The 72,089-nt window shown below is 45.0% G+C and overlaps 2 protein-coding genes across 14 annotated transcripts in view; both read right to left on the reverse strand.

Annotated features, from left to right (window-relative positions):
* The window catches only part of AMHR2 (anti-Mullerian hormone receptor type 2), a 33,879-nt gene extending 27,357 nt beyond the window's left edge, over nucleotides 1-6,522 (reverse strand). For 6 of the 13 annotated variants that reach the window (XM_084836777.1, XM_084836764.1, XM_084836772.1 and 3 more), the window contains exons 1-2: nucleotides 6,208-6,522; nucleotides 2,462-2,599 (exon numbers count right to left, since the gene is read on the reverse strand). In XM_084836777.1, coding sequence (XP_084692903.1) covers nucleotides 2,462-2,599; nucleotides 6,208-6,463 — 394 coding nt within the window. In that variant the 5' untranslated portion in view covers nucleotides 6,464-6,522. The remainder of the gene's footprint in view (nucleotides 1-2,461; nucleotides 2,600-6,207) is intronic. The other 7 variants (XM_084836774.1, XM_084836770.1, XM_084836768.1 and 4 more) reach the window with 2 other exon arrangements.
* A 13,131-nt stretch (nucleotides 6,523-19,653) lies between these two features.
* SP1 (Sp1 transcription factor) lies at nucleotides 19,654-48,305 on the reverse strand. The gene is made up of 6 exons (XM_084836762.1): nucleotides 48,212-48,305; nucleotides 45,628-45,716; nucleotides 43,512-44,946; nucleotides 26,306-26,474; nucleotides 23,076-23,275; nucleotides 19,654-20,559 (listed from the first exon to the last, which is right to left on the reverse strand). Exons 1-6 carry the CDS (start codon nucleotides 48,216-48,218, stop codon nucleotides 20,240-20,242), a joined length of 2,220 nt encoding a protein of 739 aa, XP_084692888.1. The 5' UTR covers nucleotides 48,219-48,305; the 3' UTR covers nucleotides 19,654-20,239.
* Nucleotides 48,306-72,089: the final 23,784 nt, after the last annotated feature.

The raw sequence follows: 72,089 nt of genomic DNA on the forward strand, positions 1-72,089 counted from the left end.
CCCCCTCTTCACCATTGCAGCCCGCTTGCTCACCTGCCTCTTGCTCTGTCCCAGACAACGGTGGTGGTGAGGAGGAGCAAGCGGTAGCAGTGATGAGAAAAAGGAGCAAGAGCAGCTGGTGACAATGGTGGCAAGAAGGGAGACTCACTGAGGAAGGGGGCTGTTGAGGGTGTCTTGCTCAAGGGCCCCCTAAAACCTGGAGCCAGCACTGATATCTAGACCTGAAGATGACCATGTTCTCCCTGTGCCCTCTCAAACAGCAAGTCAAGCTGCTGTTAAAAAGACACAAGAATACCGTTTTTTCTGTTCAGTTAAGGCTTTAAATTACACCATGTGCTTAAGAAGCCCCATCCCCACTTCTCCCCCGCCCCCAGCCCAAACTTGAATTGCTGTCCCTGAGCTTAGCAGAAGGGAGTGTACTGAGGCGAACCGTCTGTTGTTACATTTAGATAGACTTGATGTTTTATGAACATTTCATGTACAAAAGAACTCTGAGTAAGGAATCCTGTCAGGGTTAAAACCAAGGGCCACTTCACAAGACTGCCCTTAACATGAGGTGGTGAGAGATGACTGCCTCTGAAAGCAGATTCTTCTGGGTGCTATGATAAGTGCAGCAAATCATACTTTGCTGATGAGAGGAGAGATTTGCTTTTTCTGCCTCAAGTGCCAAAATGTCTTAGGCGGGCTTCGCACTTCATATATGCAGTGAAAATGCATGTCTTCAGATATGTATACATGTGGGAGCCATGGTCATTTCCAGCATCCTGGCCTGTGAACTCATGTACACGTTAAACACACACATATTGCACATACCGTGCCTTAGTATGTGTAAATGCTATAAATGTGATTTGTGAAGTGTCCCTAACATACAAATGGCACATTTAGCCATTCTGAAGTGTCAGTGACAGGGGTCTCACAATCAGTGTAGGTAAAAGGAGCAGTTGGGATAGCCCACAAATTTTAACTCATGGAACCTTTTAAATATGGCTATATCGTGCCTGCCCTTTCCCCGTCCCCTACCAATATTACACTAGGCATATCAATCTGGTTGTGAGGCTGCTCGTGACATAGGGTGGTCACAGACTAGCATTATGCCACACTTCTGCACCTAGCATGTTTGGTAAAATTATCTTTATTTCTTGGCAAGATGATACAGACAGCCAAGCTACCTCAGAGAAAGAGAGACAGACCAAGAGAGACAGACAGACAGACAGACAGACTACTCTGGGATAGTTTGGTCATAGCCTCTAAGGCTTAGAATCTGAACAAACAGAAGAAGCCAGCAGTTATGGTTCAAGTCTTGCTCTAAGCCCTTACCGCACTGTTCATCCAGCATGGGAACTAGAGCTGAAGATTCCAGCATCCCAATCGCTTTCTCTCCAGTCCTGGCAATCCCTATACCCTTCCCTCAATAGGCAGCTATGGCCAACCACAGCTCCCTGATGAGTGTACCTGTATGATACACATGTGTGTAAATAGCCTTTTGTCCCTTTCAGACCTTACATTTTTAGCTGTACACTTAAGGCATTCTAGGTATACATCTGAAAATTGAAGTGGCCATGCAATTTAAGCCCATAGAACTCAGAATTAGAATGTTTGTTCCTATTACGCCTGCCAGTTGACACCACTGTACTACCAGTACTACCTATACTACCAGCTGGGAAACCAGAGAAATTGAACCAGTACTACCTTTCCTTCCATGTGAAACTCCATATGAGCCCCAAATGGGCTTAAGACGTTTCTTAGAGGAGATATTTTGGGAGTTGGGGGGGGGGGGCAGCTGTAGCCTGACAGTTTCTGTGAGAGCAGGCAGCTACGCCTTCTGCAAAGTGCAGTTATCAAGCTGACTCAGAGATTTGGTGTGTTCCCTCCCTGTACCCTCAAGGTCTCTTGCTGAGTAGTGGACAACCTCCACATACAGAAAAGGCACTGCCCTCCCCTCCACCCCACTGATAAGCAGGAGTGCACCTGTTGGTGGGTGTGGGAAGGAAGACTCTCCCATGAGTTGTGGAAGGCCTGGATAAAAACAACTAGAAGAGAAGAGGATTGTGAGGGACAAAGAGGTGTGCACTTGCAGGAAATCTTAGGAGGGCCATAGAGTTTCTTTATTTCCTTAGCTTTTCTTCCTACAATTCCCACAAGCCAAGCCAGCACAGCTAATGGCTGGGGATTATGGGAGTTGTACTCCAAAACATCTGGAAGGCATCACGTTGCCTACCCCTGGTTCTACAACCTGTGGCCCTCCCAATGTTGTTTGATGGCAACTCCCATCAACCCCAGTCATCATGACCACTGCTCTGGGATGGCAGGAATTGTAGTCCAACAACATCTAGAGAGCAACAGGTTCCCCACTCCTGTTCTACAATATCTCTCAGTTGTAATCCATAAACTTTGCCTCTTTCCTCTCCTGCCATTCCACCCAGTAGCTCCTCGTTGATCCCTGACCCCAGCAACCTCTTACCCTGCCTCTCTCCAGGCCCGGCATAGCTGATATTAGCGTTACACAGATCAGAGCGACACCTACAGGACAATGTGAGGGTAGCGGATCGAGACTCACAGGTTGGAGAATCGCAGGGTTCCTTTTCGCTAATCCAGCAACCTGGATGAGGGTGGGGAGAGGGGGAAATGGAGAGTAAGGAGGCCAAAAAACAATAATCTCTTCTCCATAACCTTAAGGGGTAGAAAGTTGCTCTCATAAGAAGAAAGCAGGGGTTCTAAAAAAAAAACCCCACCTTGTGCATCAGTGTTATCACTTCTAATGTCAATAATTTATTCAGCCCTTTTAACTGTTGTAACATATCAGTGCTACAGCAATTAAAAGCATATAATGACAATTCCCTTATGCCTCCTAGTTCCACTAATATAAGTCATTAACAGCTGGACTTGCCTTTGTCCCTCACGCTCCTTTCCTTTACTTCCTAATTGTAACTGCAACAAATCTGTTTTTAACATTATCACTGCAATTACCCTAAGTTTAAATACACGTGATGCTTTTGTGATGCTTTTGCCATTTGCACCTTTCCCCTTCCTTTGTCTCCCCCCTCCCCTGCAGCCCTTTGACCTTGTTCAGGTCAGGATCGGGTCAATTTGTCATCTTTGATGCTTCTGGCACCGTTGCTCAGTTTGAGTCTTTGAGACAGAGTGAGCTACATTAAAACATAATTAATAATATACCTCTTTTTAGATATGGCAAAGAATGTTACAATCGTTGGGTGCTTCCAGATGAGGTTTTTACTGTGCAATCACCCTGCCACATTCATGGAATTTTACAGGGAGTCCAGACAATGTAATCTTCCATTTTTATCCCTCCCATGATTTCCCACCACTTCTTTCATCTTTTTTCTTACAACAGATAATCAACTGAGGAGGAAAAGATGGAATAGCTGCACAATGACTTTAGACTGGTAGCGCTAGGAGCCGTCCACCTGGAAGCACCCCTTATCTCATTTAAGAAGCCATGCTGAGCATGGAGGGAGCTGCACCAACATCACACTCCAATTGAGAAAAAAATGGCATGGATACAGAGCGCAGTGAGAAGTGTGTGTGTGTGTGTGTTTTGAGGAGACTCTAATTAAAACTCATCTGCCAGGTCCCTCAGAGTCTTATAAAAGGGGCTGCCCCTGTGAAATCAACAGGACATCCCAGTAAACATGGATACTAGGATTGGGTGGTCATCCTCACAACCACCTTCTGCGTGAAGCTACTACAATTTTTGTGCAACAGAAGGGGATTTGAGGCTGAGATAAAGTAACTTGCTCAATGCCACCTCACTATTGCTCCTCTTCCTCTTCCTCATTGCTGCCACGTGCTTCCTTGGCGGGCAGACAGCCAGTGAGCGAGGAGGCCGTGGCGTCTCCTGCTCCTCCTCACCACCCCCGTTGTTGTCTGGGCCAGAGCAAGAGGCAAGTGAGCAAGCAGCTTGCAGTGGTGAAGAGGGGGAGCAACTCCAGGGGGCTCTTGCCAGTGGGCCCCCGGCTGGGGGGTGGGCCCTTGACATGTGCTTAATCATGCCTACCTTTGATGCTGGCCCTGCATGGCAGCTTTCTACAGAGACCAATGAAACAAGGGGTTTTTGCAAGGCCAGCCCTACCAGTAGGCAGAGTGAAATGGTTGCCTCAGGCAACTCAGATTTGGGGAGTTCTAAAAGGGCAGCAAATTGATAGTTATTTATTATTGGTGCATTTTTACTGCCAGGAAAGGGGAGTGGGTTTGTGGGATTTTCTGCCTCAGGTGCCGGAATAACTTGACCGGCCCTGGGTACTGTGCATTGTGACTTGGAGTGGGGGTGCCATTTTGTGCCTCAGAGAGCAAAATGTCTTGGTCTGGCCTTGGGATTTTGCGGTGTTGAGCAGGGGGATCTTTGGGGTACCATGGCCTAACTGGCGTAGGAGTGAAGGAGAATCCTGTCATGAGGAAGGGTCTGCAGCTCTGAGGATGGGGAGCTCAGGAATTGGTGGGCTTACCCTGAGCTACTGGTGGCTGTGCTTGTGGGAAGGCTCCTCCTGGCCAAACTGAGCAACAAAAGGGGGAAGTTGCTGCTTTTGGTACACACTTCGACAATGTGGGCTCTGGCCTTATCTTCCTTATCTCTCTCCATGGTAACTACAGCTCCCTGGCCCTCTTCAGAAGGGAGGGCAGAAGGGACAGTGTGTATCTGTGTAAGCCAGTTGGGAGTCTTTTCTAAGGCAACACTCTCTTTTCTCACTGTGTGAGCCTAAGGAAGCAAACACCACCATCCCATCTCATCCCTGCTTTTCACTAGTCTCTCTCTCTCTCTCAGAAGAGGCAAAGGAAAGCATAATAAAAGAGCCAATGTGATATAGTAGACTGAGTGCTGGACTGAAACTGAGGAGACCTAGGTTCAAATCCACACTCAGCCAGTCACTATCTCCCAGCCTAACCTACCTCACAGGGTTGTTGTGAGGCCACCCTGAGCACCTTGGAGGAAGAAAATGGTAGAAATGTAATACTTTTTTGGTTTGATTATTAACTGCCTAATAAATCAGAATTCTCTAGGTTTTGCAATAAGTGAACACTCCAAATTATCCTACCTTGCCTGAGCATGATTCACCTGCTGTTTGCTGAGAGGCTTCAATGCCACAATCACAATACAATTTAAGACGGGCCACCTAGTGAATATATAGTTTGTTTATGACCTGCCATATCTCATAGCTTGGGAAGGATGGGTTCAGACAAGCAAATGCATTGACTGATCCACTAACAAGCCTTGTGTTTGAGGTGATGTGAAGCTTCTGTGAGTGGTGTTTGATCTGTGATCTACAGCTCATTTGCACATGTAATCCATGACTCGATGGTTTGAATCATCAAGTGATTAATATAGATGTGTATGAAGCACCCCAAAGCTTTCATGTCTCCTCACCATGTCAAGCACAACACTTCGGGAGGTGGTGGGGGGAGGAATTCACACATTCAGCTGCAAATCATCAAGTGATGAGGCACTGAGAAATGAGAATGGGCAAATTAGTCTTTAGAATCCCCCCCTACACACACACACATACACGTGTGCACGCAGATACACACACACAATGTGATCAGCCACTTCTCCAACAGATCAACCTAGGCAACCCAGATCACATTATCCCATCAGGCTTGTGGCACAAGCAGAAGCCAGCATGCTCTACAGCCACTGTGAAAACCTTCATTTCCCTTGTGCTGCTCTGTATGGCAAGGAGTCACTTCTGAGGTGTTTCTCTGTGCCCTTTAATTAGCAGATATCAAAGGATGAGTGAAAGGAATGGCGGCTGAGCCTTCAGTTTGTTTTTCCCTCTCACACGGTGGTGATTTTCTAGTGTTCATGTCCACCCTGGGGCCACTATATGTGGCCTAGCACCCTAGGTCTAGCCAGCACAGTGCTAACATTTTGGAGCAGGGTGGGATGGAGGGAATGCTGTTTTGGGCACACCAGGGTGTACCTGATGACCTTCTGGTCTTCCTTACAGCCTTATAGATGTAGGAATAACATACAAGATGCTGGTGCCCAGAGCCCCAAACATCTGTCCCCTGTAAGTGGCCCCCTCTCACACTAGCCAACGGAATCCTTGTCTCTTCCTTAACAAAAATCCACCACCCTTTGATGGCCAGGGTCAGAAATTAAGTGAAGCTTTGGCCCTTCCTCCTTCCTCCCCATATCCAGTCCTACTCCCAGAGAAGGATCCTAGCTCCTCTGTCAAGCGAGTTGATCCTCACCTTGCAGCTTGGCTTGAAGTTGTCCTTGGGTCAGGTTCCAGATGCCAAAACAGCACTGGTTGTGAGGGCACTGGATGGTGGCATTACGGCCATCTTCTAAGATCAAGCCCCGGAGATGCTCCAAACCATCAGTCAGAGCATCAGATCTATAGGAAATGCAGCTACGGTTTTTACTCCAGGCGCCTTCGCTCATACTTTGCCACCCCAGCACTAGTAGCAAGACAGCCAGTCTCCAAAGCAAGCAGCGAGACCCCATCTACTTTCCAGCAGCACCTGAACTGGGTATGCAAACCCAGCTCACCCGCCTTGGTGTCTATCCTCCAGGCCCAGGTGGGAAGGACTTGGCCGACTCCAGTGTGTGGGATGGGCCTGGTTGCTGTCAGCTAGTGACCGCAAGCAGGAAAGCAGGGGAGGGAGGCAGTACATCTAGCCAAGGAGGGACAAGATGAACCTCCCTTGGCCCTGTCTTTATTCCTAGCATCTTGGGCTAACCGTTTCTAAGCCACCAAATGAAAAATACCTCCCACGAGGCAGCTGTACTCATCCCAGAAAAACAACTCCCCTGCATACTCAAGGAAGGGGATCTCAGATGCCCTAGCATGCCGAGATGTCAACTAGGTAGGGCCAAGGACACCATTTCAGGCTTAATTGTATGTGTGAGAAGAGATGGCGGGAGGCAAAGAGATGTCTGGAGGTGGAACAAGGTTATCAGCAAGGTTTAAAGGCCCACTCAGATGGGTATGTTTGAGATTCTGCGTGGTGAGAAGCATGACTTTCTCTGGATATAAATCAGAGAATTCTATCACTTCCATGTGATATGCATAATTGTGCACTTGTGCCCTGCAGAATGCACAAAGAATGGTGTTATTACTATTAAAACTGTCCAGTGGCAAACATGTAAAATCAAATAAAAATAGAACTGTAGGAACAGCCAGCCATGTTTGTTAAATTTATAAACCATTTCCCCATCAAAATGCCCAAGGCATTTAGAAATTTGTCTACCTGAGACCCTTCCTAGAGAATATTCTTTGTGGCTGGAGGAGAAATTCACATAGGGCCTAGAAGCTGCAAGTGGAAAGGGAAGATTTTTACCCATGCCCTCTCCTTTCCTGCGTTTCTGTGTCATCATCTTCAGAGTGGTGTTTTTGTTCAGAAGATTATCTTAATGCATGCTTGTCTTGGCAAACTTGAATACTGAGCAGGTGAAATGGCAACATTTCTGCTTTGACAGGATAGATTAAAGCCATTTTACCAACTTTCTCAACCAGCTTTAAATAATTAGAATAAAAGTTTCTGCAAGGCTCCCCACATTTCCTCTTGCACATGCCTAAACAGCACTGCTGTAAATGAGCAGCACTGGTGTTATTTGGCTGCATAAGTACTTCTGCAGATGGCATTAGTGAGATTACCAGCACCACTTCCGTTACTGTGGCTGACAACACTGAGAGTGTTGCAACATCCAAGAAGATAAAGCACTCTCACTGTAGACACAGCATTGTCCTCAGTTCTCAACTTTCAATTCTCAACACTGGTGCTTTCCATGATTATCCCCATATCTGCATATGCTCAGGAATGATATTAGAGACTTCAGTGTATATCAAGTGCAGGCTTAAAAACAGCAACCAGAGAATCTCCATGGTCCCCTGATGTGCTATATATGTACAAAGCAGGAGTGAATCCTCAAGGTCTCTTAACAACGAGTAGTTATGCTTTAGTTGTTAACTGATCCTAACTCTGCACTCTTGCTCAAGAGCATTAGCACCTTGCTCATGCATCAAACCAAAGGTCTACCTAGTCTAGGATTCTTTGCAAGGATCCCAGCAACCAGCAGCCATGAGGGTGCTCACAAGAGGTTGCCCAGTAGTCCAATGTTTATTTCACCAACCCCTGCATATAGACAGTGTACTATATACACGTGCATGTAATACACAGTGGAATATGTCTCTTCCAGTAGCTGTCCTTTGCCACATTCCATACACAAATGCTTCAAGCAGCTAAGGGCTTCATCAGACTGGCCCCAGATTGCATTTACAGTCTACTCTGGGTTGAAACAGACACATGCATGATGGGCAACACACACACACACACTATATCTAATCTATATCATCTATATCTATAGCAAAATATATGATATATATAAATGTTTAAAAACATATAATTCTGTATGATGGAGTCATCATTGTCTATAGTGCATATTCTTTCCTGTCCTAGTACCTTCTGGTTTTTATTTTAAAGTTTGATAATCTCAAAGCAGTAATTCAATTAGGAAATAGGCTTTCATTACAACTGAAGGTTTCTTCCATTTCAGCCCAGAGCAGAGGGGAAAGGCTATCTGGTGCTAGTCTGGAAAGGCCCTTAATTGCTCAAAGTCTGTCCACTGTCTAGCATTTCAAGGCTGCCCTCTACAGTAGAGAGCTGCAAGTTCTACAGCAAAGGCACACCCAATTTCACATAATGAAACTCCAATAATGGTATGCAAAATGCATCTAGCAAGTTAGATTTAGCAGGGTACCCAACGCTGAGCCCACGGGGACTTCCAACAGTAGCAGTGAGGCTCTCCACTCCCTGTCCCTTCAAAATATTATTCTTAATAAAAAGCCTGAAAAATGTTAGGGCGCCTGGTTCTCCTTCCTGTGCCTGAACCTGCCACTGATCATCTGTTCAGTGGGCAGGATGCATTGCTTCCTGGCCCTATTCAATCTTCTTCCATCCCGCAGACCTTTCCCTGTTACACTTTCCCTCTCCACTCCCAGCTTCTAGCTGTGCTGTTTTCCTCCCTTTCCCACCCCTAGTCTTCTTTTCCTAGCCCTGTTCTTTCTCCTCCACTCACCCCTTTCTCTTGCTGTTTCCCTCCATTCCCAGCTTAGCTATTTCTCCCCTGCACTTGTTTACCTTGCTGTTTCTCCCCTCCCTAGTCTCTAACCTTGCTCTTTCTCTCTCCTCTACCCCTTTGCCTTGCTATTTCCCCCTTCCTCCCAGGCTCTAGGCTTGCTCATCCCCTTTCAACTAGCCAGGCCCAGATGACAGCTATTATGTGAGCAGCCACATCTTCCATGTGAACCATTTTGTGGTGGCGCCCACAGCAGTTTCTCAAATTCCCAAGTGTGCCCACAGGTCTAAAAAGGTTGGGGGGCCCTGGATTACAGGAACCTGCCAACACTGAAAGTAGTCAGGTGTCCCCCTCTGTTAGGCTCATGAACTGGGGTGCATCTTGATTAGAACTTACAAAGCCCATGGATCAATAGCAACCCACAGAATTCCACTGTGGATGACCCCTTACCCACCTATTTATAGAAATCTTTAGATCTTTTTAGTGGATTTTCATAATTATATAAACATGTACATATGTGATTGCAGAAACACAGAACACCTGCCTATCAAAAGTGGGGTCAGTGATGGGAGAATTGTTGTATTGCTCCTGCTTGACCTGGAAGCAGAGGGGGAGGTACATGGTCAAATGTAGCATGTTTTTCAAGCCAGCCCCACTGCAAAAATCCACCTGTGTCAACAACTCCCCTGCTCTGAATTGCAAAGGAAAATAAAGCTCATGTGCTGTTGCAGCTAGTAAAGAAGAGAGGGAATGAGGCAGAAATAGGAAAAAATGAAGTTAAGAGACACTGAGGCAAGAAGAAGAAAAAAGGAGATGGAGGTACAGACAACCCATGGGGTAAAAAGGGTGGGGGGAGCTCACAGAGCTAGGGCTGCAGAGAGAAAAATGAGGTAACAAAGCTGGGCTACAGAGATACTTGTAGATGGTGGAATGACAAAAGAGCAAAACAGGAGGGGTTATATCTTTTGGTGGTGTAGTGAGAAGACAGCACATACAGACTGAACAAAAAAAGGCTGACAGAATGGGTTAAAGAGAACAGAATTAAAATTGCCACAGAAATGCTTTTCTGCAATCAGCTTTTCCGCAATCAGCTTTATCTGATGAAAAGGCCACCATCTGCACATGCTGTCTCCCTAACCCACTCCACCCCCAGATTGTCACTACATCAAGGAAGGAGGCATAGCTGCTTTGCAGAGAGCACCTGCTTTGCATGCAAAATGTCCTACGTTCCAACCCTAGCATCTCCACCTAAAAGAGTTAGGTAGCAGGTGATAGGAAAGACTCTGGCCTGAGACCTTGGAGAGTTGCCAGTAGACAGTATGGAACTGATGCTATAGAAAGCCGTCTCATATAGATCGTTAATACCTTCTAGGTTAGCCTTCTCCAAGCTGGTACCCTCCAGGGAATTTTGACTACAACTCCCATCATCCCTAACCACTGACCATGCTGGCTGAGGGTTGATGGGAGTTGTGTCCAAAACATCTGGAGGGCACCAGGTTGGGAAAGGCTGCTCTAGGTGGTGCTTCCCTTGAAGACTTAAGAGATTGCTTTCTGGGGGAGCAACTAGCACATACTATTTACACAGTTTTGCCATGTAAGGAGCAGATCTATGCAAAATCAGCAATTATGCAGGCCTAATTTGCATATAAGTTGCAGAACTCAACATTGCTGGTGCAGAATTTGGATGCTGTTAAGCACAGGATATGCATGAGTCTTGTATAAATGTTCTGAAAACCAAGTAACTGGTTATATACAAATGTGTTCGAAAAAAGCATTATGTTGTCAGAAAAAAATAAATGAATATTGATATTTTCTAGCAAAATGCACAATGTCAAAACAATTCTGGTAATTACTAGCAATACTGAAAGCAAATTGATGCCTTCAAGTCCAAATGTCATGCTAATTTACTGGTAAAATGACATTTTCCTCACAGCTATACATCTCAAACACAAGTGACATGATACAAATATTTTAGACTTCTTCTGCCAGGACCCCTACCATTTCTTCAAAAATTGCCAGTAAATGTCAACATTCACCAAATTTGAGACCAGCTCCCAAGAACAGGCTAAAGACCATAGTTTTTCAGACTGGGTTCGCATGATGACAATCAACCATGGGCAGCCAGCCATAGCTGGCTGTCGTGTCAGATGATCCTGGAGTACTTTCCACGTGGCATATTCTCCAGCAATAAAGCATGGAAAGAGCCCATGGCTTGTTGTAGGGTTTATTTCATCCACAATGGGTTGTCGTGTTGTCTGAACCCCGGAGAGCAATTTTATTGTGAGTTGTGGCAATTGTCTAGAGCTGCACAGCAAGAGCAGTGAAAAAGCCTGCATCACCTGCTTTTTGCAATCTCGCCGGTCACTGTCCTTCCAAAGTGCTGAAATGGCACTTGGGAAGAACTATCACTTGGTGCCCAGCTTTTATTATTTTTTGGCACCTCAAAAATGCACAATTGGGGTCACAATTGTTTAATTATAATTTCAGTCTTTTCCAAGTGTGCTCTTAATGGCTGTCCAAGGTGTGGAGTCTTGCCTGGTCAATTTCTTTGCCTGTTTCAGCTGTCAAAAGGCAGAGGGAAGGGGAGGCGGTAACTTACAAGGAAATTGACACGGTGAGGTTGCCTATCTGCCAATTTGCACACAGTTGTGAAAGACCAGGGGAGAAATAATACTAAGGGGAAGGACGGACCCGGTGCCACAACTCAGAAGCACTTAAAATGAGGTGAAGGAAGCCAAAAGAGTAAGGGCACCAAAAGGTAGTTGGGGGTGAGAGAGAGAGAGAGAATGAATATCTCCCCCTTGGCAATGTGATCTTCTGGTTTTTAAAAGTTGGACTGACATTCTCAGTGTCCCCCACCTTTTCAACACTTCTCCAAGCCTCCAGCTACTCCAGAAAGCTCCCCCACTACCACATCTCCCCTCCTGCCTTTTTGCAGCTCCGTTTTGAAGCATAAGCCCTGAGAAGTCAGCGGCATAAGACTGAGTGAATGGGGCCCTAGGGGGGAGGAGCAGTGTAAGCACTGCTGGTGCTGGCGCCCCATCTCTTCTTTCCCATTCCGCCACCCTCTCAGGGCTTTAAAGAAAAAGGTCAGGGAAGTCAGTGCCTTTTGCATGTCTGGGGATGGAAGGGAAAGGTGCACACATTTAACGGCTTGGAAGTTCATGGAGGTGAAATGTGTACAAACTTAAGGGCTGGTTAGCAAATGGAAGAGGGGTTTGTGTACCTGCAATAACTGCTCCGTGACTGCAGGTGCACAAATTTCCCCTCCACTTACTTGCCAGCCCTTTTAAAAAAATAGTCAAGGAACCATAGTAGCCACAGCAATATGTGCTCTGAAAAGGACCTGTGAAAAGGCTGCGGGGAATTAAGATCTCCCCTTTCTGGAGTTGCTGAAGAGTCAGGAAAGTGCTGAAAAGGCAGAGGACACCGAGAAGTGTCAGTCCAACACTTTGTGCTACCGGGTGTCTCCTTCCCCTTAGTATTATTTCTCCCCTGGTCCCTTGCAGTTGTGCGAAAGTTAGACGGGAGGCAATCTCATCTTCTCAATTCCCTTGTATGTTAGCGCTTGCTCCCCCACAGCTGAAACAGACAAGAAAATTGACCAGGCAGGACTCCACATATCGGAAAGCCATAAGTGAGCACTCACTCGTGCACCTGCAAAAGACCAACAATTTTTTTAGGGAAACGAAAAGGGGTAGCAATCAGAGCAGGGAAATGAGACAAGAGAGTTTTTAAAGCAAAGTCCCCTGGGATACGTGACAGAGCCAGCTGGAAAACTGAGAAGGAAGGAGAACAAGCCATGGCAAGCTCGATGGTCTGTGGGGGCGTACTACAGGTTGCTCAGCGAACAATCCACACCACGTACCTCATTCACAGGGGTGGCTTAGCGTTATGTGCGGACCCGCCCATAGCAAGGGTAGCTTTAGGCTCAAAACATCACAAAGTACTTGTGCGGGGAAAAGACATATACACAGCCCATGTGGTAATCTAGATTAAATACAAATTCTGTAGATACTTGCTTTATTCCTTTCATTTAAAAAATTGTAATCAGTATACAAAGGAGCCAAACTATTTTAATCTTTATACAAAAATAGCACTTTTAAAAAGTGTTTCAGACATCATTACATCGGTAATTGTTTTTTTTTTAAAAAAAAGCACATACATTATTACAAGATAAAACAAATAGTCTTTTACACAGATAGACAAGAATTATTTTATTGCCAGTGTTACAGGTTGGCTTAAGTGTCTGCAGAGTTGTGCTGTAAGCACCCAAAAAAAGAAGAAGACTTACATCACTACCCACCTTCCCCTTCCTGGGAGAGGATACAGAGGCAGCCATGTTACTACGGAACAGGATTACAAGCCATTGGAGATAATGAAAAATGCTGATTAAACATTAGCAGAGTCTGTGAATGACTGAACAGCAACTGGGCAGAAACTTCTCTCCCCCACCCTTCTTTCCACTGCAAAGCATGCAAAAAGCAAGCGCTCATCCTTTTGCCAGGGGATTGGGGTGGGGGGGCGGGGGGGGAATAAGTGAATTACTGAACTCCTGTTGCCCATTTAAATTCGACTGTGACAAGATTAAAGCTAGAAAAGGCTGTTTCAAGGCACAGAATGCTAGAGAAGAGTCTCTTAAGGCTGATGGCACTGGCTTGGCTATAGATACAATCCTTGTATATAAAAGGAAAGGCACATTTGATTTAAAAAAAGAGCATTGCAAATAAGGTATTAAAGATTACACCGTGTGTGTTTTTGTTTGCACATTTCAGAGTTAAAGGCCAGTTTATACACTGAACAGTCTCAAGTGGTAAAACATTTCCTAGACCTAGCTTACAGTTGCACACCTGAAAGATCCCCCATGAACAATGCTCCTGAACTCCCCCCCCACTCCCCCCCCCCAAACATGTCAACAAAGAGACTATCCTGGATCCCTCTCCTGGACATGCTAGTTTCCTAAGAGCCTGGCCAAATGTGGGGAGCACTCAATAAGGTAACCATCCCCATGCTGAAGCAGCAGCCCAGGAATAAAAAGGGTCTTTTTTTTTAAACCACTCGAGCCTGCCAACTGTGCTGACAACACAAATAGCTGAGCCCTGTATACATAGCAAAGGATGCTTCTATCTCAGTTTTCATATGTAAAATGGGGCAGTGTGTATGTATATAAGCAGAGTCCATCTCAACCAGCAGATAACCAAGGGTCACAGTGTTATCCTGGCACAGGGCACAAGGCTGCATCACCGCAGAACTTGTTGTGAAGCAAAACTGAAAAAGCAGACAAGCAGAGGACGGAGAGAGTGCCAAGTGGGAACATAGCTGCTTAGCAGTGTGGACAACTCCCTTTCTGAAACCCCCAGGGCAATGTTAAGATCCTTCAGATCTTTCCACACCAGAGGCTTTTGGCAGTGCTTTCCTACTTCCCCACCCATAAAAGGAGACGGGATTTCTGCTACGTTAAGAGACATCACTGCAGAGGGGGGGCAGGGCTCCCCAGTAGCTGACACACTTTGCTTTAGACCACTGTGCCATGTAAGCAGACAGGGCAAGGAATCCTTGGCTAGGAATTTAAGACTTTGAGGATCAGAGTCCTTGCTTGTGTACTGGGTCAAAACAAAGAGGACAAAGTAGTGCCAAATCCATCTTTGCACGACTGATGCTGTAGACATAGATAGCAGTCCGCATGCCAGCTACACACACCCAGTTTCAAGTGGGAGCTTAAATTGTATGCAGGATTGTAACCACAGCACAGTGGTTTTAAATGGTCCCACAAGCTAGTCTGCCAAACAGTGGCAGCAGAGGCTGTCTCAACTTGAGGGTAATTTCCACAGGAAAATTAGTATCTTAAACTGGAGATTTGTTTTAGAACTCCCCCAAAAGGCACTCACTGGGGTTTTTTTTTCCAGCAGCAAAGTTTCCATTGCTGCTGTTTGGCTCAATGATGGTACAAGAAAACCCATTTCAGAGATCTTATTTATAACCGGGGGGCGGGGGGGATACTGCCTGCATTGAACATGTAGGCTTTCATCTCTATAGATCAGAACCAAACTGGAAAGGAGCATTCTTGGTTTCGGGGGGTGGGGGTGGGATTACTTGGGAAGGACAATGCAAATATAGTAAGACACAGTCTTTGCAAAAGGCAAGCTCTCTCATGCTCTACTAAACATTTAGAATACTGCAGATAAAAATGACTTTGGATAATGCAGAGAACACCTTGGCCTCGTTTGGACTTCAATTCTTGCAGAAAGGTACCTACAAAGAACCAGCAGCATTCAGCAAGCAGGCACAACAGCAACTGCCACTGGGGTATCTCAGTGAGGCAACATTTACACATAAAAAAACAACCTTGGGGGGAAATAAATACTGCATTCTACCAAAGGACCTAGAATCACCAATATTCCCCCCGAAAACCGACCCTTCCAATACAGCCATAGCTACTTAAGTTTTATGGATTGTTATAAAAATACAAATGCTTTCACTCTCTCTATATAAAAATATATCCCCACTGCCACCAAAAAAGGTGGAAAGAAATAAAGGAGAGAGATTTACAGCTTCTTCCCTTCCTTAGTGTTCATGCTTCACAGTTTTGTTGGATTTCTACCACTGGCTGGAAACACCCATTTTTGTTTTACGGCCCCCTGTGGCAGCTCTAAGCTGAACAATATCGCTCTCTAGAAAATGAACACCAAGATTCAGTGAGAGAGACTAACAGATACTTTGGGATGGACAATCTGCTGCACAACAGCCCTGATATTGCTAACAATGTGACAGAGTTTGAGCCACAGGCTGTAGATGGATTCTTTCCCCATGCCACACTGATCTTGTGAGTGAACAAACCATAGTCTGAATGAAGGTGTCCTATGGATTAAAAGAATATCAGCAAAAACAACAGAGTCTTGAGGCACTTTAAAGATGAACAAATTTATTCTGCCCTAGGTTTTCATGGACACTGTCCACTTCATCAGATCAGAAGCTTATGCCAGAATACATTTACTAGTTTTTAAGGTACCACAAGACCCTTTGTTGCTTTTGCTGCAATAGATAACACGGCTATCCCCTGGAAAAAATATCAGGTTTCCTTTGCTACCAAAAATGTGTACAAGAAATATGAAGATGTTTTTATGCAGATGAACATAAAAACACCAGACAAACACTTATGATCTACAGCCCACAAAAAGAATGACTGGGATAGACTGCAGCAATACCCTTTTCCCAAACATTTCTGATGTCCATTCATTACTTATAAAGTTAACATTGAGAACATTTAATTACAAATCAAGAGTTTCCAGAATTCTAGGAGACAAAAAAGAAGGAGTATTTTGAGAGACTACCTCTGTCAAGATAACTGTGAAGCACTAGGATAAAAATAGCAGAACAGGAGTAAGAAACTACCAAACTGAATTTTGGAGTAGTTTTGCATTGCTGCTTGCCACATGGTACAAGTTTACCTAAAACATCTACTCCCTCTACCATCCCAAAGAATGTGTGCATTCAGTTCATTTCAATAACGGCATTGTTACCTTGTTTTTGATGGAACTCTGAGATCTGCCATTGTAAAAGCAGACATAAATGCTCAAAATAAACGGAGTCACTTATGCTTCTAAAATACTTGCTTCTTTGGAATGTCCAGCTCTGGTCAGAATGACCCTACAGCCCTGTTGCACAGAAAACCCTCCTGACTTTGAAGCAACTCTGGTTCAGAGAAGACATATTTTTGGCCAAATCATCCCTTGTTGTGCCAACAAGTTGATCTTGCATTAAAAGGGCACACTGTTTTCCCAGATCTGGGCTAGCAGAGATATTGTAACATTTTCAAGGAAGTCTTCATTTCTCCCCCTAAACAGTCTAAAGAAAGATGAAGCCTTCTAAGTTTGCCACTACTGATTTCCCTAGTCTTCCTACAGGTGACTTGAAATGCATACAGTGTGCATAAAATGTTAACCTTTACTTTTTCTTGGAGGGGGTCAGCTTTTGCAAGTGAAATTCTGGATTTTATAAAATAGATAGCAGGGCAGTCTGCTGCCCAGGCTTGTTAATTCATTTTGATACCAGTGTATCTTTGGGGATTTAGTGTACACATGTAAATGAACACCTACTCAAAGCTCTTCATCAGTAACAGGGAAAACACATCTGGATACTAGTGTCTCCCTTTCTTTGCTGGTACAGGAAGTTCAATTTTAATAAGGCGCATGAAACACACACACACACACCTACCTTTACACCTGCTAGTCCAGCTATTTGTTATGAACAGTTGTACTGATGTAGCCCTACTCTTTCCAACCCAACATCTGCATGACAAGTTATACCAACTGAACCAAGAGCATAGTGAGAAAGAGGAGTGGGGGATTAAGCTTCACAGGACCACAAGCTTCACTCCCCCTTCATGCCCTTTTCCAAGCAGTAGGGGCTCATCTTAATATTTCTGCCTCAACGAAAAGAAAATCAAATAAGCCAGATCATTAGTCTGCACTGCAGAACTCACCACATGCCAACTCATACCACAGTTTGTCTTTTACATGACCGTTTCCTGTCGCTGAAGATTTTATTTAGTGAACAGAAGAAAACTTGAACACAACTATGCTCACTGATACCTTTGTGTTAAAAAAAGGTTTCCATTTTCCTGCATTTCAACAAATATTGTAGACCAAGCAGAACAGTTCCTTAGGTAATGTGAAATCACAGATCATAAAAGCACAACTCCAAACAAGCCAAGTAAGCACCAGGAGTCCACAAACACAGCCACCAGGTCAGCAGTGGTGATAGTTATGTTTAATTCCAGCATTCTCCTAAGGAAGTGAGATGAAGAGCCACTTCCTTCACCTCTGGTTTAGCAGGGCTGCTCTAGTCCAGCCCTGCCAAACCACCGCAGTAGGCATCAAGTTGCCATGACAGGATTAGGGACGTGTTTCCTAGTTCTGCTATTGTCAGGGGGTGCTGGTCCAACGGAGGAAAGGTTGCAAATGGAGGTAGCAAGACTTGGGAAGAGGGGCACAGCTGGAGTGCTAGAGACTGGAGCTGTAGGGGCAGAGAGAAAAGATGTGACCTGGCCCTTGTGCTGTTGAGGAGTGCAGTTATGGCAGGACTTCAGGGCAAAACAGTGGCAACAAAACAAAACGGCTGGCTACTGAGCCCAGCCATTGGCACTCCAAGGCAAGAAAGGGTGGCCTGCACACAGAGGTGAACATCTGTATTTGCTAATGAAGGATGTTAAAGACCTTATGAAGTCTGTTTAGCAAAGGCTGCCACTTTCCAGAAATTCAGTATTTACTATTTTTCCACAATACTTAGCGAAGGCAATTTGTCCCAATAACTCATTTGGGAAAGAGTTGCCTTGCTTTAATTAACAGCTGGAAAAGAGGTAGAGAAAAGAGATGGTGCCAGCAGTATGGCCAACTATGGCACTGGACAGAGCGTCCAACTCACTTACTCTGAACACTAGGACCCTGGGGAAAATACCTAAACCAGCCTTCCCCAACCTGGTGCCCTCGAGATATGCTGGACTGCCACTCCCATAATTCCCAGCCAGCATGATTTTTGGTCATGCTGGCTGGGAATTATGGGGGTTGCAATCCAACCCATCGGTTGGGGAAAGCGGACCTACATGGTCGAAAGGATTAACACCCAGGTCACACGGCTCTTTTCCTCAACAGGGGGCCTGCAAGGCCTCTCCAAGCAGCCCTCCTAGCGTCTTCCTTTCCCATCAACATTTGCCCTCTCACATTTCTCCACTGCTTATGTTGACAACCAGCCACCCCCCACCCCGCTGCACTTCCTTGTGATGTTGTTCCCACGTGGGCATGAACAGTATTACAGAGGGAACAAGATTGCTGGGAAGGACTAAGGTGCTGAAAAGCAATTACAAATGGCAATTCATTCTCAAGGAAGGGCAGCAAGGCCAAGGGTTGGGTTATTTGGCCCCACAACTTAACTGAACACTGCTGAAGGCAGTTTGAATAGAACTGGAGAAATGCTAGAGTGTTTCATTGCAAAGCAACAGCTTGAGCTAAAGAACACCCCAAGTCCTTTACTACACGGCTGTAATATTTGCCTATTAGGCAGACAAAAAACAGAACAAGATCCGACTTGCCCCATAGTATGGATTTCCTTACTTGAACCAACAACACACATGTAAAGACCACACTTTTAAAAAACACACCGCCCCCCCCCCCACAAGATATTTGGCGCATCATCATCTGCATGTATACCAGGTTATCTGGACTTCAGTTCCATTGCAAGTTTTAACCTAAGGGATTCTGACTGCTTTATATTAGGAACTGAAAAGGGCTTCCTTACTGTCGGTGCCGAATTCATAGCATTTGGAGGCCTAGAAGTGACTGCAGACTTAAGATCTTCCTCAAACATAATCGCAATTACTCATCTTCTTCTGTGCCCCCTCCCCACTGCAAAATCAGAACATATTATGGGTCACGGACCCTACCACTCTGGGGGAAAAAAAAGTTGATGGGAACTTAGACATGCCTCTCTCCTAATGGAGAATATGAAAATTAACAAGTTAAGAAAGTAAGAGATGGAACTGGGTTTTTTGCCCAAATGGAACAGGTGGGGGTAGGGAAGACAGACAAACCTAAAAGCCAAGCATACAAAAAGCTAAATGTATGTTTTTTATAGATACAATGTAAAATGTTATATAGCATCTGAAAATAAGCCTGAGCACTTCCTAACAGCTCAAGGAATTCCAAGTTAAGGCATTCGAACAATGACCAAAACTTTGGTCATAGCAATTTTAACTTCTCTCATCAAAATGAACATATTTTATAGTTTTATATAATTACAATAATAATTATAATAATAATAATATAGATTTTTTTCTGCTAAAAAGTATTTCAGTGATCATATACATTTAGAACCAAGGCATGATGGGATTCGGGGTACCTAATAAGGGGGCAGAGAGATTTTTATAAGGCGGGGGGAAGCAAAACAAAGTAAGTCAAACAGCTCTGGGCCATCCCCATTTCCCCAGGCTTTCACATCAGGCTTTAAGAGGGCTGACCTGAACAGCAAGCAGGCCTTATTCTGCACACAGTATTCCTGGGAGACTGAAATGGAGTTTGAAGGCTGGGTGGTGCAGCTGAGTCCCGATCTTTCACCACTTGTATAATGAAAGACCTCATCGCTTGGACCCATTACTACCTTGAGAATCCCATGTTTGCACAACACTGCTACCACGCAGTCCGCAGCACCTCAGAATCCATTGCCACTTATATTGATTGACTGGAGATCTGCCACCTGCATGACATTGATGCCACTGCTGGCAAGGCGTGCAATGCCTTCAGGGCAGATTGCTTCCATGGCCACCATGTTGGTCGCAATGAGGGTCGACGGCGTTGCCCCACCAGCGCCCTCTGAAGCAGCACCCGTGTCCATGGAAACGGCAGACACATCTATGGCCACACTGTTGGGTGCACCGCCCTTCTTGTTTTGGTGGGTCTTGATGTGCTTGGAGAGGTGATCACTCCTCATAAAGCGCTTGGGGCACTCTGGGCAGGCAAACTTCTTTTCTCCTAAGAAGGAAATGTACATGAGACTCCATAGACTCATTCCACCCTCAATGGCCAGAGATCTGACATCTCCCACCAGGAAGTGCTTGCTTACAGAAAGTCAGCAAGAGGTGCTCCAAGCCAAATGGAGCCCAGCCACCATCATCCATTATCTAAGAACCTCTAATATGAATCATTGGAATTGGGTGTACACGGGGCTGCCTTTGCAGATGGTTCAAAAGCTTCAGCTACTGCAAAACATGAGTGCTTGTTTGCTAACAATATCAAGCTGTAAAGGGCTTATTACAGCTATTCTAGCTCAGATACAGTAGCTATGTATTTGCTTCTGGGCCCAACTCAAGCACTGGTTATTACCTTCAAAGTCATAAATGCTTGAAGCCCAGTGTATTTCAAGAAAAGCCTTCACCCATGCAAGCCTCCTCACTTCTTAAGGTCTGCAGAGAAGGCGTTGCTCCAGGGGTTATCCACATACAAAATGAGTTAGGCCATGCCCTATGGCGGGGGTAGGCAACATGGTGTCCTCCCTAATTCCTGATCATTGGCCATGCTGGCTGGGGCTGATGCAAGCTGGGAGTCCAAAACATCAGAAGGGCACCAGATTGCCTACCACCCCTGCCCTATGTGGTATCCTTCTTTGTTGTGGCGCCTATTTTGCAGAGCAGTCTTCGATAGGGTTGTCTAAAGTATTTCAATCACTTTTCCACCGTTGCTCAAGTTTGCTTTTACCGTTCTATGACATAGGTTTTTATTGTCATCTATTTTAGCTTTATTTCAACTTTTACTGTCATTTATTTTACCTTGAGAGCAAATATTGGAAAGGCAACTAAATTTATTTTATAAATGTTATAGAGCAGTTTCTAAAACAGAGGCTTCTGAACGAAAGTGTAGAGTGCAGCATTTCAAATGCCATGTGCCTGCATACAGCTACCCCATTTCAATTAACTCTTAATCTATTTTAACTTCATTTCTGTTAACACTAAACACAGCTGAAATGTGGAGAGTGCAGGAGTATACATGCTATGAAAAGGACATCTCCTCATTTCTTAATCCTGTGTTGTGAAAACATTACCTGGAGTAAGGCCTTCAGCTTTGCCTATCTCCACTGTCAAGGGGGCGGCTGCTTGCCTTCTAGAAGGACTATGTAGCAGTTGCTTTCAGCGTATAGCTACAGAGCGGAGAGTGAAGAACTTGCAAGAAACGCATCATTAAGGAATTCTGGGATACTCTCTCCACTCCTCCCACTTGCCTGGACAAGACAAGCTTGCATACAAAAACTATTTAACTTTGGATAACCCTCCTACAGAGCACTCAAGGAAATTTTTACCTTGGGTAAACCAGTCTCAGCCTGACCAAAGCACAGCTCTAACACAAGACCTTGCTTGATAGGCTGACAGATGGTAAGGTTTTAAGCTGCAGAATATCACCATATGGTAGCATTGTTGGCCCACCCACTCCCATACATGTGGTTATTACACTGTCTCACTTTTCCACTCAAAGCTCATTTATATGCCTTTTAAACCAAGTGTAACAGCATGACATGGCTACAGAGCAAACTTAAAATTATGCGACCCAGAGCTCATTCCTGGTATCACAGGGAGCTTTTGTAGGCCTTGAGTGCTTCAATGCAATCAAATATATTTCCTCCTGGTTCCATCGTACAGACAAGCCTGCCAACTGGGTTATTTTTCTTCTGCTGTCATTTACTGATTTTGTTTTTCTATACTTTCTTCCTTATATCAGTTTGCCTTTATTGTATTTTTACAAATCTTATTGTGAGCTGCCTTGAGTATGGTTCTGTCTTTAGAAAGGCAGATCAATAAATTCCACAGACACATTCTTTCCAGAGTGCTTTCTATCTCTACATCCCATTGCATTTTACAGCAATGTATTCCACCACTGGAACTCCTCTGAGCCAGGGAAGCATTAGTTCCACTTTCCAAAACTGGCACCAGAGTGGCTATATATGTGATTTTTCCAACAGCAGCACTGCTTGTACCAGTAGTTGCTTGTTCTGTGAAGGCAAGCCTTGGCTTTGCACCCATGATTTTGAAAAGCTTGCAGAAATGTTAGCTTTCTGGAAAAGCAACGTAACTTAGCTAGCTAGCAGTGGAGTCAGGAGCCCAAGCGCAAATTCACATGTACAAAAGGCCACATGATACAGCCATTCCTTGACTGTGGCATTTCAGACAGCAGACAGGGGGAAGTTGCCAATTTGATACTTTCCCATGTTTAAAAAACCTTTCTGTATTCAGAAAGTTAGCGTTGTAGGAAGAAGGCTGAACTAAAACCCTTCTCCCTGACATGTTAGTTTCCCATAAGCAGAGAGTTAATTCACATGGGAGAGCATTCAGACATGCAATTCACACATGCACACATCCCGGTGGCAGTTTAAAATTATACTAAACCAGGAAGAGCTCTACCATGTATACCTTCTGCACCTTGGAATCAGCTCTGAACAAATACCTCACCCCAAGCTACTCATATTGCTTATCCAGGCCATGCCAGATCCTTGTACTTACCTGTGTGGGTCCGCTTGTGTCGCTGCAGTTCATCACTGCGTGTGAAGCGCTTGCCACAAAACATCCAGGAGCACACAAATGGCCGTTCCCCAGTATGCCACCGAAGGTGAGCTCGCAGGTGAGATGTCTTCCCGTACACTTTCCCACAGCCTGCCATGTGGCAGATATGCTGCTTCTTTTTGCCTGGATCCCCAGAGCCCCTAAGAAGAATAACAATATGTAAGGTCAGAGCTGGACAGGCTGTTTGCCTTGCCCTATGGCAAAAAGAAGCAGCTACCATCATACACACTGATCCATTGTCTTCATGAATTGTTGTTGCAGCAGTATAGTTTGCTTGTTTTTAAAGTAGAGCAGCAAAGGGAAAGGCAGGCTTCAAGCTGGTGCTTGGAAATATTTTATTATGTCAAGATAGCCCGTGTTTCAGTGAATCATCTCCTTCAGGGGTAAAGGCTCTTCATGTGTCTTACCCCCAAAAAACAACTTACTGAAGAATATATTTTCACTGAGTGAAAGTGTATTTCATATGCAAGTTGTTTTATCTGGGAGTATGTTCTTGAGTGAGTTGTTTTATGTAAGGCAGGGGTGGGTGGGCTTCACAGTTGTAAAATCTACTTTGTTTTTTACTAGACTCCTGAGATCCACTAGCCAGAGCCAGGGACAAAAGACAAACACTTTGAATTAAAGAATTCTGAACCAAGGGATTTGTTTTGAGTACCAGAACTGAGCTGAGCTCACAATCCTTCCACACACAAAAACATTCTTGGTCACAAACACCAGCTTTCTTCATTTAAGCAGTATAATTTAGGAAAGGGGGGAAGCAATTTTGTTGTTGGGGTCACGAAGAGTCGGACACGACTTAACAACTGAACAACAACAAATGTTGTTGTTGCTGTTGTTAAACCATCAGTAGCCAGGCATTCTTACCGAAATCTTCAAATAACCCGGAGGCCTACCTTCTGCCCACCCCTGATCTAGGGCACCAGAATAAGATACATGAACACCCCTTGCCCCTGAGGAAGACCCCAGGTCAAAACAAACTGGGCAATTCTTACATACATTGCTCAAGCACCTATTTAAGGCCTGCCTCCGCCTTTGCTGTTCTGTGTTTTTTTTGGTACGGCCCCCCTTTCACTCCCACTTTCTGAGAACAGTCATGTAACAGCTGCTTTTGTCTACCAAGAAGAGCAGTTGTTTCCAGAAAAAGCAAAGCATGGCTGCTTTCAAAAACCACAGTGCTACAGTTGCTAGACAGGACAAGGATGGATAGGTGGCAGCTACTCAGTATAGGGCAAAGGAAGTGGCGAGCCAGTTAAGCTTCCCTAGGTGCCTCCTTCCCCACAAACTCTACATGTGGAAATAAGTCTGTTCTCTTTCATAGGATTCCAAAGTAAGTGGACAAAGACTCTCAAGATGTGTTCCTTCCAATATGTGAATCATCTATGAGATGTGAAGACACGTAGAGTCCCTAAAGCGTCCCTGACAGATGTCTGCCTGGACTTTTCTTGAAAGCTTTCAATAATTAAGACTCCATCATTTGACATGCCAGCACATTCCATTGCTGAACTGCTTTTGCTTTGCATTTAACCTGTCTATCTTCCTACAATAGGAGCAGATGCCATGTCTCCAACGGATTTGTTCTTCCCCTGGCATCCTTTTAAATATTTTTGAAGACACTCAAGGTATCTCCCTTGAATTTATTTCTAAATGAATAATTCCCACTTACACAAAGTTTTCCTCATGGAGAATCTGCTTTGTTGGTCTCTTATCTCAATCCCTTCCAATCTGTCAGCCTTTACACAGCCCAGCACTGTGTTTTATCCAGCATGGCCATACAGTGTGTGTGTGTCTGAACCACTGGCTATGGCTACACAAATAACCGAGCCACTGGAGAAGACCCCTTGTCAGGTTTATAGTTCACTTTCAGGCTCCCAAATAAGCAAGCAGGCTTAAAAATTTTTTTTTTTCACTTACACAGATTTAAAGACCAACCTATTCCAAGGGCTCAAGGAGAGTATCAATAGCTTCTGTAACTACAGGGAGACAGTTCCCAATCTCAAATATTTGCATTCTAAATCTAAAATGTTAATGATATTTTAGGAGGCAGTTATGCAATTTTTAAACGTTGTACTTTATTTTAATTGGAAGCCACCTTGAGAAGCTTCTGGTAGGCTAAAAGGTGACATTCTAAATGAAATAAATTTATGTAGCTGCCCTCTGCATATCCAACAAATGACAAACCTTCTAACTATTGGCAATTGTCACCTCCCTCTCCATCCCCATCTTCAAAGTAAAGCTAAATATACTCCCAACTGCCTGTGATTAGGACATGAAACTTGCATGATACAACAAAAAAGTGAATTTCCACAATAAGGAAATCTGCAGCACAGTTAACTATGCTCATTTATTGGATTTGTGGTAGCAGATACTGCATTACCTTGATTTGGAAATTGGGATTTTTAGCCCAGATCCATGACTGGCCTGGGCAGTGCAGAAAAGAAATGAGACAGTGAGATAAATTGAAGGGTAAAGTATGCAACGTATGTGGCAAAAGGTGGAAGAGAGCTATTCTTGGAGGCATACCACTGGTTTCTAGAATCCAAGAGTAGCAAGAAAGGCCGTTTGTTGGTTGGTTTTTAGTATTGCAATCAAAAGGGAGGTCCTGATATAGTCCACAGGAAGTATCAATGCACTATGAAACCCTGGCAAAGCTTTGACTACAGAAGAGGATGGGACTATAAAATGCACCACATCACCTGAGACTGCTGTCACCTCACCTAGACATCTGAAATGCACTGACATCTTGCAGCAGAGTGGATGCTGCTACAGCCTGGATGAATAGCATCTGCCAAGTGTCAGACACTTGCTGCCAACATACACCACACACTATGAAGGCATTCCCTCTTCCCAAGGAACCTGGGAACAGTAGTTCAAGGAGGGGAGTGGGGCTAGCTACTTCCAGCAGAAATTTCTCCACCTCCTCAAAATGTAATTCTCAGGATTCTTTGGGGGAGCCATTGTGTACGGTTGTATATTAAAGAGCCCAAATCCATATGTCTTAGGAATTTTGGGCTTTCCACACTAAATTTCCCAACAGAATGGACTAGCTGCTATGGAAATTCTGGATGCAAAAAGCTACCCAGGAACCACAAGTCAAGTCTATTCCACATTTACTGATCTTTACAAAATAATGCACTCTGAATTTGCAGCATGCTATGCCTGCACAATCTTACCTTCCTTCATTATCTTTGCAGTAGGGGCAAGTGCACGCTTCCCTGCGCATTCTTCGGCCTTGCTGTGGCTGGGCATCTGGACTAGTCTCCCCTTCTTCCAGAGTTGTGCCATCATCAGCTAGCCCATCACCGCCGGTACCATGAAGGCTGAGGTGGGTATTATGATCACCTGCAGGAAAATATTTTGGTTTTTACCACCATGAAATGGCAAGCAAGAGACAAAAGTACACACACCCCACCTAAAAAAGGCTATCTGGTTAAAACTGATGCCAAATGTGTTCTGCAACATGGCATCTGAACCCACAAACTATAGGTTAATTGTGGGTCAAACAACCCATAGTTAACCTACAATTAATGCTTACTAAGAATCTGAAATATATTTCAACTAGATCCCCACCATTATAGTAGTTTGAACTGGGACCTAGATTCTTATGGATTGTAAAGCTTTTCCATGTGTATTACACACTTTTGTTTTGTCCAAGTTTCTTTGTTTGGGAACTTGCAAAATGCTGGGATTAACAGAAAGTGTTTTCCTTTTTTTTAAAGTATCTGTTTAGCTGGAAATGATTGCAGTAGCACCCGGAGAGCTAATCTGCAAAACAGATGTGAACCATCCCTACAATAAAGTAAGGAAAAGCAATAAATACAGCAGGCTGGGAGTGACAATAGTTTAAGTAGTGCTTTCTCCTAAGGAAGATATCAGGGGGTTTTGGAGCCTGCTAGCTGGCTAATTACTGTGATCACAGAAAGGATATATAAACTTGAAAAATCATCTGTTAACAGCCGATGCACCATATTCTCTTTTCCTCTTTCTCAAAAGCCAATATCCAATTACAAAAACCATAGGAATTATAGCACAGCACTGATGAGTTTTCAAATGCAGCTGAGGATATAAAACATTTTGTAAAGGGAAGGGACTACTGGAGGAGTGGGACGCTTTCAAGCCTATCAATTTTCATTTCCATTTTATTGGGCCATGCTTATGCTGTCATCTAATTGCTTCTTCCATAACTCCCAGCTATACTTCACAAATAGTTTATTCCCCTACAAGCTTCGCTGCTTGATTATTTCCACGCATCGGGGGGCGGGGGGGGGCGCACACAAATTGTAACAGATGCAAAATGCAGCAGGCTGAGCGATCTGTTTTCCAAGGCAATTAGCATATGCCAGGAGGACAGTCCAGCTTGTGCTTTTCCATTGGCCAAGGCATACATAAAGCCCTTAGGAGTCTACAATAGTTATTGCATAGTTAGTGCTGCAACATGGCTCCTATTTATAAGAAGATACACAATCACTCCTTAAAGTCAATGCAGTCATTAGCTTTCCGTGCAAATTCCATCACAGTGCTCAGAATATGAGACAAAATCACAGCATTATTCTATATGGGAGCGATACTCAGGTAGTGCTGGGGGCAATTTACTGTGAGTTATCTTCATCACACACCTTGGTCCCTGGTCAGAACTTAGCATTTTTATATAGCGCTAAAATAGTGTTCACATAAGTCATGTCAGGAATCTTATACCAGCACGGTATAGTCTTGCCTTTCCCAACCAGGTGCCATCCAGATATTCTGGACCAACTCCCATCAGGGCACCAGGTTGGGAAAAGGCTGGTATAGGCCAAGGCTATTATCACAGCATATCATCTCTACATTGCAAATGGGGTAAAGAGGCCAGGACTGAGAGCGCGCACAGCTTGCCTAAAATCACCTGGTGAGTTTATGGCCAAGGTGAGATCAAAATCAAGCCCTTACTTCCAGCTAACAGTCTTTGCTACTGCACCACACCAGCATTCAGCTGGTAGACTTGACCCAAATCAAGATGAACTTCCCTCGGCCCCCCTAAGCTCAATTTACAGAATCACCTAGAGCAGCACAGTTTATGCCTCTCCTGCTGCTCTGGTAACATGCACATCTTCCATTCATGTGGTTATGGTGGACTGCATGGCTAGATATCATGTAGATGACACAAGACAACAGCACCAATATACTGGCGGTGAATTAACTGGATTCAGTAAAGCCTTCATTAAGAGCTAGCATATTATACTAGGAGTGTGAACTGGAACACTCCTCTCAGCTGCAAACTCTCTGGGTGGTTTAGGCAAACCATTATTATTCCAGCCTCAGCCTTGACCTACCTTGCAGGGCTGTTGTAAAGATGCCACAGAAATCCAAATTAAGGACGAAGCAAGAAATTGAAACAGGAATGCTTGACTACATGATCACCACTGTTCAAACTGTTGTGAACAAAACAGCTCCTCTCTCCCAAAATGCATTGCTGCATGTCATCCAATACCTGCAACACCTACCACTAAGTAATTTATTCAGACTGCAATCTCCATTTTGAGACTGGGTCTATTTAAATTGCAAGGCGCCCACCACATCTGATCAAATTTCTGGAATGTTCTGTTTCTTCCCTCACCCCCCTGCTTTTTGCACTGTCTAGCCTCATGAAGAGTTCTGGACAACTCGAAAGCTTACACATTTTTGTGGAATTTTGGTTAGACCTAATAAACATATTGCCCAACTGTGGATTCCTGATTTTTTTCCTCATGGAACAGCACAACTATCTTTGCTTTTTAAATATCTCCACTGGTTTGCATAGCAGCTGCTTTGAGGGGCTGCAACCAAGGCAAACACACATACCCTGCAGTGGACCCTATTGTCCCAAGGGTCCCCTGAGGAGACAGGCCTGTGAAATAGCCTCCATCCCACTGCCAGTTACCTCCTTTCATAATCAAAGGTAAGGAGGCTTTCACATCCTCCCCTCCCCAAACCTTAGCTTGCAAAGAGAAGAGGGGGGATTATTTTTTGGCAGCATTTTTTGAGTGTTGTACTCAAAGGGAGTCCTTGTAAATCCCAACCATCTCTGAAGCTGACAGTGGAATATTGATCCATCCCTAAGGCATGGAGAAGAATACATTAAAATTGCAGGATTATGCAAAAGAAATTCTACAAACTTGCATAATTTTTACAGGTTGCTGAGTTCAGCTTTTGTTTGAGGCAGGATTTGGATCCCTTTAGCACAGGGGTGGGCAACTTGTGGCCTCCAGGTGTTTTGGCCTACAACTCCCATCAGCCCTAGCCAAGCAAAGCCATTGGTGGGAGATGATGGGAACTGTAGCCCTCCCGATGTTTGGCCTATAACTTGCCCACCTCTGCCTTAGCGATTTTATTTTTTAGGAGCAGAGACACTCTTAATATAGTACAAAATGGCACATAAATGCACCACAGCTCCCACACTCTTTATCTTGTCTGATTTCTATGCTAGTCTACAGAATGCCCATTCTAGTTTAGAGAAGAGAATCTGCAATGCAAGCTATATTTGTGTTTAGTTAATAATAATTTGTTTTGGGGACCATTTGGATGGGATGAGAATACCTGACACAGGAGAAATTTATTTATTTAATTTATTTATTGCATTTATATCCCGCATGGTAGACTCGAAGGTTGGGACTGCAGCAGAGCAATTGTACTTAATGATGTGAATCTATAACTTCCAAAATCCTTTAATCAATCTGTTTTCAACAGCAAAATTAACAACATATCCTAGCGCAGAGGGGGATTTACACTAACAATAGCATTCCCTATTGTAAATGGATAATCTGTGCTTCATTATATCTGAGTAATATGCTCTAGCCTCCTTGTTAAAAAACATGTACTGAGCACTCACGTGCCACAGAAGGAAGTTCTGATGTAAATAATCCCGGATGGTTGCACAAACACCAGACCTGTAAAACCAGTATGTCTGAATTGTATACAGTAGAAGTAACAATTGTCTGCTGTATCACTACATCACTCTACAGAAAATTCCAGCTGTACATAAAAACAACCATATAAAAACAACCAGAACTGTAAGCCATCATTCCTCAACCTGATGCCCTCCTGATGCCCTGTCTGGGGACAATGGGAGCTGTAGTCCATCCAGCACATCTGGAAGGCACCAGGTTGGGGAAGGCTGCTGTAAGCAAACAGAAGAAATGTGACTTTAATACACAATGTCTTCAGTCAAGTGCTGATGATGTGAAGGGGCTACAAAATGTCACCAGCTACTTTTTGCTGGTTAAATTTTCATTCTGTTCTATTTATGCTTCCTGTAACAAGTGGCAACAATGAGCTTCAAATCCAGTTTGACTAACATGCCCAAGCACCAGATTCTTTTCAGCCAACTGTCAGGAACAAAACCCTGCCAGCTTCTCAAGTTCTACTGTTACATAAAGGCTAAGGCACACCTTGCCCCTGCCCCCAGCCTCCACCCCAGTTTTAACTGGGGGAAAAGCACAGCCACACACAAGGCTGAGTGTGTGTGTGTGCGCGCGCGCACGCATGTGTGTGGTGTGGTATGCAGCCACATATTCATGTGTACATGCAGGCACATACATTTGGAAGGAGGGCAAATACCAATACTAGATATGGAGGTCCAATAAAATTCAAATGCCCTGTCTTGGGGTGTAAGTAAGCCACTTGTTGCAGAAGAAAAGGCACTCAAGAGCTGCAGCCTGCTTCACATAGTGATATAATGCAATTTCATCACTCAAAGTGGGGCAGAGCTTTGTTATGACATAGCCCCAGCCACGTTCCAAGCAAATCTCCTATGTCCTACACAAGTAGAACAAAATGGGAATGAGCTGGTAGAACGGACTGAACTACTTCAGACTACACAGGTGGTAGAGGGGGAAACCAAACTTCTGAATTCTCCCCTATCTACTAGGAAATTGCACTTAAAAAACACCTGCTGATTTGGACAAGGCATTTGGTACAAAAAGCTAAATCCTAACAAGAAACATGACTGCCACCCTTGCCTTCCATGAAGGTCAAACAAGATCTTCACTCCAGATGAAAATCATTAATTGAGAGGAGCGGATAGGATTCTATGGCACACAGTTACCACCTTTCACCCTATCTCAGTGCACTGTTCACTTGTGACTGGACACCTGAGGGACGACACCACTGCACCATGCAAAACGTAGATGGGAGAGTAGGCCTTGCTAGGCAACAATTACACAAGTCCAACTTCAGCTACAGCGGGAGCAAGCTACAGCAGGAAAGAAGGAAACACAACCCCAAGTGAGTGAGTGTGCAAATCTACTTTATGCCTGCTACTGCCCCAAAGTGCAGATTCACTAGGTACGGGGCACTCTCAATTTACAAACACATTTTATGTGGTCTGTATTTATATGACCTACTTCAAGTTTTTCATTTGTTCAGTTGTTTGCTTAAACACATATATGGCACCTACTCTTTTTTTCAGGGGGAGGGAGGGTTGTAGCCAACATCTTGATTTCCAACAAAACATCTGAAACATCTTGATTTCCAACAAAACAAGTACACTTGGCTCGGAGCAAGAACACAATAATTTGATATAGTTACTCAACATTTTAGACAGCTAGATTAAAATTTGAGTCCTATCAATGGCAGTGACACTGGCATGTCAGTCTTCAAAAACTGTGACTGGATTTAGATAAGGCACATCTCCTGTTATACTTAATTAAAAATAGTTCATGTGCTTACAATAAGTCTGCTTATATCCAAATAATTTAGACTTTATTTACTTGCAGATAGGGCTGTGAAATTACTCAAGATTCCCCCATTATATCTATAACACCAAGGTAAGACTGAAAAATATCTACAGCCACTGGAATCCTGAGAACTTGATGCCAGCTGCTAGGAATTTGGATTCCCCACCACCAGCAGCCCGGTCTGCTGCTAGCAGCTAATAAACAGGATGCATTTTTATGTTGTCACTTGCCTTGCTTTTTGTCCCCATCTTACCCTAGGTGTAGATGGCAGTTACACCTTGGCAGATCCTCACTTATCTGTAGCACATTACTCCTGGATTGCTACAAGTTTATCTTGAAGCAGTGGCTAAAGGTAAACAGTGATAGCCTTTTGCGACCAAAGAATTAAATGTAGATTCTGAACAAGCACCAGCATGTCTTGTTCCTACCTACAAGTTTCAGTATTTGCTATACAAACAGAAATAAGGAAAATGTTGCATCCCTCTTTTGTCACTTAACTACTAGCACTGAAGTAGAACAATCAGTGGTCTCTTATCAGACATTTGTTACTTTGGCTTTTACTCCAGATGTCTCTACATCTGGACTACACACACTTTTCCCAAGATTAAAACTCTGGATAATCTACTCAAACAGCAAGTTATTCCTCTTATGAGAACCAAAAGGATGTAAAGCCAAGATGGTACACTGTGGTCCTATATGGATGCCATCTTCCCCCAGACTGTGGTCAGGATTATGGCTCAACATGGGAGCAAAAGTTACTTAACCCTATTCAAAAACACAATTCAACTCAATTTCATGGCAAATAGCACAGATGACAGCTGAAGCCAAAACATGATGACTGTAAACTTTTATCAGTAGATTAGTCAAATCTTTAGTTGATTCATCAGCAGTGGCCATTTCAAATCAATGGGGCTGAGATTTAAAAGCACACATTCTTTATTTCTCGAGACTATTTTAGTTAGATTGTATTACTGTTAAATAGAAAGAGACATCATTAAAATCCTTTTTTTCTTAACATTATGTGGTTGACGTTTTTAAAAACGGAAGTCCCAATTCCCTTCCTTTAATTCCTCAAAAGGATCCTATGTTGGGGTGCTGGTAATATGCACATCTAAAAGGTGGATGCTCAACTAAAAATTATTCAGTTGACAACCCTACCCAAAAAACCCACCCACCATTTATAAACCAATGGAAAAGGGGGAAACAGTGATGATTTAACACTTCTCTGAATTTCATATGCTCCCAAATTACCACTTCAAACTATGATTTTGCCCAAGCCCTGTAAGTACCATAGCACAAGCCAATTCATGGGCTTTTTTAGATCTACCCTATAATTGCAAGCTAGCCAGAATAACCAGATGGCCACAGATTTTCTACATCAACCTTGAATTATCCATACAATCAGACAAAAATTACCAGACACCACTATTTACCTCCAAAAACATTCAAAGAACAAAGAAGCTGCAAAATACTCAAATGGCTAAGGCCAGGGTAATCTTTTCCAACGACTATGTCACTGATCAGTTTTGGCTAGTTAAACTTTAGTTAGGCCAAACTGTAGAGCATTAGCTATGGGCTACTTGTCCAAAAGCCAGATTGAAACCCAGTGAAGATCTAAGAGAGTCTGAGCACTTGCTAATCTCTTAAGGGTGGTGCGGGGCATTACATGAATGACTGATTTTATCTCTAAAAAGGCTGTCTCCAGAAGTGGCCAAGGGGTGAGGGCTCCAACTAAAAGTCTTGATGCCTGAAGCTGCTTGCTCAGGCAGATCAGGGACAAGCAACTTCTGTTCCCGCTCAATGAGATACTTCTCTTTGTGGAGCAAGTTGGGACTCGATGATCTTCAAGCCAAGATGGCGAATTCAGCCACACTCTGCCTCTCTAACAGCATCTTTCCCGTTTTATTATCCCTTGAGGGGAAAGCTGAAAGCAGGGAATTTGGCTATGTACCAATCAAATCAGGGTAATGTTAACAGAGGGTCGTTCTTGCACAATAATCCCCAGTCAGGGTTCACAAACTAGCTAAATGCTGACCTGTCTACTTTGCACACCCCTGTATTGTTAACACTGCATTGTGCCTGAAGTGCTCCACATCAACCCTAAAAGTTGTCAATGTCAAGAAGATAAATTGTTCTAGTTAAGTATTGAATTTGGTAACTTGGGCCTAAAAGCCAAAAATCTGCCAACGCAGTGCCAAATGACTGGATGTTCTGAGAACCAATCCTTTAAATATAAATAAATAAAATGGAAAGAGATTTTGCTCAGCTGCTTTATTTTGGGCCAGTGCCAACCAGCATACATATTTACAAAGCAGATTGGAGTAGTACAAGAAAAAAAAGAAGCCAGTATCACCCCATATCTGAAGTCTGAGCTAAGGCAAAGTACAGAAAGGTACAAGAAAGGATTAAAACAGTGGTGGAATTTTTTTTCACAGCAGAGGTGGGGATGCTGTGGCCCTCCAGATGATATTGGACAACTCCCATCATCTCTGACTATCAGCCATTCTGGCTCGGGCTGATGGGAGTTGGAATCCAACAATATGTTGTGGACCACAAGTTCCCTACCCGTCATTTAAAATGTGTTTTAAGGATTTCATCCACTTGTAGGTCAGCAATTAATAAAACGCAGCCCAGCATGGCTGTTTGTGCAGCTCCTACCCAGTTCATGCCATTACCCCTGAAATCCCAGTTATTCTGCTGGGAAACAAGGTGCACGAGAAGCACATGCCTGGTTCCCCAGCAGAATCAGGCACCTGTCAGCTCACCAAACAGCTGTGGGAGCACAATTCTGTTCAAAAACAAGGCATGTACTCCCCTAGTGCCATTTCCCAGCAGAACAGCTGAGATTTCAGCAACAGCAGTCACTTCTGGCAGGCCAGGGGAAGCCCCCCAAAGGGTTCCAGGAAGCCAGTGTGACCTCCCTCAAGCCTCAGAAGTTGCTACCCACTACTTTAATGCAATGGTGGCCAGTCCATTTGGCAAGTTTGCCATGAGTATGAAAGCACCACTCTAGTGCTCACTGCATTATATATGCGCTCTGCCTCCTGCCCCCCATGATGAGTAACAGAGTAGTTAACAGGACAGAAGACAGGAGTACAGTCCTGGCTCTGTGTCACTGCTGGGCTCATGGGCCTTTCTCCTGCACTGCAGTCCTGGGGAACCATAAACCTCATTTGCCTGCACCACTTTTGGCAGCCACACCACAGGCTGGCCTCCCATTGCTGAATACACACCAATGATGTCCTCTTAAAGAAACAAACAGTTATGCTGAATTTTTTTTAAGGTCTGCCCTTGCACAATCATTTTACAAGTAAATTGCTACTGCTGGACCATCAAGACCATCAAGGAAGGCTCTGAATGTTTTTCACATCCTCAGTCCAACACTGATCCAGTTCACACATAATGACCAATCATAGATTATAATTAACCCATGGGTTGTTGGGGCCACGCAGAAACAAGAGAGCGCATTGCCTCCCCCACGCTCACTGCTTTGCAAAAACAATCCAGGAACAATTAATTCCTGGGTTGTTCATCATGGCATACGAACCTGGAACTCTGGGTTGAGGGGGAAACAACTCAAGAGTTTTAACCCTACAACAAACCATGGGTTAAAATTCGGGGGGGTTCCCCCTCAATAACCCAGAGTTCCAGGCTCACACATAATGCTAAACAACCCAGGAACGGGGCATTCCTGGATTGTTTTCTAAATCAAAACTGAAGTACCTTGGCCACATAATGAGAAGACAGGACACCCTGGAGAAGACGCTGATGCTAGGGAAAGTGGAAGGCAAAAGGAAAAGGGGCCGACCAAGGGCAAGGTGGATGGATGATATTCTGGAGGTGACGGGCTCGACCTTGGGGGAGCTGGGGGTGGCGACGGCCGACAGGAAGCTCTGGCGTGGGCTGGTCCATGAAGTCACGAAGAGTCGGAAGCGACTGACCGAATAAACAACAACAAATGCAAAGTGGAAGCAGCACACAGGCAGGAGGCAGCATGCTCATTCCCACACAGCCTCAACTACCCACGGGTTGTCATTACGGGTGAACCAGGTCCACATCTATGTGGTTTAGACCCTGCCATTAAATAATTATGTTATCAATCAATAACATCTATTAGTTACATATAAAAAGGCACATGCTACCTTCTCTCAACACGCTAAAGCTTTTAACAAAGAACCTGTTGATAGCATCTTTAAGAAAAGGTGGTCCTGAAGCCATGACAGTTAGATTGATAGAAAGTACCAAAAAGCTCAGTCTCCACGCTTGAATGGCAATACAACAGATGCAAGTATGGGAAAAGTAGGGCCATTCATCGCTTCCCCCCCATCAAGATCAGCAGCTTCCAGTTTTGTCTCTAGAGGCAGAAAATCTGAACTATATGACTCTGGGCAATACTACATCTTCAGAAGGAGTACCGGATTGCATACAAGTTACACACTCAAAAGCCATTTTAGGTTTTAAAAATGAACCCCAATGTTAAAGGAATCAGGCACCCAAATTGTAAAAAAAGAAAAAAAAAGTGTGCAGCTCTGATTTAGTGTCATTTCCATTGGGTTTATGATGCATAGTTTGCTGAGCATCACACTGAATGTCTGTGCAGAGCCACTGAAAGAACCAAGTTGTCTAGGGACCCAGACTCCGCCCCCCCCATTCAAAATCACGTCACTTATTCAACATCTTGTGCACTAAGACAGGCAGGAACCCTGCACCCCAACACAGACACAAGGTAAAACAAGCAACTTGAAAGCTGCAGTGTTAGTCTTTGAGCAAACACTTGATTTTACAAGTCTAACATTCTCCAAAACAGGGCTGGACAGCCTGTTTCACAGCAAGAGTCAGGCTAGAAAGAGTCATGAACAGGGGGCATGAAACGTGTAGTCATCTACACGTTTAGGTACAAGTAATCCGCATAAGTTAATACTTTCACAAGCTTGATAGAAATGCAGCTCATTAATATGCTGTTCTTGCATCCCCCCAGCTAACAGCTACGTTCACACATGACTAGCCTGAATTATACCTTTTGAAAATCCTTGATTCATACTCTAGTTGAGTGAAACGGATTAAAAGTCATGTCTACCTGTTTGCTCATTTTTGTTTCTTTAGCCAACATCTCCTTTCAAACTTGCCACCTACAGGATTTAACTTCAGTAACTAGCTCAGGGTTGCCAACCAGAGGTTTCTCTTGCACCATACTGCCTATAGCCCCGTTGACCTGGTTCGCACAACATGACAGTCCACCGTGGCTTCATTTACCCATGGGATCCGTTGCATCATCCTGGGCACCTGCGAGTGCCATTTTTGCATGGCGTCCATGGGTGCCCAGTTTGCTGTGGCTTGGTGCGTCATGGGAACCCACGCGACACAGGTTGAGAATTAGACAACTCCTAAATAACCCATGACTTGTTTCAGCCACACTAACATGTGGGGCTTACTACCAGAAATGGCCTCCACTACACTAAAAAAGTAGTTTCACTATGTAATAAAATCAAAGCATAAAATAGACAGGAGTGATAAGTGGATGAGACCATGCCCTACAACTAAGGTGTTTTCTGGCCATTTTCCTTTGCAACTTTTAAGTAACTTTACATTAATTATCTCTTGTTGTCTGGCTGAGGCAGCTGTGGATCACCTACCAAGAAAAACCATAATTAAGCTTTCTAGTCTCAGTTCTGCTTAATGAAAGCTTGCCCCATCACAATATATAAAATCTATTGGACATGCAAACATTATGCTGCCCTTCACACCTCAACATCCACCCAGAACACTCATGGTTCCATCTCTTTTTCTGTATAGAAATTCTTCCCACCTTTGCTCTGTCCAAACCACAGCAATCTAATGTGTGTGTATGTGCATTTGCTCACATTTATCACTTGTTACTCATACATCTGCCATTACTCTGTTCTGTGCCCACCAAACTTTTAAGTTGTAGGCTCTTTGGGGCAGCAATTGGTCTTTTTCTGCTTTTGCAGTAAAGCACCATATCTACCAATGGCACTGTCAGCGTAAATAAATAATACAAATAAGAAACAGGAATACTTGCCTCTTTGATCACAAGGGTGTTTTTTTTTAATTACTCAACAATAATTGAGAGCTATGATGTACACAGACATAAGCTGGTGGAAGAGCAAAGACTAGGAATTCACTAGCTCCCAGCCCGTAACGAATCAAATTTTAGCAGTATCTCTGCTGCTAAATCATGAATTATACGTTTTGATGACAAACAGTTAAAGTTACCCAGAGTTTGTGCTCATTTCTCATTGAAGGACTTTGCCTATTACAAGACTGGGCAAAAAAGCACAGAAGTTTCCAATCCTAGTTATTTGTGTTTGATTCAAGGAGTCGAACCACATTTTACCTTGCTTTATTCCAGGTGGTTTGGCTTCAGCTGTGCCATTGTTCTGACTTGGTTATAGTTCAAGCTACTAAAAGATTAAGCAGCAGAACCAGTTGAATTCTAGTTCAAAACGAAAAACCTAAATATGATTCTCACTACAATGCTCACTTGCACACTGCAACAGAACAAGCTAACACAGCCTTCCCCAACCTGGTGCCCTGCTGACATCCTGGGTGGAAATGATGGGAGTTGAAGTCCAACACATCTGGAGGGCACCAGGTTGGAGTTGGCTGAAGCGACAGGTAAAGCAGCAGTAGTATAATCCCAGTCATAACACATAAGTACTAGGAAGCATGTATGAAATACTAGATATATTCAATATTGAATTTGTAACATGCTTTTAACTTGCACTGTTCAATTACAGTGGAATGCAACCTAAACCCTTGAAGAAGCAGGTTTTTTGCCCTTCTTCCCAGCCTTCTTAGGACAGAAATAAAAGACAAACCTGAAGCGTGTAAGAAAAAACAACTCCTGGGTATAAGCTGTTACATGTTTCCAATTCACTGCAGTGTTATCACCAAATTGCCTCTTTTGGCTGAGCCCTTACTCTGAATTGATAACTACAACTTTTTGTGAGGCTCTGCTCCAGCTTAAGTGAAAAGACTTGAAAATAAAAGGAAAAGTCAAGGTTTCATCATGTTTAACTTCCTGATTTGATAACGTAGAAACAAGTGGAAAATTATTGTGTGGAAAAAAGGAACAGTGTTGACCTGCAGTACCCTGCCACACCCCATCCCAAGCAAGTTCGCCTAGCCATTAAATGCATCAACAGAAACTCTTTAAAGTTTGTCCCACACCATTGTAGCCCAATTAGTTAAGGCAGAGGCTACATCTACACTGCAAAGGGAAACAGTTTAATTGTCATGACTTCCGCCAAGGAATCCAGGAAACTAGACACATAAGGGAGCTACAGACCTGTGATCAAGAATTCTCAGCTTCCCCCAAAAATGATAGTTCCCAGGGTTAAATGAAAGGGGGTGAGAAGGAGAAGAGAAGCGGTGCTATTATGCCAGTTTGTAGCGTAGACATGCCTGAACTTTTATCAAAATCTTAGGCTTCCCTAATTTGGAACATACAGGACATCTGCATCTCTAATAGAAATTAGAGAAGGGGGGAAGGGAATGAAACATTAAAGGCAGCTCTAATTTGAAAATCTGGGTCAAAACACTCAGATGCATGTAGTACAGCATGTACTGGAGGTATGACACAATCATTCCCCCCCCCCCCACCAATCTGCCACTCCATCACACTGAGCAGACTCAAGACAGGGAACACAACATGCATTTGGAAGGATCATCATAATCAGGGCTGTGTGTATGCAGGAATGCAGAAAAGGTATAGAATGTGGCATTGGGCACATAATTCAGCTTTGTAGAAATCTCAGCTTCCATTTTTTAAAGAGTGTTTCTAGGCCTCATGGGTGTAAAGATACATTTGAAGTCTGTGGGCAAGGCTTGCTGAAATTTCAGCAGCCAGAGGAATTGCTAAATAAGATTTCCTGTGGTCAGAAGGCAGGACTTCAGTGTCCTGAAGAGAGACATGCCTCAGCCCATAATTTCCAAAATTATGCCAAATGGGAACTGTTAAGCAAACATATATAAAGCAAATATATAGCTTATGTGGGCCACAGAATTCAGACTGCATCAACACGGATTTTTTGTGTGTGTGTCAAGTACGCCATATCATTATTATAATCTCAATATGATCTTGCCTGCTCAGCATGAAAATGTGATACAAATGATATGACAGAAACAGGATGTACACTAACCCATGACTATTAATGAGGCACACATTTGCACACAAGCAGCTTTCTGGACAGATGCCAGGAACAGAAACCTATGTATAAGCAGTTCTGCACGCTACTAAGACAGTGTCTCCAAAGCAGCTTAATTACTCTTTGTGGAGGAAATAGAAATTAAAACCAGGCAATACGTAAGTCACTCTAAAGATCTCCAACTCACTGGAGAAACTGGTTTTCAACTGGAGCACAAAATGTTTAAATATGCACCATCCCCAGAAACAAATGTAAAGTAGGAACAAGAACAAACATGACAGGCTTTCCAAGCAGAATTACTTTCACAATCAGTATTAGATCTTGTCTTTTAAAACAAGTCTCAGTTATAAGCCAGTGCTATAAGCTAGTTCAAATCTCAACTTGGCCCTAACGAGCCACTTAATTATTCTTCGTCCAATTTTTTATTTTTAAAAAAACATTTATATCCCACCCTATTATCATTAGGCTCTCAGGGAAGCATACAGGTAAAATAAATTTAGTATAAAACAATGAATAATTTAAACAGCTAAAAATGTATTAAACCATTAATCAAGCTAATACCAATTTAAAATCTAAAACAATAAAACAGTTAAAACAGTGTGATACTTTAGGGAATGCATTCAGCTCTCAAAGGCTTTGATAAAAAGCCATGTTTTAACTTTGCACCAAAATGAAATCAGTGTCTGTGCCAACTGGGCCTCCAATGGGAGGGCATTCCACACAGCAGAAAAAGCTCTCCCCCACGTCTCACGCTGTATGTCTTGCACTGGTGGGATGTAGAGGAGGGCACCTCCAACAGATCTCAGTCCTTGAGTAGGCATATATAGGGGGAGGCAGTCCCTGAAATATCAAGGTCCCAAGGCACTTAGGCCTTAAATGTAATCACTAGCAAAAGATAAGGGCAAAAAATAAGGCCAACTTGCAGGGGTTAGAACCAACTCCTAGACTATTGGAAGTCCTAAGATCAGTCCCTTGCTGGTTTCTGACTACTTGCAACTACAAATCTTTCTTAGCCACAAGGGCTAGAACACTGTGTTCCTGTTTTTAAAAAATTAAAGTTCTCCGGATGCAAAATTCAACACTGGCTTCCATAATTGCACTTGCTGACACATGGTGGAAACAGCCATGCTTAACACTCACAGTGTGACATCTATTGCATTAAATAGGCAAGTTGGGGTTGGGTCACAATGGAGTGTCATCTACATTCATGGAAGCAATACAGGTACCAGGCACATCTTAGCAATAGCAACACCCTTGACCAGCTTTCCCCATCCTAGTGCCCTCCAGATGTGTTTGACTGCAACTCCCAGTATTTCCACCCAGCATGGGCATTGGCCATGCTGGCTGGGAATGATGGAAATTGCAGTCCAGCATATCTGAAGGGCACTAGGTTGGGGAAGGCTGTTTTGGAGACATAGCCATGACCAAGACTATTGGTTCACACATTATTCGGCTCCCATGAATGCAGACTCAGGAAGGACCTCTCAGTCAACTAAAACCTGCACTGTGATAACATGCCAGCCCTGAACTACACTGACTATCACAGCTGGGATGCTCCAGGAGGGGAGTAACACAGTGAGTCAAGTGACATGCTACATTTGAGATCTGTGTTTGAAGTTCTCAATGTACTTTTTCTCTCCTGTAAAAGCAGCTCCCCTCCCCCAGTTTAGATCAGGACTCCAGCACAGGGAGGGGGATCTAACCATTCTTTCCCCCCACCAACAAGCTGCTGCCCTGATCCAAATTGCCCACCTGGAGCTATTAGCCATGAATAGCAGTCAATAGCGGGGGGGGGGGGCTGGATCAGGGCTACAGCACAACAGAAACAGGTTATAACCCCCCTCTCTTGGCAGCTCCTGCTTTTAGAAAAAAGAAAATTATGTTGGAAATTCCAAACACTAAGCTCCAACATTCTACATGACCCATACTGCTCCCAGGTCTCAGTGAGTTCTTCTTTATATTGGCCTTTCATTAATGTTAAGAATAACTTCTTTTAACCATTTTGAATTTGTTTGGGTTCTAATTCAGCATCATCTAAGGACAGAGTATGCAATGCACTAAGGCCATGATCTTGGACACACTTACTTGGGAGTTACCCTGAAGTCAATGGCATTTGTGACTCAACTCAGTATGTTTGTTCTCTTTCCCTATCCTCTTATGTTTCTAGTATTTTTCTTATTGTTTTTCTACTTCCGTATGTGCAATCCTGAATTCTCAAGTCACAAGGGTTTTACTTGCACATTCATTCTTCCATCCAGATATCATTGAGCAATCAAAGAGTTAACAGCACATAAATCAACCTCAGTGAACTTTGAAAACAGTGGCCTCAGGAGGCGGCAGCAGGGTCCCTAAAGCAGTAGCTGTATTTATCTTGTACTATGCTGTGTGTCAGTCCTGGTGTGCTCCTTTAGGCCCTTCTTCACATCCAATCATACCGGCCCCTTCACATATACCTGCAACTGGGTAAAAGCCATTTCTCCATGGCACAACTCCATGCAGCTGTGATCTGCATGAATGCTACAACCTTGTCAGTATTTTCCTCCTTCCTCCCATGACCCCAGTAGGAAGGAGGGCAATGATCTAGGCATTTGATAATACCCACATGCTTGTGGTGTTTACACACGTAATGCAACTGCATGGGACTGTACTGCAATGAAGGGGCACTCACGCAGATATGCTTTTATTTCAAAATGGGTGCGTGGGCAGATCAGGTTTGCTTTGCCTCATAGCTAGTCACTCCAGATGACCAGCTTTCTTTACAGCTGCAACCAATACAAAGTACATTCAGAAGCAGGCAGCCACCAAAGGGCGAATGGCCATCTAAATCTACCTAGAACATTATTGATTGATTGATTGCATTTATACCCCGCCTTTTTTCCTCTTGCAAGGAACCCAAGGCGGCTTACATTATCATCCACCTCTCCATTTTATCCTCACAACAGCAACCCTGTGAGGTGGGTTGGGCTGAGAGTGTGTGACTGGCCCAAAGTCACCCAGTGAGCTTCCATGGCCGAGTGGGGACTAGAACCCAGATCTCCCAGCTCCTAGTCCAACACTCTTGCCACTACACCACACTTATTCCTCAGTGAAAGAATACCGCAGAGGTAATACATAGCATATGAAGTCCCAAGACACATTTATAATAATGTTGGAATTGGCACTCTTGGCACAGCATTAATGAACATGGCTGATGCCAAACTACAGGTGATGGGCACGCTTCGTATTTACTACACTTCTTACATTTTGAAAATAGTTTCTTCAAATTTGTTATGATCTTCAATTTGACACACCCCAAGACTACTATGAGGCCTTGCAAATTTTGATATACTGACTTGGTAATGATAACAATTAAAAATGCAAATTCAGTCTTTTACAGCTAGAGTCCTCATTTTCAGTCTTTAGCATGCTTGCCTTTACACTTCCCAATGTATCCCTCCAGTAATGAGGGACAGAAACCTGCCCTTTAAAAGTGGAAGCTGACCTCAAGGCAGTAGAATGTATCACTGAAAACTCCCACTTACCAGTGGCATTTGCTATAGCAAGTGGAAGCCCTTGCAGCTGATGAACCTGGATTCCAGATCCCAGGGCCCCAAGGTTAATGGTCTGAAGGCCTGGTACAGAGGATAGCTGAGCGGCATTTACAGTGACAGTACCACTGGGCAAGGAGGCAGAAGCTATTGGCGTGAGCGTTGTGTTGGTGCTCCCTGTCTGCCCCAGAGACACTCCCTGCACTGGAGCCAAGGCGATTGTCTGAGCTTGCGGGTTCTGAACCTGAAGATTTTGCAGCTGAATAGTCTGCCAGCTGACCTGTCCGTTTGGCCCCACAGTGGGTGTTCGAATAAAGATGGGACCAGCATTGGGGAGAGCCTGAATCTGCAGGTTCTGCAAGGCATCTTGGGTAGTAAAGGTCTGGCCAGCTTGCCCTCCTTGAACAAGCTGTGGCTGCAACAGGATCTGCTGCTGCTGCTGGTTTTGATCGGTATCCTTCTGCTGCCCTTGCTGGACTGCAATTCCAGCAACCTGCAGAGCGTCAGTGTTTTGAGTGCTGCTTGTCCTCTGAGGTGCCTGCACTTGAACATTTGTTCCCACAGTGCCACTGGTGGAAAAATTCATGATGCCCAAGTTACTCGTCGTGGTCGTGGCATTGTAGCTGTTTGCATTGGTAAAGAAACAGGCGGAGTTGGCTTGGGATGCGGCCACGCTGGAGGAATTAATAGAGGTGCCAGACGTCACTGGTTGAGAGCCACTCTCTTGAGAGCCAGAGCTGCTGAGAGTAACTGACTGAGAGGTGGGTGCCAAACTGGCTGCAATGCTGTTAACAGGCAACAAGGTGATATTGCCATTCAGAGCCAGTGGGACGTTAGTGACATACTGAGTCTGCCCCGAGAGGGTGTTCACTCCCTGAATGGGGACAGCCTGCTGCAAAAGATTTGGCATGGCAGCCAGGATATTGCCTGTCCCAGACCTGTTTGCAATGAGCTGCTGGTTTGTCCCAGGAATGATCTGCAGCTGGCCAGAGGCATCCTGCTGGACACTGACTTGGGTGGGGGTGGTGGCAAACTGCAACTGTTGTCCATCCACGGTTTGAAACTGGGGGATCACCTGATACTGAATGTTGGGTATCATTCCTGACAAGCCCGTCAGGACCTGCTGGTTCTGCATGTTGGGGGTGGTAGTAACCACATACTGCCCAGTGGTAGCAGGACGGCTTTTGTACGATGAATCATTCTCCTCATTGCTGTTGCTCCCTTGGTCTTTTGGGGAGTCAGAAGTCCCAGAGGGAGTGGAAATTATTTGCCAGCCATTTGCATTCTGGGAGATTTGAGTTGCAGCAGCAGCGAGGTCCAGTTCATTTGAGCCCCCCTGTTGTCCCTGTGAGCCATCGGCATTCTCATTAGGAGATTCAATCCTGCTGCATGTGGCTGCCAGCAGAGCCAGAGGGGAAGGCTGAGACTCCTATCAGGAAACACAGAGAGAAAGGAGGAGTTAGGCACCCATTTGACTGTCCAATGGGTTTTACAAATCCAGGGAAAAAAATAGGGAGGAGTGTGCACACAAAACATCTATCAGAAACAGATGACCCACCCACTACCAGAAGGAGAAACCACAAACATTGGACTCACAAGCACAGCACAGATCAACAGAGGTCGAAAGCTACAGATAAGAAGATTCCTAACAAAACAGACATCCTTCATCACTGGGTGACTTTCAAAATGGCCTTAAAATTTGTTCCAACAAGTCTATGAACCCACAGACCCAAGGAAAATTGGGCTAGACAGCTTTACAGTCCAACAATTCCTAAATGAGGAAGTTCAACTAATTTTCACAGAGGCACTGCTACAATCTGGAGGAACAGCCCTTAATTAACCCAGCATCTTCCAAAATTGCCCTTTCTCAAACAAAAGAACCACAAACATTGTTACTGGCCACTTTTTCAACCCAACTATCCAAGCTTGCAGAGTTGCAAAAATGCTGAAGTTTCAGAGCATTTTCATGAGGAATGCAAGTGGACCAACCGATCTCCCCCCAAAAAACAGAACACAAGAATGTACCATCACAATATTCATCAGAACACAGAGATAACCCTCCCCCACCAAAAATGTTGCACCCATTCCCTGTTTTACAACCCACACTCACCTGGCCCTCACAGTTTCCTCCATCATTACTGCTGCCTTCATCTATCTTCTCAGTCTTGACAATAACCATTTCTTCTGAAATATCATGGTCTGCATGGGATTTGGGGGACATGAGAAAAAAGTAAGAGTAAAAACTGAATGGTCAAATAAATACTCAAAAGCAAGTATTTCCTCCAAGAGAAGGAAGAAAGGCACAGAGGCAGTTTGAAAATGCTGAATAAAAAATGGGGGCCTTCAGCAATCTAGGCAGTTATTTGGTAAGTAACTTTACTGCAGATGACACAAAGCATTATCGTTACCCAGTTATGCACCCATAGCTGTAAATTGGATATTGATGCACAACTACCTTGCCTTTGCAACTTATGTCCCCAAACATCTACCACTATGAAGAGCTATCCCTAACTATGAAGTTTAAGATCCCTATTGGGGGGGGGGGCAGGGAGAAGAGAGAGAAAGGGAACAAAAGCAAAAAAAGGATTGGGAACACACAGAGAGCCAGTACAGCATAGTGAATACCACTGGGCTTGGGACTAGAAAGGGCCAGGTTCAAATTTCTACTTAGCAATGAAGCTCTCTGAGTGGCCCAGAGCAAGTCCCTCTGTCTCAGCCCAACATACATCACAGGATTGTTGAGAGAATAAGGGATAATATCATGTACAAGCTCTGAGCAACTTGAACTCAGGATACAAATGCAGCAAATAAAAGTCTGGTTAACATTTAAAGGGTATCAGCCGGCATACCAAAGTAGGATAGTGTCATCAATGGAAAATCACGTGACGTGGCGTGGCGTGGGGGGGAGATGGTGGTCGGAGGAAGAGTTGCTGTAATGTTGGGAATAATATATATGAAAGCAAGATGGCCTCTTCGCACTGAACTGAGCTATCGTTTACTATTAATAATAGCTACAGCGTACAGATGCTTAACAGTCATACGAATCAGGCTAGGCTGAGAACAGTGATCAAGACCAGCCAGTGTGCTGGGAGGATATCAGAGTGTGGATTTGTCATAACCAAAGCCTCTCTCCTCTGCATCACGCTGGCCACTTCCTCATAGTCTTGGTGTAGAACCAGACAAGCTTTCAAGCTTCAGGGATGTACATTAAATAAGAAAGCAGATCTGGCAAGCAACTCAGACAAAAATCCATGTGGAAAGCAATCCCCTGCCAAACATAGCCCTCACCACCACGTAGCAAACAAACTGGTTTTCCAATTTTATTTTTTAAAGCTTAACATGGGCTACCACCCAGTACTGGATCTATTCACAAAGCCAGCTTTCTCAAGAGTGTCCTGAATCTGTACTTTTCCATGACCAAAAATATTAAATTTCCATTGACATGTGGCTAAAAAAAAAATACAGCTTTGCTGCCCCTGTTCATAGGCACACCTCTTTTATGGTAGTGGAGCACCATGCTGATATTCAGAAAACGCTCTCGGTATAAAGCAACTTCAAAAACCATCTGATAGGGGAAGGGAAGGCAGTTGCATGAGTCAGTCCCAACTGGCGTAGGAGTATGCAAACTTCTGACTTGCAGCTGGCCCAGCAAGGAGCTCTGCACCATTGTACACCAAGCAAAGCCTGCCAAACATACCGACTTTTGAGTAAGTTCTTCCTAATGAAGAGTTCTACCTAAGCTTGTAGCCCGCGTTGTCTGTTGCCTAGCCCAACGTGAACTACACCCTTGTTTCATGCCTAGAAACTGAGAATAGATAGGAGACACGAGGCTGGAAAGAAGGCCGGGGAAATCTTGAATGCTTGCATGAGTGTATGATACGTTTTGTTTTAAGAGAAACAACCACCAAGTTACCGAAGGGTGGCCTTCTATGTTTTAGGAGACGAATGTGTGGCAGGGGACTAGACCCGTTCGGGAGTTTCTCTCAAGGATTCCTTTCTGAGAAGCGAGGCGCTGAGCCTCCAGCCTGCCTGGAAGCCACATCCTCCTTCCTGGAGTCCAGCCCCTCCCCCGCCATCCCCCCCACCATTGCAGACATACGGGAGGGCTAGCGATGATCGCTCAGTCATGAGGGAAAGGAATTCTGCACATGTTCAGAAGTGCTTCCCCTTCATTGCTAACCCGGGGTGTTCTAATAATAGGCGCGGTGTTCCAGCTCAAACTAACCACCGGGTGGGTACACAAGTTTTCTCTTGACTTCCTCTTCCACCCCCCTCCCGCCGCCGCCGCCGCCGCCGCCGCCCGGCAATCTTGAATGGCTCTCCCAACCTTGGGCCGCACCGAGGGAGTGGCGGAGGCTCCGTCCCGCTCCGCCGCTTCTCTGTCGTGCTGAGAAATTCCCCACCTGGTCCCGCCCTTGACCGCCCCCCCCTCCGCCACGATCCTTCTCCGCCTCCCCGCTGAGGCGACTTGCCCTCGCCGGCTTCCTCCACCCCCAAGCGTAAGCCCCGCTCCCCTTCTCGGGCCCCTCCCCCGGAGGCTTCCCTCGGCTCCCGGCGTGCCTCCCCGTCCCCTCCCCAGGCTCGTTACCCCTCCCCCGCTCGGGTCCCTCCGCCCGGGGGGCTGGGCTGGGCGGGGCGCGGAAGAGGGAAGGAAGGCGGCGCCCCCCGCCCGGCCACGATGGTCCCGTCCTTACCGCTCATGTTGGCTGAAGGGGGGAGGCAACCCAAGTGGCGCCGGAGGGGTGGGCGGGGCGGGGGCAGCGAAGACGGTGACGAGACAGCCTAACCCCACCGGTGACCGCCAAAGGGTTGGCGAGGGGAGGGAGCTGCGCCGACACGGCCCAAGCCCAGGAAAACGCCTCTCGCCACTCCGCCCAATCACAGAGCCAGAAGGAAACCGTGGAAGGAGGGGCTAGCTGGGAATGACGTGTCGTCCGACCACTAAGGCAAAGCGAGGCGGGGTCTCGCGAGGGAGTGAAGCGGGGGGAGAAAACGAGGAGAGTGGGAGCAGTTTACGAAAAGCTCCGCGGCGGCGCCCCTTTCGGGAAACGCCTCTAAATGAAGCTCCACCCAATGGCGGGAGGCGGGGCTTGACCCGAGTGTTCTCCGCACTAGCGTGTCGAGTGGGACGGGTGACGAAAGGAGGAGGCCAAACTAATAACTGATGTTGCAGTTAGCCAATCGACGATCGCGCGGGGTTTCTGAAGTTGAACCCGTATGATGAAATTGCGCAACTTGACTCGTGATTGAGTCGCCTCTAATCCAATCAGAACTCTGGCGGGGATCAAGAACGTTTCATTAGGGAGGAGAAGGCGAGGATAAAGCAGGAAATGACATGAAATATAGCCAATCAGCCTCCGGAGAGATCAGTGACGGGCGGGTGCGAGTCAGAGTGATCAAACACTTGCCAAACAGAGGCAAGAAGAGGGAAACTGCCTGCTCCAATGAGGAAAGCGGACGTTATACAATTGACCAATGGGAATGGCGGTCCCTGTCGGTTTAGGAAAAGGTGACGGATGTTGGCGCCATTTTAGCTCGGGTGTGGAGGGCGATGCTCCGCCTTTTTCCTCCATTTAACGAAGGAGCTATGTAGCGAGAAGTGGCGCTGGTGCTTTTCCTTCCTGGGAATCGGTGAAAGGGTGCTCACATCCGGTCTTAATTTTGGCTGAGTAGAATTTCATCTTGCAATTATCAGCACAAAGAAGATGTAAAAGGGGGGGATTGTCCCGTTTATTTTATTTCAATACGTTTTAAAACATACCTTAAAAGCAAACTAAAATATATCCTTTAGAAGGTGAGTGAGTTTAGAAGGTCCGCACACGCTCAAGGACACCGCTGAGAGGGAAGGACAGTTCGAGGTCATTTAGGGCAAGCTAGTTTCTCCTTTATTATTATTTTTGTTACCGAAACCATAGTCAAAAGGAGACTTTCTTCTAGTTCATCGCTCTTTACAGCGGAGTTCTAAGCATGTTTACTTGGAAGTGAGCCCTGCCAGCTTCAATGGAAGTTACTCTTGTTTAAGCGTACATGGGATTGTAGCCGGGCTTTTCAATCCGAAATGTGTTTACTCAGAAAAAAGGCCCACCGAGTTCGGTAGGCCGTACTCCCTAGTAAATGTGGTTAGGACTGTAGCCTTAGAGACTTGTTAATAGTTAAAGGAGTGTCAGACTACAACAGTGAACATTCCAGTTCAAATCTCCCCTCAGCCTTTTAACTTACTGAGTGATTCTAGGCCAGTCACCAACTCTTAGCCTAACTCCTCAGGGTCATCGCAAGGATAAAATGGAGTGGGAACCATTTTGAGTTCCTTGGAGGGCAGGTGGGAAATATATGTAATTAATAGCATACAGTGGGCACTGCTGAGTAAACGCTGGTGCCGCTAGTGACTGAAAGCATTCAGGATCATTATACAGTCTAAACATTAATAGAAAGTGAGGGAGAGATCTCTTCCATTGTCATTCTTTAACAACCCTGATCAGGAGTATACGAACTTGATTAAGGCTGCAATCTTATATCCACTTACCTGGGAGTAGGCCCTCTTGAAGACTCTTACGAGTCCCCTGGACTGCAAGGAGGTCAAATCAGTCCATCCTAAAGGAAATCAACCCGGAGTGCTCATTGGAAGGACAGATACTGAAGCTGAAGCTCAAATATTTTGGCCACCTAATGCGAAGAGAAAACTCTCTGGAAAAGACCCTCATGCTGGGAAAGACTGAAGGCAAAAGGAGAAGGGGACGGCAGAGGATGAGATGGCTAGATAGCAGCACCGATGCAATGAATATGGGCTTGAGCACGCTCTGGGAGAGAGCGCAGGACAGGAAGGCCTGGCATGCTATGGTCCATGGGGTCACAAAAGGGTCGGACACGACTGAACAACAACAAGGCCCTCTTGAATTTAATGGACTTACGTCTGAGTAGGCAGGATTGTAATGTAAGACTGCAATTGTATAACTATTCAACTGAAAGTAAGTTTCATTGATCTCAGTGGGACTTACTTCTGAGTAGATACATAGGATTGTGCTGTAAATGGTGTGAAGGGGTAAATAAGGTAGTGGTCCCATGAATATACAGCTAGGCATGGGTCTTCAAAATCTGAATTCAAGATCCTTGTGCTGCTTTTCAGTGTTCTTTAAATTGGAAGTAACCATGAGTAGGGTCAATACAATAAACAATTAAAAGTTAATAGTGGTCCACCAGAGTGAAATTATTACATAACATTGTTTTTGTAGTCTTCCAGATTTATTTGGAATTACTGGATATGGTCACAATCAGAATAAATGGTACAAAGGTGGATTCATGCTTCCATCATTAACCTGGGGATATCCCAGAATTCTGCTCTCTGCTACTTAATGGAACTTCGGGGCTACTTCAACAAATACAGATATAAACCGCACTAAAGGGGGAGAAGACCCACACAACTGCTTGTCTCCCTGTGTGCACCCCCTCCCAAACTTAGCTGAAGCCCTGGTGAGCATCTAGGCTTATCAGAGGGCCAAACTGAGGAGGTGATAGAGGGGCTGGGCTAAGGTTTCTGCTCCTATAATTACAGCTTGTCCCAAGGGCTTCCAGTTACTAGGTTAAATCCCTACAAAGCCCACCAGCTCAATATTTATATGGCTTCTCTGAAGCAGAGGGACTGCAGCTGTCACAACCATACAGGGCTAGCCAGGTTCTCAAAGTTAACACACAATTGATTCTGTTTCCATATACTAAGAAAGACCCCTTTGCAAAACTTCATAGCCATTGACCTTGATCAGATATTAATTTTTGAATTTGGTATGCGACATCTCACCTCTTTCCTCAAAAGGAACATCTGGCCAGGAGTGATCCCGAGTTTATCTGTTCCTCGGTTCTGTGGATAGTGTTAGGGGGATCCAGAGAAACTTGGTAGAAAACGGTCAAATGTTATCTCCTCAAGCAAATGATGGGAGGATGTGTTGGGTGAGAAGTAAATATCTAACCAAACCTACAGTTCCATCTGTGTGGACAAATGTAAAAAAGATGGCTACAGTACATGAAAATCATGTGAATTAATGTTGGAGGAAATAGTGCAGTCACGGGCTGCACTATAAGAAAATGTAAGCAAGACAATTCTCACTGTCTCATAATACTCTGTTAATGCAGATGAGATGGAATGATCCCCCCTCCTTTGTTGATTTTGGAGGCATTGTGAAGAGCAAAGGGCAAAATTCTGCTCTCATCCTCTCCATGGAAAACCTCTTGGAGGAAGCCCCAAATGCAGCGTGAGAACAGCTGTCATCCATGTTAAATCAGCTGGAAAATTCTGCTTTTACCAAGCATGACCTCACACCCCCATTCCTATCTGAGGGAATTGTTTTCATTTCATTCCTGGAGATCAGAGGGCAGCCAAAATTGCAAGTTTTCTTAGCTTAAGTTTTGAAAAAAGACTAGTACACAAAAATGCAACGTATCATGTGGAACAATATGGATTGTTAATACAAACATTACTGCTGCTGTCTAGTTTCAAATTCAGCCTGGTGCATGGTGCTTTGAAGATTCCAGAGCAAGATGGAGAAAGGCAGAGTTCTGTAGGAGCTGCTATGGCCAACCCAGAAACACCATCAAAGGGCACTGTAGTGGCCACTGAGGTCTTTGGTAAGGTGGGCATACTACATTTTGGAAAAATTAGAAGGCCTGAATCTACAGGCCAGCAGTGACAAGAGTCTGGCCCATTTGTATGCTGGGTAGTGGATGAGTGTGGTGAGCACTTAAGATGTTGGTTCATGTCTAGCTGGCCTTTCATTACCTTCCAACTTGGGCTAGTTCCCACCATGGGCTATGCAAGGGCTGTTTAACCCTCAAATAACCCCCACTAGCTGGGTTTGCACAACAACAATTCCCAGTCAGTGGTTACGTATTCATAGTGGCGGTTGGCACGCACTGCAGCTCAAGGGCAAATTAACCCTTAATAGGCTGTCGTGTTGTGCAAACCAGGTCTATGATTCAATAAACTTGTTACTGAACATGTGGCGGACAGGCTGCAAATGGAAGACGCATGAAGGTGCATTCCCAGGGGAAAGGTTGCTATTTATCAGGCTACTCTGGTCTACCAGCTGCTGTTAGGAGGCTTGCCACTTTTTTGTTTGAATTGTTAAGAGTGCCTGTGGTAACAGTTGCATTTCAGGCAACAATTCAGCAGATGAAGTTTTTCCTGACATTGCATCCCTGTGTCAGGAAAAGGTTCAGCTACTTCGTGTCTGTCTTGCAACTTTTAAAAACACAGAACCCCTGCTAAAAAAAGAATTCTAAACCCTTCCTCCTGTTCAGTAGGGGCAATCTTCTGATTAAACACCTAGGAATATCATGCCCTGGGAGCTGTTTTGGAAAGGAGGGAACTGGGAAGACCTTTAATAACTTTCAGTACTACTGCCACAAGGTGTGTAGGGATCTGCAGTTTGATCCTAGCCAAGTGAGCCAGCCAGGATCATGTGTGCTTCAGTCTCAGAGCCTTCTTTGGATACAGAATGGAGTACAACATCAGCCTCCATGGCTGGAAAGCAGTACAAGGCCTCTGGGTTGGACAGGCCTGATATAAACATTTGGCCTTTTGCTCTTGCCAGGTCAGGGGGGGAAGAACCTTTTGCCTGCTGCACTCCAAGTTCCTGGAATAGAGAACATGTACACCAGGTCTGGTACCTGGCATACCTGGATGGCGTCAAGAGTCAGGCATCTCCCAACGACCCACACCCAGCAGGGGCCCCTGGACTAGCTTCTCTTCTTCATCATTGCAACTTGCTTGTTCGCCTGCTTTTTGCCTGGTGCAGGCAATGGTGGTGGCAAGGAGGAGCAGCAACGGTATATTCCACTGTACTTGCTCAGTGACTTCCTTCCTGTCAAGCAAGCAAGTGGTATCAATGATGAAAAAGAGGGTGTCTTGCCCAAGGGCCCTCAGAAACTTGGAGCTGGCACTGCTGGCATGGCTGACCTATGTCTCTCTAGCTTTATCTGGTCTGGATCTGACACAATGCAGAATAACCTTTATCCAGGCTTTCTCTCTTGGCTGCGGTTAGATTTCTGCTTGTTAAGTAGATGGGACAGAATGGATCATAAGAGCACCAGGGTTGGAGGAGATGCTGCTGCTGCCTCTCAAACCCAGAGGCATGCTCTTGGTCTGGACCCAGGAATCCTAATCTAGAACTGCCCTGTTGACAACTCCAGTTTGACAGTAGAAACCTTAAAAAGGATTTTGTAATCTAGGTTGCTTTTACAAAGGTTTTGTTTGACTAGTCTGGAGCTGACAAATCATAATTGCAAGTAATTGCCTGTTTACTGAAAATGCAGATTTTACCCAGCATCTTTTACAACAACCATATCTCCCTGGAGACGTGTTGCAGAGCTAAGCTGCTTTCCTCTGTCATTATTACATTAAATAATTATCATGGAGGAGAGGAAGGATGTAGTGAAAAAGAAATGGGAAGGGGGGCACATCCTGTTCATTTTCAGCAGGGGGAGAAAGGCTAACAAATTTTGGAGCCCTTGAATCCAGTAATAAAAGTTGCTTGTAGTTATGTGAAGTAACCATCAAACTACTTATGAAAAGCCATGGAAAATACAAAGCTAAATTGACTGAATTACAAATTTGATGAATCGCAACTTCAATTATCCTCTGATAGTGGAAAGCTATCCATGTCTACTCAGAAGTAAGCCTCACTGAGTTCAGTTAGACTTACACTCAGGTGCAAGCATGTCTAGACTGCAAATTTTCATTCTGAATCTCACCACATTCAGCTAAGTTGCTTTTAGTCTCCAGCATCTTGCCTCCTCCTGAATCTAATCCATATTTTCTTCTTCTACAGCGTGGTTATTCAAAGTAATTAAAACAGAATAAACAATGTGATCTTGTATATGCACCTTGTACTGTGAAATAATAAGTGAATTGTGAGAATGGCATCAGGGGTTCATTATTTCATTCATTTATCTTAAGACTGATATACCACTTTTCATTTTAAAAAGGGAGAAACCCCAACCCTGTGAACCTATGCTATTAATTCTTATGTTTTTACCTCATAACAACCTGCCTGTGAAGTAGGTTAGTAGTATTCCCATTTCACAGATGGAAGTGTGAGGCTGGAAGAAGTATGACTTGGAATCCTTTAAACGTTACTTACATTGTAGAACTATGGAATCCACTTTTCTCTGAATTCATCCCATGGCACTACTGTAGCATTTAAAGGCCCTCAATCATATGAGTGGAACCAATTGTGAAGGTCTTTGCCAGAAAAATGCCACCTAGGCAAATTGCAGGGGTGACATACAATTGACCATGCCCTGGTTTGACACTGGCCTGGTCTGCATCACACAACCACCCATCATGGCTTAATTTACCCACAGGGGCTGTCACATTGTGCCAGACACCCACAGGCGTAATTTGTGCATGGCGCCCGTGGGCACCTGGTTCACCATGGCTTGTCTTGTCATGTCATGCGAACCCAGGTTTCAGGGCTTGTTTGAGGGTTAGGCTACCCTCAAATAACCCATGGCCTATTTTAGGGTTATTTGAAGCTTGTCTAACCCTCAAACAACCCCTGCTGCCTGGGGTTCGCATGAAATGACAAGAGGGATGCCTGTGGGCACCTGGAGTAATATGACAACATCTGCAGATAAATTAAGCCATACTGGGCTGTTGTTATGTGCAAACAGGCCCATTAAGTCAGCAGTGACATGGGAAGAGCCATAGTTCAGTGGATGGATAAGCAAATACATTGCATGCCAAAGGTCACAGGTTCAATCCCTGGCATCTTGAAAAAAACAAAGAGTCTTGTGAGACATTAAAGACTTAACAAATTTATTTTGGCATAAGCTTTCATAGACACTGTCTATTCATCAAATGCATGAAGTGCTAACTTCAAGTTGGCAAATTTTTCCATGTACTGTGGGGAAGGGGAAAGAAATGTAAACTGTGTTGTCAGGGGGAACTGAAATGCAAAAAAATAGTGACAGTGGTGATTACCTTAATGGTTGCCATTAACAAAACACTGGTTGGGTGATATCATTGCAATGGTGAGCCAATTAACATATGCGGTGTGATTTTTAAATAAAACCTTTGTCCTTATTCAAACCACAAGAAACAGCGTTGAATCTACTGATGAATCAGCAATTTCACATTGATAGCTGTCTTTGAAATTCCTTTGTTCAAGAATGGCCACCTTTGTCATTGACAGTGTGTCCTGGGGGGTTGAAATGTTCCCCTCACTGGTTGCTTTTGTTTTTGCTGCAATTGGCTAACACAGGTACCCTTCTGGAAACTGGCATCTCCAAGCAGAACTGGGAAAGGCTCCTGACTGAAACCCTGGACAGCCACTGTCAATCAGTGGACAATACTGAGTTAGATGGACCTATAGTCCAACCCAGTATGAGGCAGCTTTCTATATTTCCTATGGGATGAACCCACAGAAAAGCAGCTCCTACAACACCACAGCTGGGCAACTTGTAGCCCTCCTGATAGTTTGGACTACAGTTCCCATTAGGCCTCACAGTAAATTTAAAGGGTAAACTCATCTTAGTCCACCTAATAATAAAGCAAAACACTGTACCCACCCACCCCTCTCTTGCTAGGAAACAGGGTGAGTCATCTAAAAATCACAGTTTGGTGGGCTGATGATTCTCTGCGTGCATCTGCTAAGGAAGAAACAAATCCGTGTGAAATAGCCGGCACGTCTCCTTCCTTTTCTTTCCCTCCTGAAGCTGAGCCAGCCCACAGAGACAGGCGGGGTGGAGAGAAGGATGGCCTAATGTGGAGACTTGAGCACTTCCAACAAACCACCAGTGAGCCCAGTGAGTGGGGTGTGGTTTGTCAACCTGAGCCGTTCCAATGTGCCCGGAGAGACCCGTAGATGCAGTCCGGGAGCTACTGGGTGGCCTTGGCTATTTCAAGCAGCTGTTTGATAATGTTACCTTTCAGCATGAGGGAAGGGCATAGACAGCAGCACGCCATCCACAGCAAGATACAGGCGGAGAATGTGCTTGGCAACCGAACTCGGATTCCTCTGACAGGCATAGGCTTGTGTTTATCCACTGGCACTAGGGTTACCAGATCAACAGTTTGAAATAAGGGAAGTTATTAAGCTGTAGCATTGTATCTCTACAGAGTATTAGAACAGGACTTGTTCAGAGCTGGTACTCAGCAACACGTAGCCTGGAATCAGTTCTTAAATGACTGGGCTCAAAAAAGAAAACAGTGAAGGCTTGTGAAAATTTAAAGACTTGCTTGTTTTGTTTGCAATACCTTGTCTGCACCCAGTCCTCATTCACACATGCAACATTCGCTCCCACTATACACACACAACACTCCTAACTGCCATTCATGACCATTCCATTGACAACAAAAACATAAGGGCAACTTCAGCAGTTGTAAGGAATACCAATGGAACAACAAGCACCGCGGTGATATCTTGAAGAATTTGGGTGTCCTATGCACTTTGAACAGAGCTCTTCATCAGGGACAGAATCCATATGGTCTCGCACATGTTTCTCCAGAGGTGCTGGAGTCCAAATGTCCCTATATCCTCAAGCCCAAAAGGTCCAGACATGTGTGGGCTGATTGCCTTAGACTGGCTTCCCACCCATAGGTTTCCTAGTCCCTCCCCCACCCCCTGTTCAAACCGCACATGGCCTGGTGTTTTCAGCCTGAGTTATGTTGCTGATGGTAAGGGAGGGAGGGGAATGGACTCCTCTCCCCCTCTGCTCTAGGTTTGATAATTTAATTTTGGCCTGGCTGCTTCGCCATGGTATGAGCAGGAACACCTGACAGGAGCCATCTGGAGAAGAACCTTCACAGAACAGAAGCCCTGCTAGGAACAAGACGGTGCAGCGCATGAACCACTCTGTCATGCTGAAGACCAGGAAGGGAGGGTGCAGGGAGAGGAACGGATGCAACAGCCTTATCTTCTCCCTGCACAGAAGGGGTGTGGGATGGACTTTCCCCATCTGCTGGAGCCAAATGTTCTTCCCCCCGCACCAAAGGGGGAAGGAACAGAGGAGGCTGGGTCAAGGTCTCCATGCTTACAAGCCAGCTGGGCAACAGAGGGCCCCAGAAGGGGAGCCCATTGGCAACTCCCTCCTAGCCTGGTGGAAGGCTTAAACCAGCCTTCCCCAGCCCTGGCACCCTCCAGACTGCAACTGTCTGAATTATTGGACTGCAACTCCCATAATTCCCAGCCAGCATAGCCACCAGGCTGGGGAAAGCCGGCTTAAGCCCAGCAGGCTGTTATAATTCCTCCCTGACTTAAGATCCATTTTATTTATTATTATTAGCATTAGCATTATTAGCATTATTAACAGCATTTTTATCTCACTTTTCAGCTTAAAAAGACTCCCAGAGCAATTTACAAAGACCACTAACAAGCCAGCCCCTGCCCTCATGCTTACAAGCTAAAAGACACAACATAAAAGGAAAAGGGTCTAGGGAGAAGGAGGAGAAAAGTGAACTTGGGTACTAGTTCTTAGATACAAAGATAGAATGAATATTCTTTCTGGCAGGGAGGATGGAAACAAGCTCCCTGCAGTTGCTCCTTTGCTGGCTGATGTTTGGGGCCAGGTTGGTCTCCCCCTTGCCATGATGTTCTTCCTGGAAGGGAGGGGGAGCAGTGGTCCTTGATCCCCGTCTGATGGCAGAGGCTAGAATGTGCTAATCTTCAAATGTAGATATTTCCCCTTTTTATATCCCATATCTGTCCCTGCCTCATTGACGATACCAAAAGTCTACCCACATGATTTCATAGAATCATAGGGTTGGAAGGGGCTTACAAGACCATCGAGTCCAACCCCCTGCTCAGTGCAGGAAGCCTGATTCCCAGGCGGTCTCCCATCCAAGTACTCACCAGGGCTGACCCTGATTAACTTACGAGATCAGACCAGATCAGGCACAGCCAGCCCTTATGTTTCCATACAAGTCATCTGACCAGTTGTGGGTGGCTCCTGTAGTCAGCTGCCATACAACTGTATCACAAAGATTCTGGGACCAAGTCCTGGGAAGTACCTGGTCAAATTAAGCCCCATCTAAATGCTCAAAGTGTTTTTTTCCCTTCAAAACTCCACCCCCCCCCCTTGTCATGGTTACTACTAGTTTTAGAAGACAACTGGGGGCATAATCTGGCTAAAATTGGGTGGGAATCAGGCAGTTGGGCTTGTGGATTTCATTAAGGGCCTACTCTGGCCTGCTCTCTCTCTCTCTCTCTCTCTCTCTCTCTCTCTCTCTCACACACACACACACACACACACACTCTCTCACACTCACTCACTCTCTTCCATCCCCATAATCAAGCATGGTCTACACTGCCGTTTACCATAGATCAACCCTGCATAGTGTTGGCTCAAAGCACATGTGACCATCTACCTCAGTTGTAACTGAACTCAAACCAGGGCTGCTTCCAGAGGCTAGCGCCACCACTTAGAACACATTGTGCAATTGTCTAGCATTTTCTCCTTAGCGGATTTTCTGTGGTTAAGAAAAAAAAGACAGAAGAGGCAGTGGGAAAACACAGGAGGGGTATGAATGGAAGAGGACAACAACTGGACCCCCCCCCCTTAAATTCCATGAATGAGGTAGAGCAATGGCTTGATAAAAACCTCATCTGGAAGCACCCCCGGACACAACCCAAGCGCTGGTTGGCTTGACTCTGCTACATAGTTGCTTTGAAAAGAGGTAACACTTGTCAGCAAATAAATAGGGGTGGGGGAAGGTGAGTCAGATGTAGATGAAAGAGTTTAACAGCACCAAAGAGAGCTCTGAGCGCTCTTCTTAATGCACATGTGGCTATTGTATAATCGGCCAATCAAATGCTCAGTGCTGGCTCCAGGTTTTTGAGGTCCCTTGGGCAAGACACCTTCAATGGCCCCCATTCCTCAATGGCCCCCATTCCTCAATGGCCCTACAGCACGTGCCAGGGGGCTCTACATAATTACCTTCAATGGCACAGCTTGTCCCAGCTTGCCTGTAATGTGAACCTGGTGAGGGTGGCTTATTGCCATGGTTAACAAGCCACTCAGAACCCATGGGCTGTCACTGAGTCTACCTGTTCACCGTATTTGTCACCATCTGCTTGTGCTCCTCTTCCTCTTTCTCGTCATTGCTACCACTTGCCTGCTTGACACGCAGAGAGCCAGTGAGCATGTAGGCCTTGACATCCTCTGCTCCTCCTTGTCACCACCAGTGTTGTCCGGGCCAGAGCAAGAGGCAGCTGAACAAGCAGCCTGAAATGGTGAAGAGGGGGAGCAATTCCAGGGGGCTCTGTTCAGTGGGCCCCTGCTGGGGTGTGGGCCCTCAGCAAGTGCTCAACAATGCCTACACGTGATGCTAGTCCTGCCACCTCTTCCCCTTCCTCCTATTGAGGAACCAAGCACCCTGCAGCTGGTTGCCTGACAGCAGAGGAGGTTGCATCACCTCAGGCACTCCGCTGGAGGGCTCTTTATTTCCCATCATCATCAAGAGAAGGAGCCAATGACAGTGGTTAGCAAAGGTGCAGGTGAGCGAGCAGTAAGAAAGCACTCAGCTGCAGGCTGCTTTCTTCCCCTGCTCCCTTGCCTGCCCTCTCGCTGCTGATTTTGCTGCTGCGTCCTCCTGCTATTGCTACGAAAGAAAGGGTCCTGCAGCTGAGTGCTTGAGGTGGAAGCAACACAACTTCCTCCCATTTCAGGCAACTAGCTGTGGCATATACATCATGCCCGCAGTGAAGGGAAGGAAGTAGCTGAGTGACCAAGTGGTGAGCCCACGGCTGTAGCATATACCAAGGTTCAATTTGCACACGTGCGCGCACAAGCGCGCGCACACACACACTATATATATATATATGCATGTGCTGGTGTGGTGTAGTGGCTAGAGTGTTGAAGTGGGGCTTGGGAGATCAGGGTTCTAGTCCCCACTTGGCCATGAAGCTCACTGGCTAACCTCGGGCCAATCACTGACTCTCAGCCTAACCTACTTTGCAGGTAGGTTGTTGTAAGAATAAAATGGAGAGGAGGAGTACCATGTAAGCTGCCTTAGATTCCTCACAAGAGGGGGAAAAAGAATGGATATACATGTAATAATAAATTACATGCATATGCTGCATCCACACATACATTCAAAAGAGAGCTCAAAGCACATTCACAGTTCTGCGAGGCTCTTTTTAATCAGGGCCAATGCAAGACAATGATCTTGCTCATGAATGCCTTGCTCTGAGGAAAGGGTCTTTCCTCAGAGCAAGGCACTGTGGGTGTGGTGGCCCCAGAGACTGCCTGCACAGCACTTTCCTGTGACAGCAGCAAATACTATTTAAAAGTATCTTTAATGGCAGCAAAAACTGTTTACAGGATCTTTAAACTATTAAATTATTTAAATAGATTTGGCCACCATTGCAGCAAAGCGTTGGAGGTGCAGGTGGTCTCCATGGCTACCTCACTCTAAATGCCTTGCTGTTGGGAAGGCCCTTTTCCTCAGTGAGGCACGGGGCAGGCACTCCAGAGAACTTTGCCAGGGCCCTACCAGCTGCTTACCACAGCAGTAAGCAACCACATGCCACAACAGGCGAGCAGACACCTGGCTGGGGAAACACAGAGGCAGTGATGGTGGGTGGCCCTGTGGAGAGGGAGAGTGAAGGACCGCTGCATTGGCTTGGCAGTGATGTAGCAACAGGGCTGGCCCAAGACATTTTGCTGCCTGGGGCGGAACAGCAAATCCCCTCCCCCAACCCCCACCCCAGTCAAGGTACATAATACCCACAGCCAGCCAAGTTATTTTGAGCTTGAGGTACCTGAGGCAAATAATACTCAAAATCTACTGCCTGAAATGGTTGCTTCATTCTGCCTAATAGTGGGGCTGGCCCTGTGCAGGAAGGGCAAAGGGTGGCTAGTGGTGATGGAAACTGGGCAGGAAGGCAGTGGGTGGTCTGGCAGTACAATGTGATTGTGAACCTAGCAATGTGATTGTGAACCAAGCCTTGGGTGGGCTGCAGTGGCTGCAACCTTGCGGGGGTCCCAGCCCCAATTTTCCAGCCCCCCCCCAATCCACCTGAGGCAAGGGTCTCACCCTGCCTCATGAGAGAGCCAACCCTACTTAAATGTACATTTCTATGAACCCTGCGGCAAGCATCCTATGGCCCTTGAATGAAAAGGAAACTCTGCGCTTACACAGCAGTGGCTCATCTTTTATTTGTTTGCTTACCGTATCAGTCACCTTTCCACCCGGTGCTCAAGGTGACCTACAAGAAAAACCAAATCACAATGAAGAAGAAACAGATCAACTGAAATAACATAAAAACAAGATGACAACAATATCGCTATTAAAAACACATAACTAGCTAAAAGAAACTTGTTGTTGTTCAGTCGTGTCCGACTCTTCGTGACCCCATGGACCATAGCACGCCAGGCCTTCCTGTCCTGCGCTCTCTCCCGGAGCGTGCTCAAGTCCATATTCATTGCATCGGTGATGCTATCTAGCCATCTCATCCTCTGCCATCCCCTTCTCCTTTTGCCTTCAATGAATCTGTGAAAACTATGAAAAACACTAAAGTTCTATGCCATCCAAGGAAAAATAGCAAGTGGAACTGCTGAGTTCTTCTCTGTATGCCGATGAATAAGCACAAACCTCCCTAAAGGATGGTATGCAAAGCCAGGTTTCACTTCTCAGACTAAGACCATAGGGAGGAATCTTATGGGAGGAGGCATTCCCTAACATAGAAGTGTATTAAAGGTTACTAAATTACGCTGTAAGCATTGATTCTTAAACGATGTGCTAGGGCACTACTGTGTCACGAGAGAGGTTGAAGTGTGACTGTTCTCCCTTTCTCTCTGCCAATATATGGACGGGCAACCACATAATTCCAAGGGATGGCTTATTGAAGCACTGGGATTCCCTAATACAACCTGGGATCCAAATAACCATTTCTGGGGAATTTCCAATGCATCACTATTGCCCAGGAAGCACAGACACATCTTTGAACTCTGACTGACTGGGCAAAGGGCAGGAGGCCAGGAGACAATTATTAACTGGGCTGTCCTACAGTTGCAAGGAGGATGTCTGCCCATTGTTCTGGGATTTGACTGAAACTTTTTTAAGTAAATGGGGCCAATCAACATTAGGATTTACTGACTTCTGCAACATCTGGCTCACTCACACTGTACTCACCGACCTGTAATCCTCACATGATTTCTACCTCTATATTCCAGTATTTTGCAGTATATGACTTTGTTGTTCATTGTGATGCTAGTGATTTCTCTGTGAGCGAATAGCACACTATTCTGACTCATATTGGTGGGAATGGCTTTAACCTGTAGAAACTGTTTGGAAGCATTTTTCCCCAACTTCACCTTGGGCAGGGGGCATGGCTTTGTGGGCAGAAAATAGGGGCCTGTCCTCCATTTGTTGACCATCATTGACGAGGATGGATGGTCAGCCATTTATTGGGGGGGGATGCTACATTTCAGTGTGCACTTACACAGCAGCACAGCTGTGAATAACTGGGCATTAAAAAAATTAAATTATCTGGGGAAAGTGCTCCTGTGTAGCTGCATGCAACTTTGCTGTAATGTCTGTGAGGCAGGTTTGGAATGTCTGTTCAAGCCTTCCCAATTACCCCCTTCTCTCTTCCATCTCCGCCCACAAAAAACACTACTAGGAAGCTGATAACACAATCATATACTTTACTCAGAAGTAAGTCTCATTAACATCAGTGGTACTTACTCCCAGGTAGGTGGGTATGGAGGGTGCCAAGTAAGAGAATAAGAAAGAGGTGTGTTTGAGACAACAATTGGGGTAGCACAAGAGAGGAAGGCACTGGCTTTTGTGTTGGAGAAGGCTTTTTATGGGAGGTGCAGCCACAGCAAAACAGCACAATCGGGGCATTTCTGTGGGGAACATCTGTCATCAGATATAGATGGCACACCATTCTTTCATCAACTTCCCAGAGCAGTGGGAAAAGGGGGAGGACATGGTGGATGATGCTCCCTTAAGTACACGGCCCCTTGAAGGAGGGATGGCAGAATTCATTAATGGATAAAAGCAGCCCAGTTCCACTTAACATACAGTGAATGTACTGTGTTTTAGTGTCTATCTCCACTAAGGGAGGAAAAAGGGAAGAGAAGATCAGGAGAGGATCGGGGCGGGGGGGATCCAAAGAAGTTTTCCTGTGTCTGTCCATTCCCACCCCTTAATGGTAAAGGGAGACAGACCAATGAAAGAGACTGGAGTGAAACTACGCACAAAATAACTCTCACCAAGTAACATTCTGCACAGCTTTGCAGATGTGAATTTGTTTGCCTGAGCTTTTTTTTTTTTTAAAGGACCTTGAAACAGCCCATGTGAACTTACCACCACTTCTCACACAGTGATAACACTATACACTGGTGTGTGGCATGAAATTGCATTATAAACTCATTATACATATGATGCAGCACATGTGATCTAGTACACGCCTCCCATTTGTACCACAATTGCAACAGTATGCATTGGCATGTGGCCACAGAGCAGCAATTGTATTTGCAACAAATACCAACACAGTGATGCCTCAGAAACAAGAGAGGCTCCAGTGTAAACTCCACCCAAAAGTGAAGTGGTGCCTTCAATTTTAATCTGGGGGGAAAAAATCAAAGGTTTAGGAGGTGCTCCATAACATGCACTTAAAAGTCCATTGTGGAGCATCATTCTGATATAAATATTCAAACCCAAGTGAAACATCTTAGACAGAGAGAAATCCTGCCACTTTGAGCAGTTGACTTTTTAATGCAAGGATAACTATCTTCCCCTATTTTATTTCTATTTTGCTGCTTCCAAGTACAGTCCCTTTCATCTAATGTACTACAAAATCTGTATTCTCCAATGCTGGGCACTTCCCTTCCAACATATTAATCATTGCTGGCAGCCACGGAGCCAGGTGGCCTCATTTATTCTGCCCTGAGAATGCACGCACAAAACCAGACACTAGTTAAACCACCAAAGAGTTCCTGATTCCAAGCAGTGTGCAGTGGTGATGCTGATCTCTCAGGATGGGAGTGACACCAGGGGGAGTGACTTCAATGAGAAATGGATGAGTCTCCCTCTTTGATCTCAAGCCAGAGCTGTAAACCAGCTAGGGCTGCCTTGTCAGCTTCCTTCTCTCCTCTCACACTGCCTTTTTTTTGGTTTGTTTCTGGCTCTGTTTAGTCTCACATGCACTGTGTAGTCACAAAATACTGGCAAAGGAGACCTAGGGCCAAACTACATGTGACCACTCTGGCAGACCTGGGTCTCTAATGGTGGATCCTGGTTGCATTCAAAGGGGGGTGGGATGCCATTTAAAGCACAGAAGGGGTACATGCAGTGCTCGAATTAGAGGGGGACTAGAGGGGGTTTGGCCCTCTTACCATTTGTGACAGCTACTTTTTTCAAAGGCTAAGGGGGAGCCATGATTTGGGGAGAGTTTCATGGAAGATAAGGCTATCAATGTCTACTACTCATGTTGGCTATATATATGACCTCCAGTACCAAAGACAGTGGCCTGGATGAAAAATTTCATTCACACAATGAAAAGCCACTGTGGGTAAATTTCCCTGTGGGGCTTCTCATCACAGTGATGGCCATTTTGAATATTAGGGGTGCAGCGGGGGGGGGGGGTGCCGTAGCTTGTTGTTATGTGCTAACCCAGTGAGGGTGAGTTGTTGGGGTACTTAACAAGCCACCAACCTTGAACAGCCCATGGGTTCTGGGCGGCTTGTCAACCACCCCAACAACCCACCCTCGCCAGGTTCGCACGTAATGAGAAGCTACGGCATGCTCCCACTCCAGCTCGAAGATTCAAACTGGCAGGTGCCACAACAGGAAGCCCCATGGGGAAACTTACTCACAGTGGCTTCTCGTTACATGCGAACCAGGTCAGTATGCTTCTCTATACCACCTGCTGGGGAACACGAGTGAGAGGGTGCTGTTGCACTCATGACCTGCTTGTGGACTTCCCATAGGCAGCTTGTTGGCCTCTGTGGGAACAGAATGCTGGATTAGATAGGCCTTTGGTCTGATCCAGCACAGCTCTTCCTATGTTCTTATGTATCAGGGGATGGTGCTTGTCAATTTCATTAAGTCCCGTTCCTGCCCCCCCCACACACAATAATCTGGGTACATAGGGGAGAGGTTCTGAACCATCCCCCACCCACCACATTTATTCCCCTAAACTCCTTTTCTCCTCCCCAGCCGATGCTCACTTATGGAACTGGAGTCGGGGGGGGGATCTTGGGGGATGGGCTGTGATGGGGAAGGGGCAGAGAAGCAGCAAGATGGAGGAAGGGCTCAGCACATCCAACTCACATGCCTCTTTTGCAGTCTCAATTGTAGCCCTACCCAGCTGCGACCGTTCCTGAATTGGTCTGACTCGGCAACAGTTATCCATGCCTTGGCTACATCACATTTAAACTATTGCAATGTGCTCTATGTGGGGCTGCCCCTAAAGAGTATCCAGAAGCTTCAATTGGTGCAAAATGCAACAGCTAGGCAGCATGGCTGGCTGGGGAATGCTGGGAGTTGGAGGACTTATTTCTGTCTAAACATGCATAGGATTGAGCCCTTAATGGCTTAGGGACCACCTATCTTGCTATGAACCTATCCAGGTATTGAGATCTGCAGAAGAGGGACTTCTGAGGGCATCATTACCCTCAGAGGCCCATTTGTTAATTATGTGTGAAAGGGCTTTCTTCTGCAAACTATGGAACGCTGGCTCCACTTAGAAAGGGTGTAAAGGCACATCTTTTCAATTTAGCCTTTTAAACTGTGTAGTTTAATGTTTTTACCATTTTCAATGTTCAATGTTTTTACTATTTTGTGGTTTTAAATTATTGTACACTGCCTTGATGGCTTTTTTGCAGATAAGGCAGTTGTTGTTCAGTTGTTAAGTCGTGTCCAACTCTTCGTGACTCCATGGACCATAGCACGCTAGGCCTTCCTGTCCTCCGCTCTCTCCCGGAGTGTGCTCAGGTTCATAGATAAGGCAGTATATACATGTTAATAATAAATAACATCAAAATTAATTCTCCCACTATTTTTTGAATATTTCCTTTTCTAATATCAGAGTTGTGTCTATTTATTCTTTTGGGTAGAGTCTATTGGTCTATAGAGAATGCAGAAGGGCATTGCCAGTGAATGATGGCATATATCACATTAGCAGATAAGCAGGTGTGTGAATCCCTGATGTTATGGGTGGCATTATTAGGTTTTGTCTTGGCAGAGCAGACATAGGGACAGAGTTGGCATCTGCAGGGTTTGGTCTGTATCTTCGTTACGTGGTCTGTTGTTGCTGATGAGTAGCTGCTTTAGATTGAGGGTCTTTCTGTAAGCGAGTACAGGCCTACCATCCAAGGCCTGTGAGATGAGCTGTAGATCATTGCTGATAGTTTGAGTAGTTTTAGCTGGGAACGAAATTGTGAGAGATAGTGTTCTGTTGTTTTCTTTATTTAAAGAGAAATCACAGCGGGTTCTTCACCCACAGTGTGAGCCCAGCTTGCTTCTCAATTTGCATAACAGATATACGGTCTATCAAGTCGAACACTGGGTCAAGTAATAGTTTAGCCCCTCTCCCTGAGTATCAGGCAGGCATGTTTACCTCTTGTTCTTTTTAGCATAACATAGATATTTATTCATTTGAAAGTTTAGCCTTTGTCTTATTTCAAATGGAAAATCTTAAAAATAGTAGCAAACTAGGGAGTACTTTAGAGACATCCTGGACGCCAACCAATTTCTGCTACCCACAGCTGGCTTTTGCGCCAAACGTGTAGAACCAGTTTCTTCAAAGCTCGGCCATGGAGAGAGAAAGTTACATTTGTACTGTGCACAGTGAGAGGGTGCCTCCAAACTGGCACCATTGCTCTTCATATGTTATACCTTTAATCTCAAGTCTGTAATTAGTTGCATGCCCATTGTCCTCAAAACCTCAGTCACAATCATACTACTATAGCAATGTATTTATACACACACACGTTTCAAAAACAATAAAACTGGCTCACCAATTTTCACATGCTATAAAGTCTTCTAAAATAGCTATTACAAGATTCTTAAATCATACAGTCAGCCCAATCCATATGTCAAGTGAACACATTTTTAAACTCTTGATCTTCCTCAACGCCTTGTATGTAATGATTCAAGTCCAGTTACAGGACATGAATTGTCCTTGGCACAAAGAACACTGAATGGGTAGCGAATCATTCCGGTATAGATCTTCCACTCAAACTCCTCATTCTAATCTCTACCTATATCCAATAGTTACCCTTTTAAAAACTGGAGAGAGACCGAGACAGAGAGAGAGAGAGTTATATTCTGTTTAGACTTCCCCAGCCTGGTGCCCTCCAGATGTTTTGGATTATGACTCCCAGCATTCCTGACCATTGGCCATATTGGCTGGGGTTGAAGCTGAAGGTAGAGGCTGAAGTCCAAAACAACTGGAGGGCACCAGGTTGAGGGAGCCTGTTTTGTATGTTCAGTTGTGCTGCACCAAAATGATTCTGTCACTTTTTTGACCATACTTTATTTGAGTTAAGTGTCTTGTCTGCCACCACCATCACCAAGCTGCACAGTAGAGAACCTACACACATTAAGGAATGGTCTTTTCCAGTTAACTGCATTTTGGGCTCTTAAGAAACTTGTTGTTGTTGTTGTTGTTTATTCAGTCAGTCGCTTCCGACTCTTAGTGACTTCATGGACCAGCCCATGCCACAGCTTCCTGACAGCCATTATAAAAACTAATTTGAATTGTGTGGCCTGCTTTTTCACAGTTGTATAAAGCAGATGCAATTGACTGTGGGTGTAGCCATGAAACGCACCATTTACATTTTCAGCCACACCTTAAAACCAGGCAAATGGTGTCAGCCAAGGCTGCAATTATTTCCATCCATTGAAAGGAAGCAGCAATGTTTAGTGGGTAGCATCCCAAGTAGGGACACAAAGGACTTCCCTCTGACATTGACATACCGGGTGGCCTAAGGCCAGTCCCTTCCTTTGCTTATGTTCTCTGTTTGTGTGAATTTGAGTTCTGCTTGATCTTCAGCTGCCATAGCCTCTAAGAGCAATTATAAAACAAACAGGCTACAATTATCAAGCTTAAAAAAAACAGCTCTGTTGAAGAATGGCTGATCTAAGCATGATGACATGCTTTGGTGCCACTTTAGGTGGAGGAGCTCAGGCTCTGAAAAGTCTGGTGCTTGGAATTTGGGTATGGCTTATGTTCACTTTCAGTATCAGAGCAGACTGGGGCTTTCTTCACACAGAGCTTTTATCCTGCTATTGAGATTGCTCCTTCATGAAAGTTTGTGGGCTCTTTACATGACACAGTGATCATCCAAGGCGTCTCCTGCACTAAATGCCCTTTGTTCCATTTTTAACTAGATTGCAGATAATGAGCTATCAAATTACCCTGTTGTGTTCCATTTCAGTTTCCTCCTTGAAAAGAGTTAAAGCAGCAAGAAGAGGAGGGAGATCAATGAAAGATCATGGAAGACTCAAGATACAGGGAGAAAGGGGGGAGAAGGGGGGTGAAAAGGAAGTGGGTGAAAAAGGGAGTTGGTGTGATCCTGAATTTAAAACGGAAGCAGAAAGCTCTGTTTTAAATGCAGGATTTAGGCTGGTATAGAGATGCCCTGGGAGAAAAGAGCCTGCAGCAATGGAGTGTATGAGATCAAGTACGGAAGGTTTCAGCTCTCCACATGGGGTTGTGGAAAGTAGAGCCCACCTCATTTTATACATGAACAGGACAGATCTGGCAGTAAACAATTAACATGGCTGCCCCAGTCATGTCTGATTTGACCTTCATCTGTGACATTGTACTTACTTTATTTGTATTTATTATTACATTTATATCCTGCCTTTTATCCTCTTGCAAGGGACACAGGGTGGCTTACATGGTCCCCGCCTCCTCCTCTCCACTTTATCCTCACAACAACCCTGTGAGGTAGGCTAGATGACTGGCCCAAAGTCACCCAGTGAGCTTCATGGCTGAGTGGGGACTACAACCCAAGTCTCCCACGTCCCAGTCTAACACTCTAACCGCTACACCACACTGGCTATCAGTATGTCAAAGTTACCACAGCACTGCCTATATGCTGTCTTTTCAGCACAATTCAGCATACTGCTTTTGACACACAGAACCTTTGACTGCTTGGGCTGGTGGTGGTATTCAGCCCTAAATAACTTACAGCCCCCACACCACTTGTTAGGGTGGCCATGTATCTTACTTTATAGAGAATAGTCCTCTGTTTGAAGGTCTGTGCTAAGATAGTCCTCTACCGGAAAGTGTCCTCTATTTGAAGGGATGTCCGGCCCCAGCTGAGATTAAAGAGAAAGGTCCCTAAGAAGGGAGAGTTGCCCAGCAACAGTGAACAAGCTGTTTCTGAGTCCCTTAACTGGTCAAATAAGGAAAAGCTCAGGTGGAGGGTAGAGGGGAGGTTAAACACTTACCTCCCATCCTACATTTTCCCCCTGCAAATGCTTTTCCCACCACTGTTTGGCACATCAGTAGCCAAGACAGGGTTGGGAAGGGAATCTCACGTTTACACTCTTGTTTCTAATGAATGGTGAATGTGAAGGTTGTGATAACAGTTTGGCTGTCATGACTTGGCTCCTTGATTCACAACACCAGCTTTAGGCTGCTTTTAAATTAACTGCGCTCTTCATTAACACATTCTTTATTGGTCCTTTGGTTCCTGAGTCATATTTTGAGACTTTTCTCCATCATCATAGGCACTAGGAAAACACTCGGCAAAATAATAATAAGCAATGAATCAAGCCTAATTTTCACATACAGCAGATGAAGCGGTAAGCCCTTATCTGGGTGTAGTACTTTAGTCTGCAGCTGGAGGCTCACACATGACAGAATGTTCCTTCGTAGAAAAAGATCCCTGCAACTGGAACCCTGGATATCAGCAAGAAGGGTTCTATCCTGGCCTTCTCTTTTATATGCTGTATATCCTGGAATTCTTATTTTTTTATCCTTGTATGGAGAAGCACAGCTAACAGCAGTTTTAGGGGAGAGCAATTTATGTCAGGCAGTTTATGTTATGTGGAGGCAAAGATCTGTGCTGGCTGGGGATGATGAGAGTTGTTGTCCCATACATCTGGAGGGTGTTAGGAAGGCTGGGTTGACCACTTTTGTCTTGGTCTGTGGACCCTATCCAAAAAAAACCCCAGACAGAAATGTGAAGGCCAGGGGAAAAACAGAAAACATGGGGGAGAGACCAGAAAAGAACAGGAAAAAAACAATTCCTCCCCCTCTTCCATTTTTTCCAGGGATTTTTGGGAAATTTAGGGGGAGGGGACTTTTTCTTGAATTTTTCTGGTGGGTTTTCCAGCTTTTTTCCAAGCATTCACATCTCCCCCCACGGCTGCTTTTCCAAAAAAAGAAAATAACGTTGGAAGTTCCAATAATGCACACCAACATATAATATAATTTGGCCCTCATTCTCCTCCAACACTGTTCTTTCCTTGCCTGGATGCTCAGACAATTCAAGGGACAAAGGGAACATGATGCTTCAGAATTGGAATACATTACCAAATGTAACAGGCCTTGATCTAGCCCAGCTTTTCCAAGCCTGGCGCTCTTCGGATATTTGGGACTACAACTCCCATCAGCCCCAGCCACCATAGCTAGTGATCAGGGGTGATGGGAATTGTACTTCAAAACATATGGCAGGCACCAGGTTGGGGAAAGCTGGTCTAACCAAAGTTAAGCATTTCCAAGTCTCATTGATTTCAACCATTAGCCTTTGAAGTCAATTGGTGGATCTAATAATTTCAACTGAAATTAGTAGAACTTAAAAGATGTTTAAATTTGGCTGATCTTTGCCCAGTCTTTGGGTGCTTCCAGATGGACAGCTCCTAGAGCTACTAATCAAAAGATTAGTAGAGCTACTAATCAGAAGATATTGTGCAGCCATTATGTCTTTCCCTCTTTAACCGATTTTTTTCTAAGAAAAAAGGTGGAAGAAGCAGTGGGGAAATATGAGAAGGCTGAAACTGGAAGATATCGTCATCTGGACCCCCTCTGTGGGAAGGTTACACTGATAAATAAGAGACTGGCCTAAAGTCACCCAGTGAGCTTCATGGGTAAGTAGGGCTGTGAACCTGGGTCTCCCCTGCCCTAGTCCAACACTGTAATGGTCCAACCATTATGTCCCATTAGCTTTGGTTTCCCATTTCCTGATGGGCTAGGCAGCAGAAGAGTGTGCCCCTCTTGCACTCCTTCCAGCCCCACTGGTGCCACTGGGGCTCAGGGAAGTTCAGGGGCTCTGCTATCTGGTGCCCATTGGGGAATGAACCAGTCTGCTTTTTCCCAATGGGCAGGAGGGGTTTCTGGTGGCAGCAGGTGGGAACAGAGAAGAATCCAGCCCTTGGGCCAAAAAAGGTCCCCTGCCCCCAAACCCTGGTTTAATCTGTCCTTCCACCCATGCTCAACCTGTACATGTGTAAATAAACACAAATATTTCAAAATGCCAATAAATCTCCAGTGACCTCATTCCAAAGGAAGCCAAACCTAGGTGAGTGCTGCACCCCTGGAACTTCTCGCCAGTGCTGGCTCCAGGTTTTTAAGGGCCCTTGGGCAAGACACCCCCAATGGGCCCCCTCCCTCA

This window comes from Heloderma suspectum, chromosome 2, assembly GCF_057233095.1.
Source record: "Heloderma suspectum isolate Gila_16-S chromosome 2, 16-S_ref, whole genome shotgun sequence".
Lineage (NCBI taxonomy): Eukaryota > Metazoa > Chordata > Lepidosauria > Squamata > Helodermatidae > Heloderma > Heloderma suspectum.

Bases quoted from the DNA above. Each gene is read 5' to 3' on its own strand.
- SP1 (XM_084836762.1), bottom strand. The intron at 44,947-45,627 runs GTGAGTGTGGGT...GTTTCCTGATAG, and splicing joins GAGGAAACTGTGAGGGCCAG to GAGTCTCAGCCTTCCCCTCT. The intron at 23,276-26,305 runs GTAAGATTGTGC...TATTCTTCTTAG, and splicing joins TGCAAAGATAATGAAGGAAG to GGGCTCTGGGGATCCAGGCA.